This window comes from Scomber scombrus, chromosome 22 (assembly GCF_963691925.1).
Source record: "Scomber scombrus chromosome 22, fScoSco1.1, whole genome shotgun sequence".
Classification (NCBI taxonomy): Eukaryota; Metazoa; Chordata; class Actinopteri; order Scombriformes; family Scombridae; genus Scomber; species Scomber scombrus.
The window spans coordinates 9,705,601-9,766,548 of record NC_084991.1 but is presented as its reverse complement, the minus strand read 5'-3'; the positions used below and the strand labels follow the sequence as shown (position 1 = coordinate 9,766,548).

Genomic DNA, 60,948 nt, shown 5'->3' with positions numbered 1-60,948 from the left:
GTTAAAGAGAAAAAGTAGGTTTGGTAGTCAATATGGAATTACAAAATGCTCCACAAAGAATGGGGAAATACTAGGCCCTGATCTTAGATGATGATGTAAATGTCAGCTATATATTTTCTATGTGAGAGGACTGAGCTCTTTATGAGGCCTGCTAGTGTTTGCATCCATGTGCAAGGCTACACATTTGAGCATTGTGTAGAGAATGTAGAGAGGAAGAGAAAAATTCCTGCAAACACGCACGATGACGAGGCAAGATAACGTTTATCAGTTGGAAATAAGATCACTGCGGGACCACCGGGAAAGGTTGCTGGGGACATGTCGAGACAGAAGGCCCGCATGCAGAGACGGAAACGGAAGAGCACTGAAAAAATATTGATGTACTTCAGCTTTAAAAAAAGAAAAGAAAAAAGGAACTCTTCACTATCTTTTTAAATTCTAGAATCATTTAAAAAGCATCTGTGATAAAAACAAACAAAAACAACATTAATTATAATCGTCATTCATTTATTTACAATAAATATTGGCAATTTTGCAATCCAGTATTTCCAGTAGATACCACACAATGGTGGCTAAACCTAGGCCAAATAATATGAAATAATTATATTTCTAGTTTAGGGCTGGATTGGTAGGTGTTCATTTGCCCACATTTGCATCTCCACTATCTCTACTAGAGTATACATTTTATTTAAAAAATGATAATTTTAGCCTCTTCATAATGCAATAAAACCCAATACTGCTACAATTATTCTTAAATTATCATCATATCAATAGATCATTTACATTAACAGGAATATTGTCTGACTGACTGGACATTCCTATTATATTAACAGGTTGAGGTATTAATAGGAAGTTATTTCATAGTGCATGATGACAACAGGGTTTGGCTTTAGTAAAGTCTGTTACTGACTCATTAAAGTAATAGTAACAGTCAAGTTATTCAACAACCCCTCAGCATACTTGTGTAGTGGAATTAACACACAGAAACAAATGATGAATCTTTTACTGCAATTTATTCTTTTAAATACATATTTACAAGTTGTCGAAAAATTAGAAACGATGTGACATTCAGTGAAATGTAAGTTGGCAGAGCATCACACATGTTCCTGCCTGTAGAAGTGTGCGTATATGTAAGCAGTCACTAGGCCTGCAGTTCATCCAGCTGTTCCAGAAGAGCGTCTTTTTCCGATTCTAACATGGAGATCTGACGATTCTTGTCACTCACCTCCTTTCAAAGAGGAAAAATAACCAGAGATTATAATGGCCTTTTTTACAAGGACATATAGACACTGAGAGCATCCTCTGACAGCACACCACCTGTTAACATATTCACTTTAATATAACAATTTTAAAAGAAATAGGTGAAGCCATTACAGTGGTAAGGAATAAGTAATATGAAAAAGTCAGCATCTACCTGTCCAGGGTTCATTCAAATAGCAAAAACTTGATCATTTTTGTAACTATTTCAAACGACTTTTTTGTGTCATCTTCATACCCGAGTCAGTACAGTGTTGTGCCACCGGAGGTCACTGTCTGCCACTGCGTCAGGCAGAGAAGAAATGCTGGTGCTGGTGACATTGGGCTCAGCCATCACAGAGCCCAAAGAGCCGTTCACCCGCTGGATACAAGACCTCAGGAGGCAGGATCGTCCCTGGAGAAAGATGAGAGACAGCCGGAGCACTTAGAAATATCAGATGTGATATCAGTCAGATATTTAACTTGTAATGTTGGTGAGAAGTTGATGATTCAATAAAACTTGCACCAAGTCATCGGACCCTAATGCAACATCCAACCCCAATCTGACTTTAAGTCTCAAACTTTACACCTCTGCCTTAGATTCAGGCCCAAGGGAATCGACACTGAGTCACTTTTCTTTCACCAATCTTACAAACTTGCATTTAACTTATCAAGTCTCAAAGATGGGCTCTGATGCAGTTTCTGGATAGTCTTACAATGTTATATAAATTACAGTACATAATCAGTCACTGATGTTAAAGCACAGGTTCACAATTTTTCAAGTCTGTCCTAAAACAACAGTCAGATGCCCAAATTAACACTGACACATGTTTTTCTTGCTGTAATCATTCCTCCTGTTCATACTGACCATTAGACGATCCCTTCATAATGCACTTTCAACGTAAGTGATGGGGAACAAAATCCACAGTCCTCCTTCAATGTAGTGTATTTAAAAGTTTGTCTGATAATATTAAGCTTTAGCCACCCAAATGAATCACATCAAGACAGTATCTTTTAAAATGACTGTCTTTTTGGTGCCAAATTCCCTCTTTTTGTTATAATCCTTCCACTGCAGCCAAAAAGGGAAACACTGTCCGAGGAAAAACAAAGAGGACGATTTTTTTACTAATTAAAATGTAATTTTAACTGTTTTTTTTGTCTTTATTTGACTAACTATTTGTCCCCTATATTATTGAAATTGAAAGTGCATTTGAAGGGGATCTTCTGATGGTAAATATGAACAGGAGGAAACATTGCGAAACTGTTTACCCTATTTTCTTCAACAGTTATCTTCCACTTCTGCTTCTAATGAGGAACTACGTTTCCCAGAATAACGGTCAATGACCAATTGGTTCCTAAATATTGGGGTGTCTTTATATTTGTGGTCCAAAACTGAAACATTCATGGCATCATGGTCAGTAAAGTCAACTTCTGTACCTCTGCTGCACTCTCCTGGAAGACGTTAATGGGGTCAATGTTGTCCTGCTGGGCCCTGTTCTCCTCCAGCCGCTGGAAATACCAGAGGCGAGCCCTCTCCAGAATCTCCAGACCGGAGTATAGAGCATCCTTCTCCTTCTCTAACTCCTTCAGACGCTTAATCTAAAACGGGTAGAGCAAAACTAGATCAGGACTACAAAAAACCCCTCTGACCTTAATTTCCTGTTCCTGTCACATGTCCCTGTTTGCTATTGAATAAAAGTAAACCATGTCCAAAAACTTATGATACATGCTGAATTGGATCATATAGCCGGTTTTGTGAGACATGTGTGTCTTTGTATGTGTATTTTTAGATTCTTTTTGAACGATAACTCTTACTTTAAAAGATTTCATGCTGGTTTTTAACACACTGCAGTCTAGAAACTGTACTTCTTAAGACCTTAGATGACATTAGCTGAATTTGGATGCCATATCCTGAGCTCTTTACTGTTCTAAATTTAGATAAATTTAATCTAAATTTTAAGATTTGTATTTATTTCTTCTGTATCTTGTTTGCATTGAACTGATTCTAATTTGTAATTTCACTGTGTTCTTTTTTTATGTATGTGAAGATTTTTGTAAATGTGTTTTTGAAAAGTGTTACATAAATAAAGGGCATATTATTACTTATTATTTCAAAGGCAGCAGAGGGCTTTGCTAACAAGCCTGACCACCAAAAACCCTGCGTGCAGATTAGTGTAAAGGAAGCACGATTGGCACAGCGTTGCCTGTTGTCTTGCAGAGGCCCCAAGGCTTTGTCTATCAGCAGAGTCAATCTACAGAGCAGCAGGAGGCCTTTAGTGCTATTGTCCACACTCTGTTAGTTTACAGGCACTTTAAATAGGCTCAAACAGAGCGAACAGCTATGCAACAACCAGGGAATCATATGGTGGTAGTGATCCACCTTTAGCATGATGAGGTCAGGACATCACAGTCACTTTGTCCTTTTAAAGGCAATCAACAGTGAGATGGATTAGAAACTCGTGACACCATTTACATCAGTTGGAGCTGGAGCTGTGTTCTATTGATCAAACTTTCAATCAGTCAGATAATGTAGATTTTTTTGTGGGTTAGTCGGTCTTGACAATTGTTTTTATGATCATAGATTTACAGTTAATGGAAAGCTGGTTATATTGAGCTTTTAACAGGAAGCTGTGAGAGGCAGACTTGACATGTTGGTATGTGTCACTGGGATGACTGCAGTCACGCTACCTCCAACACAGCTCGCAGACATGGATCAAAGATGGAATAACTGACTGAAAACAGAATGACTCAGTTGTCTCCAAAATATACAATAAATGCTTTCATTTTGTCAGTGAAGGTCTGCCTAAAAAATAACTCATGAAAATATATTAAAAATTAAGGAAGTTCTTTATTTAGACAGGTAATGTTACATTTTATGCTGCTATAAATCCATGACCAATTAAGCGCTGCTTCTCTATCTATATTTCTTTATCAATCTGTTGTTTTAACCACACAGGGACACTTGCAACGGTTTCTGCGGGATTGTAGCTACCATCTAGGACAGCCATGTACAGTCATGTAGTATTCTTAGACCAAATATTTTCAAATTTTACTACTTTTAGTCCAACAAACATTAATAAATACAGAATTCATTATGCCCTAAGCTTTTCAGAAAATATGTAATTTCGCAACTTAACTGGATGAATAAAATGTTAAAAATCCAAATGGTGAATCAGAGTTTGTGATTGTCTTTTTCGTGTCTGGTGAAAATTTCAATAAGGAGCGGTGCATTTCTGAGAGATAGAATCATAACCTCAGTATGAGCAAATCCTGACAACAACTATTGTCAGTCCACTCAGTAACTCCTTCCTTACTTGCTTGCACTTGCTCATAAATGCGTAACAGGCACATACAGTACGTAGAGTATAAATTCACACATGTATTTTAAGTGAGCCTAAAGAGACAAGATCCTATCTCAACACTTCTCTTTTAGATAACATTTCAAATTGAGATATTCATGTATTGAAAAATGGAAAATTTGTACACAAAGGGTAAAACTTTCACAGACACAAGATGCAGTGAATGCTCAACTTTCAGTAATAGTTTGTATCTACTCTTGCAGGATTTTGTATGTTACAGTTGTTTTTCCTATTGTTCATCCAAATGGTGCTGAAATACACACAACTAAGCACACGTGAGTACACACTGTGGCTGATAAGATCAACTCTGAAAAAAACACACTCACGCACACAAACACACAGTAAAGACACGACAATCTGTAACAGATAAGAATCGTGGCAGTTTTCTTTCCACCATACACACACCACCTCCTTCCACACATGCTCCTCACCCATAGGTAGAAGCGAAGTGCGTCCAGGCTGTAAAGGCTGGTCCTGAGCGGGATAATAACCACAGTGTAGGAGTTTGAGCCTGGGGAACGGCAGGCCATGGAGAGGAGAGATCAGTAACTGACAGCTGCTACTGCCCCATACAGCTGGCCCGAAAACAAACAACAAACCTCAGCTCGCCACTGGCTGACGCAGAATAATACCACAGAGAGAGAATGAGAGAGAGTGTATGTATGTGTGTGTGTGTGTGTGTGTGTGTGTGTGTGAGAGAGAGAGAGAGAGAGAGAGAGAGAGAGAGAGAGAGAGAGAGAGAGAGAGAGAGAGAGAGAGAGAGAGAGAGAAGGCAGGGGTGGAAAAAAAGCAGTACGGTACACAGGCACAGACAGCATGGTGCCCCAAGGGCGAGGTAATGAAAAATTCCACATGTCACTGCCATGACTGGTTAATCAACATACAGTGACAGAGAGGGATGGGTTGGAGAGACTTTGAAACTGGCAACACAGGATCAAATGGAAAAAAAAAATAGAGTGAGCGTGTGAGTGAGGTATCGCAGGAAATGTTAAATGTGGTTGGGAGGATTGAGAGGAGGATACAGGTGTTCATCTGGGTCAAAACCTTGTTTATCCTAAATCTCAACTGTACATAAAAGAAAACACACGACAGAAGGTTTTCTTTTTCTACGAATCATGTCATCCTGCATGAACTTGACATTCCTCTGTTTTTAATCTGCTGAATGAAAGGAGAGTGCATGTGTTTATTTTCTTCCCTGGTTTCAGGTGAGCAATCTGTCCCAACATGTTCACTGGAATGTGACATAACCTGGGGACGAGAGATCACGCTACAGGTGTGTACAGCATGCCAGTGGACATTATAGTAATTGAGGATGGCTGCTGAGAATAGAACTGTATGTTCTGGTGGTGAGAGCAGGACAGGGCGGGTGCAGTGTGGAGGACTCATGGATTTTCAGCCATACATTGACACAAACGTCATTACTATGAGCCATCAGCTCTTCAGCTGGTCGATACCAGCATGAATGATCAGTGGCACTATTTTTTTTTCTGCCTGTGGTAAAACTGGGTGTTAAATCCATTTTTATTGGACACATTTTAGTGTACTCTGACTAAGTAGGGCTGGTTATTTAGTGTTTAAAAAATTACAATACCAATACCAATAACAGTACCCTTAAAGAGACACCAATACCAATAGAATACACTATTCAATAACTTTTTTTTCTCCTGCATTCCATGCCCATCATGTGAATGGAAGCATTTAGTTGTATAAAACACCACCATTCGCCTCCATCCAGATATTTAAAATACTTATTTCTGTGGAATCTCTGCATGCTGGCTATAAAATAGAAGTACTTGTTCTGCTTGTACGTAAAATCTTGAACCTGAAAAGCATTCAGTAATAATAACTGTCAGATAAATACAGTGGAGCAAATTGTACAATATATATGTCTACTTCCACTTCATTATTTTTGCTCAAAAGGTCCCAATATGTTAAAAAAATAAAAAAAATAAAAAGGGGGTTCATTTTGAATTAAACGGGCATTCCACACATTTTAAACAATTTTATAGTTTACAGCTCCCCAAGGGGAGATTCCTTTCCACAGTACTGTACAAATCAGACAACAACAATACAGCAATAGCAACATAAAGTGACAGACAACAGTACACACTCAGGCCTGTTCAGTGAGGCATACTGTTTGAGGCGGGTAAGACTAAGAAAATCAAGCTTTTCCATAAGCGAGCTGTTCTGCACCTCAAGGCTCTGTACCAACATCCAGAGGGCACTGGGGTAAGTTAGTGATTGAATGGATGTGTGATGTCCTGTGCTATTGAGATTGCAATGTGTGCAATGAGTTCTGTGAGGTTGGGTGCAGGCGGACCAATTATCCTGGCGGCAGTGTTGGTTATGGCTCGGATAACATGTTGTAAAGTGGGTGTGTAAAGACTAAAATACGTAGATGTTACCAGACAGGGAGGATCTAATTAAGAGACATAATTAATGGGAATTTTGGGTAACATAGAATCCAGAGTTTTAGGAGTTGAAAGGTCTAAAAGGTCAATTAGAAAGTCAGCATATGTCAGCATTTAACCATTTAACCATTCTTCTGTCTCTTGTGAGTCCTTCAACTTTACAGAAGCTTTAAGCTCTTCAAGCTGAGAAAAGGGTGTGTAAAACATACTGTATACTGTGGCGTGGTTTTTCAGAGGGTGTGGTTATGGATTTTCTGACATGTTTCTTAACAGCCCTCCCAGTTTGACAGTGTCCACGTGAGACACTCCTGTTGATCCCACCCACTGGATTAGGGTTAGGATTAGCCCAAGAAACATTGAGCACTTCAAATCATTTAAATTTTCTTCAAAAACATGTTTTTGTAATCAGGTGTAAACACTTGGAACCTACTAAATACAGTACTCACTCAGTGTCATTAACTCACTTCCAACAAAAACCCTGCAATCTACTTGTTCACCAGCAGAGGGAGCTGTACGTACACAGTACTCGGTGGAGTTGAGGATTAAACTCAGAGCTGACAATTTGTGATTCTAATGATATCCCAATTTGAGGGAAAAACTGTACAGGCTTATAAAAAAACACCAGGTGGCGCAAAACAACGAAGATCCAGTCAAGGGAGACTTCCTCAAGAGTATGTCAACTATTTATAACTTCCTTGCACTCTCTGCTGTGATGTGCTTTTGTTAAATTTTACCACAAAAGAAGAAAAATCAAATGAGGGTGATATTTATCTCATTAGGGGCAGCACAGGACATAAGTTCACTGATGTCACCTGCAAATGATGAGGAACACTGTGTAGTCACTTTTACATATTAAACATAGGTAACACACTGGTCTGATGTGCTGTACTTTTCTTGTATTGTCATGTCAGTGAGCACACTGTCCCACGTGGAGGCCAATCAGCCCTGAGGCTTTAAGACAGCACCCATATAAAAAAACATGTGATTAAAGCTGCTCCAGAGGAATAGTCTCTGAGACATTAGCCCAAAGGGAACCCATGACTCCATTGTTATATCATGAGACACATGACTCACACCAGAATGAAGCCTAAAGTTCCACATGAGCTCATAACACCAACAGCGTTAACAAATGACGCATCTTTGACTCGTTACTTTGAGATCATTGTTGCCACCGCTGGCTCTTTTCTGGGAGTAAGCAAAGAGGTAAAGAGAGAAGCTGAGATGAAAATAAGAGGCTTAAAAATACTTCTGCAAAGATTACATTTATCTCACATTAGGGGGTGGCTTAAAGGCCAGTTATCACACAGATGCAACAAGCATGATCAGGATTAGTTTCCACTGTGGGCCCCTCTAAGAGGAAGTTCATCATATTGTGACAAAAATATATATTCATCCAAGCAACTTGTTCAAACTGTTGAGCTTGTAAATTTTAAGTTCACACACACACAGAAAGAGAGAGAGAGAGAGAGAGAGAGAGAGAGAGAGAGAGAGAGAGAGAGAGAGAGAGAGAGAGATAGAGAGAGAGAGAGAAACTCCAGTGACCTATTTCCCGCCTGTGCTGACTCTTTTTAGTTAGTAGTACTACTTTGCGGCTGAGAGTGGGCCCCTAGTTGCTTCCTGTCTCACTTCTTCACACACAACCTCACACATGTATTTTCTCTCCACTCATGGTCAGTAGTACAATCACACAAACTGTTTTGAAACCACATAGAATCTAAATAACACACAGACACACACACACACACACACACATACACAAGCGGCTAGAGTGGCTAAAGAGTGTAACCTCTCTGGTCGCAGCTCTCCGTCTAACACTGACAAACAGACCATAAGAATCAGGAAGAAATGAGACATTATTTCAGGCCAAAGATGCCGAGCGCTCCCGCCACTTCTCCAGGCCCACGCCAGCACTGGCCACTCCAGGCTCACTGTTCCAGATCGTAGTTCTGAGGAATCTTATCCAGATATGTAACCCCCCCCCCCCCCCCCCCCCCCCCCAAAAAAAAAAAAAAAAAAACCACATGCTTACTTCAGGAATGAAGGATCTGGTCTTCCAGGGGGCCTCATTACAGGTTTACATTCACCTTTTTGTCCTTAGAACCAAACCCAAGCCATGGATTTAAGCAAAACAAATATTACTGCAGAAATAAGGTAAAGCTTACTCCTGAAAATCATCCTTATCCGTGTCAATAATTAAATATAAAAGTGGGACTGCTGACACACCTACCTGATAGATTTAGTTGCTTTTCTACTGTATAATAGACAGTTTGTAGCAGTGTTTTCTATAACATCTGTAGAGACTCCTCCAAGGGGTTACAAGATGGGTCGGATGGGTCATGAAATGATTCAAAAATATATACTCAGTTGCAGAAATTACTCATTTTTTGTGACGTCTTTCTAATCTTTAGTGTTTTTAAATGAAGTTATGATAATTTTAGACCTCTAAGAGATGCCTTAACTGATATGAGAAGGAAAAATTATGATGAAAGTCAGTAGGTGGTTCCCAGTGTTTCCCAACCTTTTTCCTTAAGAGACCCCGATTTTAACAGTGAGACAGACACATTCAATATCATCTTGTCCCTGAAGATTAGCCATTGTTCCATTAGCTCTTTAGTTACTTTAACTACATGCTTTTGTAATGCAGGACAATATTATTACTACACTAGTTAAGCAGAGATTGAAGGCTCTAAGTATATAAAATATATACACTTGAAAATAATTAAATTTGTTTTTTTTCCTTTGCAGAAATTAATTAATTGATGACGGTCATTACGAACTCATGCTGTGGAGCTAAACATTGTTTAATCCTTAGAGCTTTATTTTAAAATCTAGAGGAGATCCCAAAGGTTACTAAAGATACACAATAAGTCATGCTTAATTTTGGGGAAACAGGCTAAATTTTGTGAGAACATCAGTATGTAATGATATGATTTCCCTCAAAACTAAAGCTACTTACTAAAAATAGAAGCAGAAAATTGGATGTTTAGGGCTTCAGAGCCACATGCATACTGCTTTTCAAACAGAAAGAGTCTAGACAAGCTAGACTCACCAGTGTTAAATCTGTATCCCGAGTCATCCCTGTGGTATCCTTAACATCACACAGTGACTGGAAAACATGCACGCGATGTGTGCAGCTCTCTGATGTCACATGGCTGAAATTGGCAGTTTACTTTTCAGTAAGAGCTACCAGTATGCCCAGTGCAGCTTCATTTTTCTCCTTGAAAGAATCACACAATATGACAGAAAAGTTTAGTCCAGCTGGCCCTTTTACCATCAATACCAAATATCCATCTCTCAACATCTGGAGCTGGCATCATCTTTCACTCTCAAAATTTTAGCAGGAGGTATAGTGAGAACCTCCTATCTCCATAATTAGACATGTCCCTTCACTTTTCCAATCTTGCGGGGGAAAAAACATAACCTTAAGTTGTAGAAATCCCGCAGATGACACTGTAAGCCTTCATTTTAAATGAAACCAGCAAAACTGTACTGAAGTGACTTCCACCCAACAATGTCAAACAGATAAGTCTGAGTGCTGGTCATGCATGCAGATTTCCCACTTGATAGTCACAGGTCTTGAACTGATTGAATGATATATCAGATCGTCCTGGTAAACAACCAATTTAAAAATACATATTTGTGGACATGTCTGCTTAACGCTCACATAGTTTAAGACAACATTAAGCACGCAATCACACACACACACACTCCTCTTTCCTTTCAGCACAGTCATTTGCTCCTTCACTCATTTATCCCCTCATCCAGCTGGTCACGCACACATATCCAACACTCACAAATATATTCCATGTCCTCTCCTTCTCTTTCTCTCGCAGAAACACACATATTGTCACGCTCATGCACAGCCGCTTTACTACACGGCCAGGGCCAGATGCAAACCAGATGTTTCCCAGATGGAGATAAGGGTGAAAAACACATCAGCTGAAGCACACCACCTTTTCACCTCAGCTGTACAGAGCAGAAACACACAACTCGTGGAATTATGAATGGTACATACAGTATATCAAAGTTTATTCCTGTTGCTACTTACATTGCATTGACCACAGGCTTGAAATATTAAGGGTTATTCAACATGAATTAATGAAGGCTTTCTATTGAAATAGTCAGCTGTTGCTTAAAATAAACACATAATTATCCTTTTTTTTAACTTGACTTTCAATTACTTCATATTTCAGACATTTCTCTCTGCCGCTGAAGCTTTTTCGCGGGTTGTGACATACTGAACTACTTTCAAAGTTACCACAGCGAGACCAAAACAAGTTCCCCTCAGACACATATGCAAGGACGAAAACAAAGGATTGATTCACACCCGCCTCGTCCCGCCCTTCAAACCCCTCCTCTTCTCCTCTCCTCCTCTCCCCACGCCCATAAACATACTCTGCAAAAACAATATTTCATAGAGTGCCAAGTTATCACCTCATAGCAGAACAGCCAATGCTTTAAACGTACAGATAAATGCACAAGGGCAACACACACACACACACACACACACTCAAATACCTGCACAGACCACCACTGCTCAAAGAAAATAAATGTGAGACGCCAATCTGTATGTTACACCGGCACCCCCCAAGCCAACCCCAGAGGACCCCCAAAAACAAACACAGTGAGTCAGGGTCTCCTTGGGTGCATTTCATTTTAAACCCATTCACCCTGACATGCAAGCTCCCCCGGTGAACCCCTGACAATATCCAGCTGCCAGCAAGCGGCCTCGCTCTCCCTGTACCCCAAACTTTTCTGCTGCTGACCCCCTTCCCGAGCAAGCTCACACACAAACACACACACACACACACACACACACACACACACACACACACACACACACACACACACACACACACACACACGCATATACACGCACATACATGCATCAACCAGCCCATGAAATCAGAGCACAACTCACTCCTCCTCCTCCCCAACAACCCCACCTGTGGCCTCCACAGCTGGGAGAATACTCCCATGGAAACTCCTCCCATCTATGTATAGAGCACTTATGTGTGTGTGAAAGTGTGTGTGTGTGTGTGTGACTTCAGTTTTGGGGTCACTGCCTTTTTAATTTCACAGCATATTTCTCCACAGCCCCCCCCCCCCCTGACCTCCCAAAGGATAAGGAGCCCAATTAAGTTTACACCCCACAAATGATTTGCATTTGGAGATAAGAAAAGAAAAAGTTGCTGTGCGTATCTCAATATTATGTTTTAGGGGAATCCACATTCAGCATTCATATCCCAGTGAGAATAGATTTAGTGATTTGAAGGTCAAATCTAGCTTAAACCTTTTGCCTCCAAAATGACAGAGTAGGTAAAAAAAAGTTTCATTACAACCTCATGAAGCCCAATTCCAGACAATTTTGACCAAAATGATTATTTAGCTCTCACAGAAGTTTGCCAATTAATTTTCTGTCTGCTATTTTTATTACCTACAAATAAATGTTGTTTTAACATTATTAAAATGACAGTATTTCAATGTGTAGTTAGGACCAGATACACACACAATAGTCATTTAAATGTAGTCCATTAAAAAAATAAATAAATACATTTACCGGTAAAACCTGTAAACCAAAACTGCATATACAGTCAAATTGCTTCTGCATTGTTATAGCCGGCAGGTTACTTTTTTGTTTTGGGTTAGATCTGTATCTGCTGTGTGAACGTTTGAATATATACATGTGCATATGTGCCTGCTACCGTATATAGACGAGGTGGCCCGAGGTGATAAGTCACTTATATAAGTAAATCAACCAATGTGAGGCCATTCATCTCTTAAATAAGCAGTTGGCAGATGTCTCTGAAAGCTTCCCTGAATGATGTTGGCACACTTTACTTAAGTTTCCTTTTCTCTCTTTTACTTTTCTGACATTTTTCATGTTTCTGCAGTCAGACTATTCAGATTTCTTCTTGCTTCTGGTTTGTTGTGGCGCGTCAGTACATAATGATTGACGTAAACAATCTGCTGTCTGCGGTGAGCCACTTCTCTGTTTGTTTTCCACCACTGAAGGGCAGAGGGATGTGGAAACCCCCCTACTGCACCTGCGAACCAACAACTTCCTCTGCTCTTTTTCTTTCTTTCTTCTTTTTTTTTACGTCCTCCTTTTCTCTATCGCAGCTTCCCCTTCACCAGAGAGACCTCGTGCTGAATTGAGACTGCCACATGGTGTGCGTGATACATCTTCTTCATCCACTCTGCTGTTTACTCTCAGAATCTCACTACTGGCACTTTACTAAAAAAAAAAACATCAGCACACTCTCAGTTTCAATGTTCTGGTTTTAGTCTATGATCTCTGACCCGCCACTTTGTGAAACCTGTGGGACATCCGGAGTGAAACCTAACAGCATTTAAACAGCGATGTCACAGCTGTATTCATCAAAGAGGAGAACACTATCATAGATGTTGTTTTGAGCCATCACAACACCTAACACCACGTTTCACTCACAGTACATGTGAACTGCATTTTTTGTCATGCCACTGTGTCTTTATCGACTACCCACATGAAGAGTTTGAGTCATGTCAGTCAAGTGTATACACGACAAGAGTCATTTGAAAGATTAATAAAAAGTAGTATTTCCCAAAATGCCAAACGATACTTTCAATAAGAGTAAGATAACCTGGTAACGATGAAAGTATCTGGTCATAACTCAATTATTTAACCAGATGTAAACACAATCAATCGTTTGACGCCTGTTGAGGATTTATATGGACTACACCTTTAATTTCAAGTTAAGTTTCAAACTTAATTCCTTATCAGCTTTCCTCACAGGATTGCATGAAAATGAGTCACCTGACAACTGTATTTTCCAGGCAGCATCCTTTGATGAGGCACTATCAAGCTCTATTTGTATAATTACCCCTCTTATTTGATAAACGTCTTCCAAAAGCTGTTACTTTACAGATCATTTCCATTTTTTTTGCAAAGCACAAGACCCACCATGACAGCTCCTCAGCACATCGTCTTCTGACTTGAGTCACATTGTACTGTGTGACTGTTGTTTTACAAGCATGCTAATGTATTCAAAGGGCACTGACCGTGGAGGGAAGACAATGGGTTTAATGACTGCGTAGCTGTAATATACAGCATAGGATTAAGGGCGGGAGGGGTAAGGGGTGGCACACCAAAACACACAGCACCCTGTAGACAACAAGAAGAGGATTAGGAGTTTAATGTAGAACAATAAGCTGACTGTAAATACATGTCAGAGGGCTGACAAAACAGTCAGGGATCATGCTGCTCAGGCTTCATTGTCTGTTGACGAACCCTCAAATATGACAACGTACAAAGGCCACTTGACACACAGATTAGTGTGGCATTAGGGAAGTAGGGCACCATCCTAACTGAGCATTATGTATCATGATGGGAAGGACCCAAAATAATACAGATCTCAGGCCTGTTAAAAACAAACAGAGATGACCGTGCTGTCAGCGAAGGGGAAGATCATCCAGCAAATATCATGACATCTTTTTTTTCATTTAGTCACTGTAGAGAAATTATTAGGAGGGGAGGAAGAACTAAAGATACATTGGTGCTGAAGTCTGTGGCCTGTTCACTTATTCAGGAGTTGAGGTGATTTATAAATGGTGTTGCAATTTTTTTCTTAATCATTGGATGATTCAAAGCAAATATTGATTACCACGGGGACCCGCCTCAATGCTTACTTTTCCACCCGCCCAAATATTTTTAGTACAGTCCAAGTAAATGAAGTCCAAACTCGACATTTATAGTGCTTTGTGGAACTTATAACCATGCTTGGATGCAATTGAGTGAATTGTTTTGTTTGCATTGAGCCTTGAGCTGAACTGCCTTGAACTTGTGCTAAGCCCCCCATGTGAAAACTGCATTTTCTAACCAAGAAACATTCCACAGCGGTGACGTAATTACCTCAAGCCCACGGCTGTCACACACAAACAATGACCGCTCCATAATCACTGCTAGCTCCTTAATAAAACAGTGCATCTCATAAAGTGCTGCAGACACATTGCCTGAATTTGAAGAGAAAACATTACTTGTATGAGAGAGTCCAGGCTAGTGTGTAAAAATAGCAGTATACGTGTAAAACCCGGAATAACCTTTCTGAGTGAGGGGCGTTGGCCAGTTCATAGGCGTCTCAGATGATTCCTATATTGTGTCACTGAAAAGGTTGCTGTAATGAATGAATGAATAAAATGTGTAACCTGTAAGAGCTTGTGTAATAACAGGAAATTGGAGAATCAGTTGCACAATGACAAGATTGGACAACATACTGTATGTCATAATACAATGAAATATGTAAATATTTCATAATGCTACTACAAAGCAAAAGTGATGAAATGAGGAAAAAGCTGTTGAGTAGTCATTTAAGAGTGGGAAAGGAAGAGGAGGAGAAAAAGGGGTATTGCAACAAAAAGAGCTGTGAAACATAATATTTCAAATCGTCAATAATCACTTGGGAAACTGAGTTCCCTCTCGTCACTTTACAGACAGGCTACTACTGATTATTCTCTCAATTGATTGACTAATCATTGAAAAATATCCATCAAGAGTTCTAAGATTCCAAATTGGCATTTTGAAAATGTCTCATTTCATCTAGTGAAGTTTATTATTGGAAAGTACTGATAGTAAGGCTGATATTGGCAAGTGTTTGACATTTTCTACTAAACATATGACTTCAAATGACTTTGTTAACCAATGATCTAAATTGTTACTGATTAACTTTAAGCTTATTGGTCACTCAACATACACTACTGTATAGGTTTCTATCTACATTCCTTCACATAATAGCTCTATGTTCATATCTGCTTATCTCTGCAAGCCTGCTGTCCTTTATTTAGCTGTGCGTCCTCAGTATGTGTATGTTTTCTTGGTGTGGTGTATTAGTACATACTTTTGCCCCATTAAAAGTTTTTTTAAAGGGTATTTTTATCAATATTTGAATCAAGGGTCTAAGGACAGAGGATGTTGTAGCTTATTGCTGTATAACTTGTAAAGCCTCCTGGCACACATTTGTAATTTATGATATACAAATAAAACTTGACTTGTGTGTTCGTTAATTATACACGTCTGCTTTGATTGGGGAACTCAAATTGTATTCATCCAGGCAGCTTTTGAATCCAAGTGTTAAAATGTGTTGTGATATTTTTCCTCACATGGCTCCATTATAATTATACTGTTAGATAAAACAAACTAAGGGAACTTGCCTTTAACTTAAGATAAAACTAGATTAGCCTTCCACCAGTAAAAACTGTTACATTTTATTTTAACTTTTTTTTTTTAATTGTAATTTATTATTTTAGGCCTACATGAATACATAGGCTATAAATCATTATACATTATACATGACAAGTCAAATAAGATGTAAAAAAACCCACATGATCGTATAATGGTCGTCTCAGTGTGTTTTACACTACATAAACCAAAGTAGCCTACAAACTGGGATGTGGTAAATCTACATGAGAAGTCAAAATGGAGCTCACGTTGCAGTTCAACGTGACTTGAGGATGTGGGCGCGGGCCAAAAAAAACGTGATGTAAGCACTACACGAGAATGTGTGTCACATTTGAGGAAGAAGTGGAAATGACCGCCCTTGCCAAGATATTTGACCTAATTCTAGTCGCTCTGAAGGGGAGGCGAAGTACAGGGGCGCAACAGAGTAAAGGAGCAACACAGGTCTGCAACAGGAGCGCACAGAGAACCAGAGCATTTTGCATCATGATAACAGGGTAAGAATATTTATAATCATTATTAACACCTTTAGAAACAGCCTATGCAATAAAATACCTTTTAAATGCAATTGTCCAGGCATGCATTCTTATTGTTTTTAGCACTTTTTGCAAACTTCATCTTCTGTGAGATGTGTTAAGTTGTCTTTAGGATTTACGATTACTGTTGTTTACCTGCTGGCTGAGCTCCAACAATGACTGTTTTGATGGAGACATGTGATCCACCTTTTCTAGTAGGACCTCCCTCTCCATGACAAACAAGTCGCAGATAAGGGGACACGGACAGCCCTCCCATTTAGTGTCTACTTAAACTGTTAACGAGGTAGTGTTTATTCACGGGTTTCATTCTGATTTTGGATGAACTGTGCTTAATTACTCTCAAGAAACGTTTTGATTACTTTGAGACACTGATGCTGATGGTAAGATTGTCTTTAATTTTTGTTTTCTTCTTATAATATATATTTTAGTTAAGTTTTTCTCTGGTGTAGTGAAATGAAAAGTTGACACTCTTCTGGAAAAGTTGAATTTGTTTAAATATTAAAACGCATTTATAACTTAACAGTCGTCTGATTTTAAATGAGTATTATTTGGCTGTCTGTGATACTTGAATAATTTGTAGGCTAATCTATGCGGTTGTTTGTGTGTATATTTGATATGGCTGTGAAATGTGGTGACAAGATGCGGGCTGTTTTTGTGTGTAGCATCTCATTGACCTACATCCAGAGTGACTGTAACTGCGTCACCAAGACTTTTAGCTAGTTGTTAAAGTTGTCGTTCTGCTGTTTTATTTGGCGTTGCACAGTCGTGTGCTCATTTTGCAAACGCATTTGGTGCATTTTTAACCGTAGTGGGGGGGGGGGGGGTGTGAATTGTGGTAAAATAGTGGTGGATTTCTCGATGTTTTTCTGTAAGTACATTAAGGAGGGAGGGACACACCGACCGCAGTGAGTGGAAACCTGATCTGAATACCGCGCCCACTTCGTTTCGACGAAAACAACTTTCACTCTGCAGCAGGCAGCTCTGTCGGTGAGAGGTCGTGTCTAGGTGGTAACCCTAGGTTTGCGAAATATCTTGCGAGAGTGATAATTATAATCCAAACCATAATCTTTCCCTAACCTTTAACCAAGCGTTTATTTGTCTACTCTAGACATTAAGCACAACGCGTTCACATCATTAAACATCATTTTGTATCATGAGCGCCAAAAAGAAACAACGCGAATGCAAATATCGCGGGAGTTTATCACGCAGATCTAGGTTAACCATGTAGAGTGTAAAATAAGCCAAGACTGTTTTTTTGTTTTTAATGTCCCCACAGCAAGTCTTTTAATATTTTTCCAGTTATGAGAAAAAAAAGGAGAAAGTGAAGTTGTAGTGGTTCAATGTATAATGAATAGTGAATAGACTAAAGCACGCACTTAGGGAAATGTTTGAATGTGTCGCCTGCTGTGGTTTCAAACAGATGTTTTTAACAGTTTATATGTGTAGACAGGCATCGTAAAATGACAGGCTATTTGAATTGTGAAAGTGCTCTTCATAGCTATATATTCTGTCAGTGTCAAATAATTGCGCAACTCTTCCACCCTTCAGCCCCCCTCTGAGATGTTTTTCCAAGCATGGTAGTTTCTGCCCCATATATGTTTCTCCTTTTTCTGTGTTTTAACTGTGACTAACCACAGTAAACTCAATTCGCTTAATTAAGCAGATAATGAATGGTTTACTGTTGTAAAACTGTGCTGCACCCAAACTAAACACAGCTGTCAAATAAGCTTTAAATTACTTTATGTTCTGGGGAAGAAGTGCGTCTTGTGTAACCTTAATAGGCTGATATGCTGCTCGAGGTAGAAGCAAAGGTAAAAGCAACATCACGTTTGATTTTATTTTGAGTAAATAGCTCAAGCTTGTTGCAATATTTTGGGTTTGACTCTTGTTATTTTTAACTATCCTGTATTTTTAAATGTTGACCCAGGGTAGCCTAAAAATGAATCAAAGGCCACTATTGAACTTCCCCTCCGTTTGTCTCATAGTTAGATGGGGTTAACTGTATTGCATTTAAATGCACTAATTTATAAGACAAACTTATAAGTGACATATTAAAGGTATTTTAACTTTTTTTCAGTACTAGACTTGGCCTTAAGATCAGGTTAAAAATGCAGGAGTGACCCTAATCAAAATAGTTAGTCTGTTAATGTATATTACCAAACTAACTGGCAATTCATCATATAATAGAAACCAAATTATGTTTTAGGGGCCCCAGTACAGCAGAGCATTGGTGGTGCATTACCAATTTTTAAATGTCAGTCAAATAATGATAATAATAATAATAATAATAATACATTTTATTTTTAAGGCGCCTTTCAGGGCACTCAAGGTCGCCTTACAATACAGATAAAAAACAATTAAAAGAGCCAAAAGGTGATGATAATAAACTTTATTTATAGAGCATCAAAGCTGAGCTCAGAGTGCTTTAAAGAGAAAATAAGGAAGAGTTTGTTATTGATTTCACTCAGCTAGAAGAGTTATTGTAGCTTGTACCCAAATGTGTGCCAGTTAATATCAAGAAAAGACAACATTTTAGGCCTTATTTAGTATTACATTAGTATTAAAACAGTGTATCTTTAGAGTAGTTACTTTTCATCCTAGTACACGTGCTTTATCAATTGGGCTCATCTTGTTTTACTGCTTACACACAGCTGATAAAGCATTAAGCAGCCAAGAGGGAGTCAAACAGAGGCTCAAAGTCTGTAAGTGATTTGGTTATATAACCCACCTCCCTATAAAATATTGTGACTCCATATAGAGATAATACAGGTGGTGATGCGATGAAGTTAAAACTCAAAGAGCAGTGCAGCACTAATCCTGAGAATTCAACAGCATTCCTCTAATTAACTTTGTCAGATAGCAGCAAAGGAGTGCTGCACACATTCCTCACAAGTACTCCACATGGGCTTTTTCTCTGTGTGACCCTGCCGGCCTTTACTGTTGACCTTTGACTGCCAGACACCAGAGCAGGTGGAGAATCAGGTTCATTTTTTTACACGGCTGGGTGGTTAATGTTGTTGGAGATTTATTTGGTGTTCGTCCCGTTACCCGTTGCTGAAGTAATTACTCTGCAGGTTAGGGCACACATGCATTTGATCATATAAAACACAAGAGGCGCTCAAGAGGGCAGATACCAGTGCGTGGGAGGGTTTGAGCCCTTAATAGCTTGTACGTGTGTGTAATCCAAACCAATAAAAAACCCAGATCACACCTCATTGAAACTCTGCAGGCCTAACAGATCCAACGCTCAACCTCTGCCCTTTTCCCACTTTAAACATCTGCATGTGTTTGTTCTCTGACAGGGACATGGCGATGGCCTCTACATCATCAGCAACAGCAGGACCGGCTACGACGTCTGACATGGACCACTCTCACCTCGGGGGACTCGAGGCCCTGAACCTAAAGGTGGGACCGGTGCGGAGGAATCTCTTCGGGCCCGTGGACCATCAGCAGCTGCAGCAGGACTTCCAGCGTATGCTCTGCATGAACGTGGAGGTGGCCAATAAGCGTTGGAACTTTGATTTCCAGAGCGACGAGCCGGGACAGGCCTCCAACATCGAGTGGGAGGAGCTCAGGTGCCAGGATGTGCCAACGTTTTACCGCAGCTGCACGGTGAGGCCAGCGGCGAAGGCAAAGAGGCGGATATCGTCTTCGTCGAGCGAGGGTTCGTCGATGTCCAGCAGCTCGTCGGGGTCTGGGGATGAGTACCTCGAGGTGACCATGAGGGGGTGCTACCGTGTCAAACGGCTACGAAAAAATAAACAGGCTGCCATCACAGGTAAAGCCCATGAAGAATCCTTGTATATATAACAACATAGTAAATAGATTTATTTTTCCTGACGTTGTCTTCTTGCTCTCTCCAGATTTCTTCCAGGTGAAGAAGAGAAGGCTTCTCCACTACAAAGAATCCTCTTGGCAGTAGAAAAGCACAACAAGACCCAGAGGAGGATCACCTAGTGGTCGACACTCCTATACACATCACCTCATATGGATATGTCTCATATCTTATGTATATATGTAGCAATTTGTATCTGACTGTCCACAAGCTCATGCAGCATGGGCTTAAAAACTCCTCTACCGCCACATACCTTAAAACTTCCAGCACAAGGAAGCTACTATGTTCTTAGTTAATCAAGCTCAGACTTTAACAACGGTTTTTTGTGTTAGATATATATATTCTCAGCTTTAGACTATACTGTGAAATGACTTTGAATGCACTCTTTCAGAAAATGACGAACTCATGTTCTAGGAGGTTAATTTTCTTCCAAATGGGTCTTGGATAGTATTTGTCAAAGTCCTGAGCTTAGTCCTCAACCTTTTTTTTTTCTCCCTCTTGCTAAAAGTCATAAGAGGTTTTGATTAGTTGAGTTACTATTCCTGGCCGCGCACCACGCTTACAGCCTTTAGTCTCACCCCCACGGCTCCGAAAGCTCAGGGGGTCAAAACCTCAAAATTGGCAGCGCGACCATGATTAGCTCCAGATCAGGTCAACGGTGGAGGTTCAGTGATGAGGTAATGCGACTTATATTCTGAGTAATAATGATAATAATAATAATAATGTTTCATAATGTGACTATTTATTTATTATTCACGATGCGAGATCATCGTCAAAACTAAATAAAATAAAAAAATAAAAATAAACGAGCAATGTGCAAAACGAGGTAAGATAAGGTGTTTGTGGAACCCTGTGCCATTGCCCCCAAATTAGCCTTATAATGGCTCACATACACTCCACCGTTGCCATTTAAAAACATCGGCCATGCATAATTTAAACCATCACAACATAGCAAAAAAAGTACAAATTTCAAATTATATTCACTTTTTGCTTTGTATCATTTGCATAATGGGGTTGTAAAAATCGACTTTTCTTTGGCAGCAGACCAGAAAATACCTTATTTAGTTTTTATGGTTTTGTTTTTCCAGCTTCATGCTTTTAACAATGTGGCATTTCCAATTCTTTGTGATGTCCAACCTTTTAGATACGCTTTTCCCTTGAAGGAAATTTAGCATTTGATCACAGTGTGGCAGCTCAGACCAGAGGAATCATCACAGGTTCCACTTCTGGTGATTTTTTTTTTTTTTTTAAGAAGAGTCGAGCTGTGTCCCATCTAGTCTAGTCAACATCAAGTGTTTGCATTGCGTATGTATAAGCATATAAGTGTTTGTGTGTGAATGTGTTAGTTTGGTGTTCTTGTTGAGGTTTTTCCCCACCAGTTGTAAAAGTTGTGGCAGCTGAGGCAGTTGAACCAAAGAGGAATTGCTGTGCTATTTAATTAGCAACACATCATTGCTCATGCTCACTGCTTGACTGATCAGTTATGGGTCACAGAAGGTCTCAAATCTGCGTAGATCTTCAACTGTATGGTGAAAACACTAAACATAAGGACATAAGTCACTGTGTTTTTTATGTGATCCATAACTGAACATCTTCAAATTTGATGTGCTTACTTCTTTGGACCTTTTTTACGGTCATTCTAATTTGTAAATGAATTAAAAGCCATAATCTGGATGAATCCACTCTTACTACCTCATCAGGTGATTCTGTAATTTAAGTAAAATACAAAAAAAAAGAAGAAAAAAAAGATTAAAACCAATGTAGCTCAGGTTGTTTGTGTCCAGAGGCACTCAAGAGAGACAGAGAGACAGAAACGGGGGAGGAGGAGGAGGAGGAGGAGGAGGGGTGGGCTCATTATTCTGTTGTGGTAAAAGCTTCTTTTCACATCAGGTAAAAGAGTCAGTGTGTCAGAGCGGGGGCCCAGCTCCGCACAGAGGAAACTCTGGTCTCTCGGGGGAGCCAGACGGCTTTTGTTGTTTCTCGCTCTCTCATTGCCTCACTTTGCTTTGACAGCTTTCCCAGAAATAGACAGAGCCGGGGAATTGGAAGGGGGGGGGGGGGAGACAGGGGGCAATGAGGAAAAGGGACTTACTTTAATAGAGAAAATGTCTCAGACCCCTTCTGGATCAAAGGATTCCTCCAGCCGGACAAGTGGCCTGTGATTCAGACAGGCTTTTGTCTGCCCCTTAAAAAGTCTCTCGGTCTCTCTTTCATGAACCAGCCGCCTCAGTCTCTGCGAGAAATCGGCATGAAAGCAGTCGGTCATGTTCACGTTAACACAATGTCAGGTTTTTTCATGGTTGTACAAGGCTATATTTCATAGTTTAAAAAAATAACAAGCAGCTATTTGAAATTATTTGAAATTTGTCAGGATTGTTTGTTTTTTGTCATCTTATATATGTGTGTGTGTGTGTGAGTGTGAGAGACGATGTTTGTGTGCACCTACTTTCTCAGCGTGTTTATGACGGAACTTTCAAAGTCTATATTAACTTATTTTGAGTTTGTGTCATTTGTATATAGGGTAATAAATGTAAATTCCCTATTTTTTTGTTGTTGCTATAACTAATTGTGTTATTTCTGAAACTATATCTTTGCACTACTTTAAACATTGTTGACAAGAGAATATTTGTTTATGGTAATCCTTAAAAAAACAACATACAAATCTTCACTGAGAAACTGTGGCACAGATGAGAAAATTATTTACAATTAAATATCTTTCCCTCTCACCGGACTTGTCAAATTGTGGGACTCAATTTTTTGACAATTCTTCATTTGGGGGGGGGGGGGGGGGGGAAGAGAGAGAGAGAGAGAGAGAGAGAGAGAAAAAACCTAAAATGTCAAATGCCAAGGTATATCCGTTAACTTCTTACTGTGCCCAGACAAACTTTGCTTTTCTAATCGACCTGTCGCAGCTACATCAGTGTAATATTTTTATACTCTGTATATGCATGAATGTATGATAATCTTTGTATAGCATCTTGCAACATACATAAGAAGTGTAATTGTATGGGATCAGAATCATATCCTTTTGGATAGTATATTTGTATATAAAATGTAAAGAGATTCCGTTGCTGGGTTTGTTGGTTCACTGTTGCCTTTCGTGATGTTAATTTCACATCGTGTGCTCAAAATAATAAAATGTTCATGATTGAAAATGATATAAACCACAAAACACTGCTGTGAAGTTTCTTTTCCTCCCTTATTTAAATTGTTTTCAGCATTAAAAGCTCCCCCTAGTGGCATTACAATAACATTGCATGTAAATCAGCACATCAAGTTAGGTTGTTATTTACTAGGTTTTGATTATTTATAGTGTGTTGCATTTGACAGTGGTAATGTGGCTAAAAGTAGCTTAGAAACTACAATAAAATACAGTGTGTATAGATAGTTAGATTTATAGACAGATAGATTTTGCAAAATTTGCTTTGCATTTATTTCAAAGGAAAATTGCGTTTACATTGGTAAAACTTGAAGAGTACACATAAATAAAAATAAAACAAATGTAAAAAAAGAAAGAAAAAAAAAGACCACAGATTGACTTAAACATTCCAGTTTACATTCTGTTACATGAGCTTGGCAATTCTCTTTAAGACTTTAAGCTCCATCGCTTCAGGTTTGACAATAATATAAATATTCCCTCATATCACTCTTCCAGCATGTTAAAAGCAATTTACATGATTTGTGAATCTTTGCGTGAGGGAACATATGACCTGTTGTGTCGACAATTCCACAGTTTTACTGATTTGAACCAAAAGCAATCATTCTCTAAATGCTGACTGGTTATGGACCACAGTTTCCCGTTAAGTAGATAACTTGTCCAAACATTCACTCGCATGAGGCTGGTGTTGTATCATAATTTTCCCACAATTTAGTGTCAGACATGTCAGTAAATGCAACGTAAAAATAACTATTTTTCTTTCACTGGCTGATTAAACGTAACCACTAACACACACAAACTTTTTAGTAAAGTTAATCAAACAAACAAATGTGCAGCTTCTGCTACAATCAGGAACAGCTGTTCTGTAATGTCAGTATACGGTTAGCACTGAAAAGTGTTGCTGCACTTTGAACCAAAAATGTCAGAGATGAAGACCGAGTGTGTTTCCGTCAGTAACACTAAAAAAATGGAGGTGTAAACATTCCAGTGAACAGGAAGGGAAACTGGAATGATGAACAAGAAAGTGATTGACACATATACAGTAATGAGAGGACCCCCCCCCCCCACCGAAGAAAACACTTTACAGTAGTTTCTAACCCTGATTACATTCAAATGTAAAGAAGAGAAAGAAAGTGGCTGTGAGGTGAAAGTTTACCAAAACTCTTTAAGCTGTTCACTCAAATCTTTTCAGACTTTTCTCAATTATTATTGATCAGTCCCAGAGTGCAATATTCATTATTTTGACCAAAGACAACTAAAACATTATACATATGTACAAAAGCTGACAATACATTTCAAGATCAAAATGATTCATCACATTCTTTGGGCAATTCTGAACCCCGAAATGTCACCAAAGGGCCAGAAGAAACCAGAAACCAGAAGTGAACAACTCCTGGGTTAAAAGTCCAAATTGTTTGATCAAGATTCAAGTACAACTATAGTGCATGTAAAAAGTATTTACAACCATTTAAAACCTAAAATATATACACAAGTTCATTCTGTGATGGCCCTGCAAGGCCTGAAAGCTTCTTTCAATCAGGCACTTCAGCTCTAAATCCTTGAATTAATCCTACAGGAGGTGTATATTTACATTTTAGGCTTCTAGTGTGTGGATAAGACATCAGTTTTGCATTCAAACTGTTAGCCTGTGCACATGGGTGTTAGGAGACTCTCGAAACTCCAGGGCACCTTCACCGCTGTGGCTCTCAGCATCCCAAAACACACCCAAAGAGCAGTTTCTGAGCACCCTGCTGTGTTGTCAGTGATAAGATCAAACTTTACACCTGGCAGATGTTGAGGTTTTCACAGCTGGCGCTGCAGTGCTTGTCGGTCTCTCCACATGGCGCGCACCTCCTTGAGGAGCAGCGGAGTGATGAAGACAATGCTGCCCCCTGTCTGTAATGTAAGCACATGGGTATGAATTGATGTTTTGTTCATTCGTGGTGTTGGGTCCATCCAAAAATATCAGCTGGTAAATTAATTTTATTTTACACCAATTGAAAACATACTCCACACATTAATGTACTGAGTCAGAACTGTAAAGTATGAAGCTGTATGAATGTCCCTGTGATAATGATAGCGATTTCAGGAAATGATCTTACCATGACCACAAAGAAGTAGAACACATACATCCAGCCCAGCTTACTCTCAATCAGGGACACCAGGTACTAGAGGGTGATGGAGATATAAAGTATTGTTCCTTTTGCATGGTTTTATGTAAAAGCACAATGACTTTCCATGTTGCATTGCATGAAACATTCTTTATCTTTGTTTACCTGTCCCCCAGCAGCTCCTATACTTCCAGTTCCGTCCACTATGCCGGTAACGGTAGCCAGAGCCTCCTTACTGCCCCTGAGAGCCTCCTGTCTCCCCAAGTCGGCAGATATGGCCGAGCTGATCATGTTGGACGGGCCGCCGATAAAGAAGCCGGTGGTGGCCAACAGTGCTGCATTGATCACCTGGTCATTAGGCGAGTCTGAGAAGGAGGGAGTAGAAGAAGGGAGGTGGGTGAAAATGCAAAATGGCTATTGTGGAAAAGACCTTAGACTCTTATGCTCTAGCAGATGCTATTTGATGACGTGTGTGTACTCACGGCTGTATCCAATCAGAGCTCCCATCGCCAACGCCAGACTTATGGCCAACACCGGTGCTCTCTTTCCCATGAAGTCAGAGATCAGACCCTGAAGTGTTCCACCTGACACAGAAAACCCCCCAAAAAACAAGATTACAAAAGACAAAAAGAGAAAACAAAGACAGTTGTCACTCAAACTCTAAGGATGTTTACTGTTATATTAAAGAGAAAAGGGCATACAGACAAATATAATGGCTGTATTCCCTGTACCAATTTCCATTGAAAAAAGTGATAATTATTTTTTTTAAACAAACAGAAAGCACAGAAGTGGGATTTTTCTTGACAGGCTAAACGTGCTGCTCACCGATGATTCCTCCGACGTCGTACCACACAGACAGGCGGTCGGCCTCGGCCTCCTTCCAGCCGTAGTTGTTGCTCAGGTAGAAAGGAAGCCAGAAGAAGAAGGAGTAGTTGACCAGCTTCAGACATGCGTACGCCAGCGAATACTGCAGTTAAAACAGAAGAGTTCATATGAGTTTTAAAAATTGATCTATGACCACATATACAGATTTTGTAGCTGAATTTGTAGCATTCATTCTCTTTAAAGCACATGTGTGGTCATTTTTCTGGAGCAGCAGACTTACGGGCAGCACTCCAGGCAGACCGAAAGCTTGCAAGAAGCTGACGGCTTGAGGAGGCTCGGCCAGAGGTTCGTCCGGCTGCTGGACCGACTGGTATCGTCCGCCGTACGCCTCCGCTTCCACCTCATCCTCCTCGTCGCTCATCAGAGGCCTGTGGCTGTCTGTGTCCGTCTCCACCGGGCCGAGTCCAGTCTCTGACTCCAAACTCAGACCTGACACGCACACGACAAACATTAAAAGCTGTAGCCTGAATTCAAACTCTGAAATGTTTCTATTTCAGGCAGTTTCTACAGTTGTAGCAATATGACCCATGCGAGTACACACACACACACATTATCTGGAATATTTCCATGTTCCTTGCAGTGCTTACCGACTTCTTTTGGAGACGTGATCAGGCCAAAGAACACCACCACCCCACCAGCAAACTGCACCACTGATGTCACCAGGAAAGCATACTGCACACACAAAAACACATGTTAGTATTTAGAAGCTGAGAATAACACTGTTAAAAAGGCACCAATCAGGTGTGTGTGAGTGTGTGTGTGTGTGTGCTTCACCTCGTATCCGTATTTGAGGACGCTAGATGCCAAGAAGGCACCCAGTATGTTTCCAACGGAGGCACAAGCACTCCACAGTCCGAACACAAAGCCGCGCCTGGAAAATGAGGAAAAAAACACTTTCCAATTATTTCATGTGACATTTAACAAGTACGATAATTTGCTAAGATTCTCTGCTTTGTCTTTTTTTTTTTAAACACTGCATCTCTTTTTTCAAACCTACGTCAAAGACTTTATAAAGTACAACAAAACGTGCTATAATTTACTAAATGCAACCTTACAGACGTCTCACTGACTATTTTTATATTCAGCAAGTTATGTTTACACGTTCTGCTGCTGAGGAAAAAACTGAGTCTAAATGGTGTCTGTGTTCAGGCAGCAGCAACTGGTGAATGGATGTCATTGTGCCGAGTGTGAGTGTGTGTGTTTCGTGCGTTATTCCTGTGTGTGCGGGCGTGTATCAGAGAGTTTGACCTGACAGACACAGGCTTGACTAAGTGTTTTCTAAGCTGGATAGCTGCTGCAGTTGTGACTAAACATATCCACAGGTAAAAGTGAAGAGGCAGCATCAGATAAAAAAACAGCTTTTGTAAACAGAGAAAGGTCACACCACACACCCAGCTTTGCCGAACCAGTTGCCCATGACGGCCACCACGCAGGGCCAGACGGCGGACTGCAGCAGGCCGTTCAGCACCCACAGGCCGCAGTACAGATAGATGTTGTAGATGTGGAGCCATTCGGTCAGAGTGCCAAACACAAACTCCTGCAAACACATGAAGAGCTGTTTTAATTCCATAACATATACAATGTGGAGGAAATAGAACCTAATCTTTATTATTGCTCGAGTTTCACATTAATTCCAGCACTTTATTCTAACTTTTTTTTTTTTTACTTCCTGAATATCTAATTTTGGAGTTTGATTTGTTCATCGTGAATCATATGGAGCGTGAGAAACGAGAAGCGCAACTAGAGCCTCATTTATAACTGCTGAAGATACAAATACTGTACATTAATTCCACAGAGTGTGACCACATGGGGACACTATCAAGGATTAGATGCACATCGTGAGTCTACTGTACTCACCACTGCAGCAGAGCCACACAGGCCGAAGCAGAGCACGTAGCGCAGGTTCAGCCTGTCCCCGATCACGCCGCTGAAATACAGACCCTGTGTGGACAAGAATGAGGAAATCTTCCAACCTAGACAGGCTGCCAATCTATCAGAGCTTCTTTTTTATTTACGTGATTTATATTTAGAAGAATTTTAGCTCAACAGGTATCAGCTTCTTCTCCGCTCTAACTTGGCTCTAGGTGAAAGCGTGCCATAATAAGCCACTGCCAGTTCTATTCATTTTTGTGGCTCTAATGTCAGAAGCTCATCAAACACAGAAAATGATATTCCCTACTCACCAAGGCGTATGAGAAGAGAAAGATAGAGTCCAGAGCTCCCAGGAACAGAGTGGCCTGCTTTTCATCTGCAAACAGATGATTGCCCTCCCATGTCTGAGGCAGCCAGAGACAAGACACTTTATTACATGCTTTTTTATCTACGACAGGGGTTTAAATGTCATAACATTTTCCCATGAACCTGATACAAGAAAAGTTTTTTAGCTGTCAGATTAACGTTGAATTTTACTGTATATTAAAGCTGCCTACAGTGTACAGTAGCCAGTTATAGTATAAAACAGTGATAAGAGTGAAAGCTTTTATTGCAAGAAAAAGCCTGAAGCAACATATATTCTGTTTGAGGAAGTTATTGTGGTGTAAGATTAAAGAAAAAGAAGTTGAACTGAGGAAACTGAGGTGTGGGGAATGAAAAATATATAAATAAAAGAGAAACATGCCAGGAACCTGCTTGTTATCAAAGTACATGCATTAACTTATCTTGTATTTTTTCCAACCTGGTTTATCTACACTCTTCTATTCCATGTAGGCTTGACTAATTATGTATTTTTGACTATAAAAAAATGAATGATTATAGTTATCCATTAAACACTCAAATGAGGTAACGTATGGTCTGTTTTGAGGTGCAACATTAGGAGTTTCAAATATTAAAAGGTAATTACTCTGAAACACGTAAAACCATCTTTTGAAGTTAAAGAAAACCTTAAAATATGCTGTAGGTTTGTTTATGTCACACCATAAACTTACTGTCAAATTTACTGATGCAGTACTTTATTATTTTTGGCACACTATAAAGTTTTAGTAATGTGTGCTTGGGATCAAAAACTTGCAAAGAAAACAAAAAACCCTTCATAGTTGATCTCACTTTATTAAAAACAATGTTTCTCAGTGTGGAGGGGGACGGGCTGCAGGGGTTTTGGTTGCAGGAATATACGCAACATCTTATGATTACTGGGATTGCTCTGACCTGTATCTTCTCGTTTTTTTTTTTGCTTTGGTCTGGTGGTGTTGTTGCTGTTTTGTTTTTGTTTATTTGTTTGTTTTTCTCTCTGTCTGTGCATGATGCATATTGGTATTTGCTGGTGTGTAGATCGATGTGTTTTTCTCTTTTTCTTTGTTTCCTTAGTTTATTGTTTCTGGTGGTACTGTGGTGTGGTATTGAAAATGCTCAATAAAAGTTTGCAAAAAACAATGTTTCAGTCCTCAAAATGAAATAATTTGCATTTGAAAAATACAAAAAAATTGATTTTGTTTGTATTCTTTTTGAAGAAACATTGTGATTGATGTAATCTAGACACTGAACTGTTGTGTGTGCTCTCAGTACCTGGCCAGGGGAGAAAGCGGGCGCGCTGTCATTCTGGACAGATGGCGTCCACTGGGCTGAGATGCTCACTTTCACATTGCTGAATGTCTTCCTGGACGCATGCAGTAACACATAGCTGGGAAAAAGACAGAAAGAGCTTTACTCAGCAAGTCAAAGCACTATAAGGGCGAGACCTATTTAAAAACCCTCCATGTTGAGTGGCCAGGTCAGAGTTCATTCTACAGCTGGAGGGGATGCTCTTTTTTCTTTGACAGAAGGTTAAATTTCAGGAAACACCGGACATCTTTATCTAAGAAGCAGGAAATGGAGCACAATCCAATACAACTTCATCTCCTTTTTCTGCTGAGCTGCAGTATTTATTCTGTAGACAACTCTTTACTTTGCTCCTGATAAGGGTGTCGTGACATTGGTGCACAAGTACTGTAATTAAAGATTAACTACACTGACTGAGGGGGCACTAAACAAAGAAAGGTTTGAAACTCAGCAGCTGACTCAAATGCACTGCTGCAGCATCTCAGTTTTAGAATCACCTGACTTTTTGCTACCCCGTCGATTAGAAATCAACATACCCACTGTAGTCCATGTTATCTTAACTGACCTGTGTTAACCTTGCCCCGAAGACCTTTGTCCTAAATAAACAACCCACATCCATTTACACTGTTTTTACACCAGCTGCATTGATATTTTCTTTGCACTCTGCATCCTCTCTTATGCAACTCCAGTAGGCTTTTTTTTGTTACAAATCTGCAACACAAGAGTTGGAAATCTAATTTTCCCAATTTATTCTGGAACTTTTTCCAGTTAAGCAAACACATAATTAAAATTCATCTAAAAAACAAAAAGCTAAATGTTAAAATGCTCCGACAGGTTTGAGGGGAAACCTTTATGGCAGGAAGGCAGAGTGGGTGTTGATTACCTAAAGAAGGTGAGGAGGAAGGCAACCAGATGATGATGGGTGTACTGTGACAGGCAGCCACAGCACGAGGGAGGCATCACAGGGGCGGCCGGAGGGAGGAAGAGGAGGTGGACGAGGAAGGAGGTGGCGTTGGTGGAGGTCTTTGGTGGTGGTGGTGGTGGGGGGACAGCAACAGGAGAGGGAGGGGGTTCAGCTGAAGGCTCCCAACTACACCAGATGGGACACACGCATCACTACAGCAACGTAAAAGCTCAGCCTTAAAAGAAGAACATTCAGCATTGACTGTCAAACTCAGAAAAACTCCTAACAAAGGATTTTTGACAATATAAGCAAATATGAAATGACCACAAAGATAAAAACGCATGTTAGAGCAAACTAAATGCCACGCATCTCAGTGCTAAAACTGATCAAATAGTGTTTCAAGCTATGTCCTAAAGTTTAAGGGTGGATGTTTCTTTCAAACTTTACCTGAAAGTTCCTCAAACCAGTCCTGAATAATTCCTGCAATATGAGGCAGTCTGTTGTTGAAAGCATCCACTCCCTGAGGGTAAAAGACGTCTATGAAGAGATGAATCTGTGCTGTGTTTTGCCATGTACAGGTATAAATGGACCCAGTGTATACGGCCCGCCTCTAAAACCATTACACCTCTCCCACAAGCTTATTCAGCTGGATTACGTCGTTTACAAAAGACTCCACTGACTAAGATTTTTTTTGCCATGATACCTCAACTCAGGTGTATACTGATACCTAGTACTGATCCATAGAGCTGCAATGATCGTAAAGAAGTTAACTGTCAACTATTTTGTTAAGTTAACCATTTTTATAGCAAAAATGCCAAAACATATGATGGTTCCAGATTCTCAAATGTGAAGATTTGCTGTTTTTCCTCATCGTACATCATAGTTTATTGAATATATTAACATTTTAGACTGTACTTTTTACACTTCATAGACTAAATGATTACTCGATGAAGAAAATAATCGTTAGTTGTGCCAATCAATCCAATACCAACGCTCTTTTTCCTGAATTTTAAATCTGTATAACTCGTTGGAATATTTTTATCTAAGAGAACACAAGGCCAGGGATTGGTGTTGGCAGCCTGCTCTGACTGGATGTAACTGATAGTGGAAAATGTTTATTTTTATAATGTCTCTGAGAAAGAAACTGTAATGTGGATCAGTCACATCAGAGCCTAAACACACTCTGAATAAGTAATCACTGCTGGTCGGTGTGTCAGATCAGTCTCAGAAGAGTCTTGTCAAACTGGTTCACTGTTGCCCATTTGCATACACTGGGCAGCGACTGTACTATACTGTACTGTCAATACTCAAATGTGCCCTTTTAGCATTTTTACTCAGTAACAGTTTCTGTTCTGCATGTATCCGCTTCTGTTGCACCACAAAAATTAATTGTGAAATACTTTAGTTGGTTCAGTTTTTTAGAGTTACAAATCAGCAATGAAACATATTGTGGAAAAGAGTAGATCAAGTTCTTTGGATGAGATCTGCAGCAATTAGTGGATCAGTTACCAAAAATAAAATCCAAATTCTATCACTTCACCTTCTCAAATGTAAATATTTTCTGATTTCTTTAGTCTTCTGTGACAGTAACTGAATATCTTTGGGTTGTGCACTGACAGATTAAGTGTTGAAAATAATCATTTGTTGCAGCCCTACTTTGATTGAATTACTGTGACATTATTGTGAGAGGGCATGGCAATAATAGATATGATTACAGAAGTCAAAAGGCTTCATATCTTTAACAGATCATATCTTAAGCAGCTGATATTTCACATGACTTGTTCTACTCAGGAGGTGTGGAGTCAAGTCTTGGGTACCTGCCAGGCAATGTTAGGCGTGTACACTCCTGGTATAAATCTAAATATAAAAGAAAGCTACGTTTAAAAAACGTTGATGCTTATCAAATCATGTTACATGCATTATTTAATCAGCAGTATGAAAGCATCAAAATGTAATCAACAACCTACAGAAACAGGATTTTTGTTTTATTTTACTTTGCATCTAATTTCTTCCAGCATTAGTTGGCTGCAGTCAAATTTGAGTCTCTGCACACACAGTATCTGTCAGGTGTGGCATTTATAACAAAGTGCAGGCTGTTGATAGCACGATGCACTGAGGTGAGGTGTAAACAGGATACGCTGTTCAAAGGAGGCCATCAGCTTACCATAGACTGAAGAACAGGGGGGCTTTCCTCTGTTAAATCACTATTTTGAGAGTTGTGTGTTTAAGAAAAGGATTTCTGTTCTTAAATATGAGCACTACACGCTTTCTCTACTGCAACCACTGCCCGCATACATGTTTGAGTCAACTGAACTAATTTTCGCCAGCATTTAGTTGTTATTTGAGGGAGCATTTTCCACTTCTACACCTACAGAAGCGTCTCTATCCATCTCTGCCTGCCTCACTGGTGTGACACGGCACATAACGTTACGTGGTGGCAGAGCCTTTATCTACACACTAACAGCGAAAAATGAGTCTACAAAAAAGCAGCGAACAGTTACAGCTTCAAAATCTTCTTAAATAAAAAGATAACAGAAGTTTTCTTACCTTTCTGCTCAGGTACTTGTTAGCTTGCTTGCTCTCGGTGTATCGACCATTTGTGTTTACTGTGGATTCAGGCGTCACGGACTGACATCACTCCCCGCAGAGAAGAGCGGCGCAGTGCTGCCACCAGCAGGACAGGAGTGGAACTACATGGCAAACACTGCACAGCTGGGGCTGACAGCAGGAGCCACCAAGAGGACAGCTGCTCAGCCTTCACCTGTCACTGTGCCACTTGTTGGGTTAGAGCCCAGCTATCATTGGCTGCAAACAGATTTCTGCATACTTTAAAAAGTGGGCCGCCAAAAAATACTTTCATTAAACACTTTGACACAGCAACAGGGATAAAGCATTGGACTTGGCCAGCACTTGAATTCTGGTAAGCCTTTAACAATGATTAAATTAGTTTGTTTAGTATGTGTTTAAACTGTTTGTACACATTGTACATGATGTGGTAAACTTTTCCAAATTCCCACTGTGGTTAAAGTTACAAGTGGTACAAGGTATCATATATCATCAGCTTAGTTTACAGTGCATTGTGGATTTTATATTAAATGATTCAAAGGTGTTATTTAAAAATCACATTCAGAAGTAATGTGTGTAGTGGTGTAGTGGAGTGAGGCACGCTCCATGACTAAATTCAAGTTAAGAAAAAAGTTGTTTTTTTTAAAGTAAACTGTACATATGTCAACAAAATGCATATAAGAACATAAATAAATAAATTGTGTAACCTAGGAAATTGAAGCAGAATGCCATGTATTTTATTGTGCTATGGACTCCTCATGATCTGATCTAATGATCTGTAATGAAGTCTGAATTTAATTGAAACAAATATTACAACAAAGGTTAAATAACTAAATTGGATATTTTCTGTTTCATTTGTCAAACAGTGAATCTGAAACTGGAGGTTATTATTCTGTCAACTCTCTGTGGCTCTATCTGCATCATGTCAATTAAAGAAAACCCCTTTTGTAGTCAGTTTTTAGTCATGTCTGTTTTATTACCTATACTCATTAGGACTTGATTATTTCATTTCTGTAAGGAAGTGAAATATACCGTGGGACAACGAGAGTGGGATAATTTGTTACAGCTGCCGAGCAACTGTAATTCTGAAGCAGTTGCTATGCGAATTCCAACTAACTTTAGATTTGGAGGGAAATAATGTAATGCCATGACGTCTGGACTATGTGTCACTAATTTCCCTGGGGCTTTTTTACATGAGTATGTCATGTAAGTAGTTTTTATTTCATTTAGAGTCTTTCATTCATGTTCACACAACATTTCAGTGGCGAGAGAGACAGCCAGCAGATAGAGACAGATGTAAAGAAACAGAGAGCAACAGTGAGAGACAGAGAGAGAGAGAGAGAGAGAGAGAGAGAGAGAGAGAGAGGAGAGAGAGAGAGAGGAGAGAGAGAGAGAGAGAGAGAGAGAGATAGAGTGACAGTGAGTGACGTGAGAGAGAGAGACACAGAGAGAGAGAGAGAGAGAGAGAGAGAGAGAGAGAGAGAGAGAGAGAGAGAGAGAGAGAGAGAGAGAGAGAGAGAGAGGAAGTCATATTCAGGTGTGTGAGGGGAGAGAGTGAATGAAAGTTGGAGATTGGAGAAAAGGCAGGGAGTGGACAGTCCAGTAAATTGTGGTTGGAGCTCTTATGTCTCTATTCTCACTCAATTAAACATCGGCTGAATCACTTTTCGGCGCAAATCAAATTGGAAAAACTATTGCAGACCTTTACCCTGGACATAACAGCGCCAATGGAAGTCATACCAATGGATACTGTTTTATCATCATCTGTGGCAATATGCTCCTATTTTACTAATGAACACATGGAAACTGTACAGCAGAAGGAGGTAAGGAACAGATTTACTTATGTAGATTTAATAACACACTGTTTCACTCTATGCACTCTGTTTTGTCCCATTCATTTTTTGTCAGCTTGTCTTTCCCTGGACATTTTCTGAGTCTTATTTTTTCATTGTGAACTTTGGTGAGGGAATTGATGTATAATTGTGAAATAAGAGAATTAAGATGTTAATATGGTATTCACTTTGTTTGGGATATGTATTTACTGCTAACAACCTTTTGAACAATGTGAACTGCAACCTCTTATGCATTTTTCAATTATGCCGCTATTGATGGCTTGCTGTCTATTACTGTAACACAATAACTGTGTATGTGGATGTGTCTGAGCTAATCAGCCAGCCTGCAGCTTAAATTGCTGTATGCACTGAAGTCCCTTTGCTTATGCACACTGTCATTAGGACTACGCATCAACTAAACAAATGATGAAAACAGTTCCAGAGCTGGGAAATGCTCCATCTTAGAGGCCACTGAACTTTGAAACGTTGACTTTAGAGATGTGAAAGTATGAGAATCATGAAGTGTTCTGGTCTCTGCGAGGGTCAAAGGCTTGGCCTCCTGTGAAGGAGGAAGCGTCAGAATAAGGAGCATACAACAATATACAAAAGGCGTGAAAAGGCAGAGAAGAGTGATTCAATCACAAAAAGGCTCCCTAATGACTGCTGAAATGTTGGCTTGTGTGATGAACTGCTTGAGGGAGTTGCTCTGAGTCTCTTGCTGTCATGTTTTTCTTTGAGTCTGCCCAGCTGGCCCCTTAATACTGTACATTACCAGCTGAGAGGGAACGGTCACGCAACTTAAAATGTCAGTCATACCAAGGACTTTAACCTCATTTTGTGAAAAAAAGTCAACAGATATCAAAATGCTTATTGAACTGACTGAGGACACCAAGAAATCTACAAATTCATCTAATAAACAATCAGATTCCCCTAAAATTCCCAATTTAATAGTGCGCAGTAGTCAGTTTCACTTGACACTAAGTGTTGACTGAAACCAAGCGCCTGACAGGATGTAAGTAAAAACCAAACCGATACTCCTTTAAGCAGAAATGAAGGCTTAGGCTGAAGTTTTTTCTTCTTTCTGTGTTCTCAGGTGTACAGTGATCATGGCGGCCACTAAGAGAATGACAACGGGGCCGGACTGCATCTACTCCACCATCAACAGGTCTGTATCAGAGCAGGTTTATCAGTGATCATTTTCCCCTTTAGAAAATAAACATTTTTCCTCACTAACTCCTCCAGAGCTAGAAAACTAAAATCTACAGTTTTGGTTGCCTTTTGCTCATTGCATCCATTAAGGGAAAGTCAGAAAAGGTCTTTCAACTTAGGGCTTCCCATTTCCGCCAGTTTATTTATTAAAACATAACAGTTTGATGAAATGGGCGCCGGTCCAAGTATGTGTTTATTTAGTGAGGCTGATGAGAAGAAGATGCTCGGTCATAAGCTTGTCCTCTGGCATTTACTCTCAGGCTGCATTTTCCCACTGTCGCCAGAAAAAGATTGAGTGTCCCCAAACTGGTAGTCACAGTGACCATACTGGGAGTTCAGGAGGCTGCCATAGTCTTTTGTTAGTATATCATTGACATTTTCTGATGTGCTATTTTATGTTAACTTGTAAAAAAACAACTTGTTTTTCCTCATGTGTCCAGGTTAAAGAAAGGCTGTATTGGTGAGAAAAGTGGTTTCCATAGTGCTTCAGTGGAAAACAAAGGGGCTGAGCACAGACAAGAGGGGATACCAAAACTTCCCTTCACCCAATTACAAAACCTGAGCAACCAGTTGGAGGATTCACCCATGATGGCTCACAGGAGACCAACCCTTGACCCTCATGGCAATGACAATGCTCTTTTGGGGGGCAACAAGTTCCCCAGATCCAATGGAGGTAACATCAAGGACAAGATCTCTCTGTGGGAGGGAAAGGAGCCCGCTCATTCAACTGTCACCTCATGTTCCTCGGGCCAGTGCGTTAAAAGGACTGAGTCACTGACAAAAAACAACAATAAAACTGCAGTTGAGCAGCGTGTAGAAGGTGGCAGGAGAGTAGCCTACAAAGAAAACCAAGATCTTGAGAAAGAGAATGTGGGAAAACTTGGAGATTCGAGGCCTTGCTCACCAGTTGAAACTGGGAAACAGCAAAGAGGAACACTCAGGACCAGCAAACCAAGTGAAAATAAAAGAGGGGAGGATTGTGGGAGATTAGCCCACAAAGAAAAGCAAGATCACGAAAAGGAGAATGTAGAAAAAATTGGCGATTCAAGACCTTGTTCGCCTGAGGTGATGGACAAGCAACAGGTGGGGACGTTGAGGAGAAGCAATGACAAGAGAACATCTGAACAACCTAGTCAGGAGAAGAGAGCTGTGTTCACTCTTTTTAAAAAGCTGGAGGCTATGGGAGAGAACCACGGGAAAACTCTTCCAGAACTCGGAAACTATTTCACCCCGCCAAGCAAGGACAAACAGGTGGAGGTGAAAAAGAAAGAATCTGAATCTACTGGTCAAATTAGTGCAGGGAAATGCTCTGCGACCAGAGACAGGAAGCAGCAGCAACAGGAGAATGTCTACACAGAGCCAGGGACGCCCCCGATCAACCCAGTCCCCAAACCCCATCGCACTTTCCAGCACCCAGCTACCATCCACATGGCGAAGAGTCAAAGGCAGAGGAACCTCCCACCACTGCCCTCAATGTCTACACGAGCTGCCTCAAAACCTCCTCTAGGTGTCTACGGGAGACCGCGGGGTGAGAGAGTCAGAGGCAACATCAACAGGTATAAAGAAAGAGAGAGAAAGAATGAATTTGATTTCATATAACAAGAGCTGATCCAAAGTACCACTGTAGGGAGAATCTAAACAGACCATATTCAATTCTCAAATACATTAATTCATACTTAAGGTATAATTTGTACTTTTCCATTCACTTTGACAGGAAATCCTTTGAGTTTGAAGACATCCCAGGGTCAAATAGCGCGTTCTTCACTCACTCGCTGTCTCAGGAGCATCACTATGAAGACATCCTGGGTCAGAAACCTCTATACTTCCTTTATTTTCTGTGCCGGTTGATCCAGTTTAAATTGAGAGGAAGTTGTTTTTCAATGAATAGCTTGACATTTTGGAAAATGCACTTGTTTGCTTTCTTGCCATATAATTTGGCATAAAAATAGGAAAATTGCTAATGAACATGTGTTGAAGGTTGCCATTTTTGGTCTCCCTGCAGACTCGTCCAAGGAGAACCCATATGAGGACATTGAGTTGGAGAGTCAGTGCTCCCAGCAGTCTTTGCCCTCCTCCCCTGGCGCTGACACTACCAAGGTTCCTGCAGTACAAACAAACTTTACAGAGACAAAACTTCTGATTTAGATGATTATGAAAATGTATGATTTTTCTGTCTACAGATCTCAAGACCCGGCTTCTTCAGGCAGAATTCAGGTAGAAGCTTTAAGCTGCTGGACCTGCGGAGAACCAACCAGCAGACCCACAGCATCAGCAGCAGTGGTGTTTCATCTCCACCCCACCTCAGCCCTCCCTCCACCCCACTTGGGCCTGAACAGACACCCTGGCTGACTGGGGACCCCTTCAGCCGCACATGCCGTAGGATACCAACGGTGTGTGTATGTGTGTGTGTGTGTTAAAACTGTTCATGTAGGAGAAAAAGTGTTTTCTGATGCACAATCCCAGAACATTAACATTTATTTGAACTGATCTTTCATCCGTCAACCCCCTCCCAATGCTTACCATACTCATTTTTTACTGCCAAGTCAGCATTAGCGAGATCTTTAATCACATTTGAAGGTTAAATTCTGCTTTAATTTCAATCCAGTTTGGCTGCCTGGTTCCATTATAGCTGCCAGAAACATTAATAATAGGAGTTTTGTTCTTATCCCTGGTGAAAGACATTATGCTGTATCATTTCTGTACACTTAGTCACATTCCTGATTTTTCTGTCAACAGGTTGTACTGAAAATCAATAGTGTCTTTGAGGCTCGAATCAGGAAGAAACATCTCAGAAGAATCTATCATTATGCAGAGACAAGCTCAGGGAGAGGTGAGGATGTTGAAATGTTGGTTTCCTAGAAGTGAAACTGTATCCTGCTGTTTTTCGTAATGTTGGAAATGTAAATGTTGATTTTTGATTTCTTTTTGCAGTGACAGATGAAAACAGTGATTCTGAGAGTGAGGTGGAGGACAGAGCAAAAGGTAATTACGACAGAACGCCTCAGGGTTTTGCTTCTTCTGACATTTTCAATCTATAACAACACTATATCTTCCTTTCCTTGTCTTCTAGCTCAGCGTCGGCGCCTGGTGTCAGTCAAGTCCATACTGAGCCGTCCAAGCCAGAATCAGGTCCAGTACAATGGTACCAACAGCACAAGCAGGTCTCTGGAACAGGAGCTTCACCAGCGTCAGCTGTTTGAATATTTCCTGGTGGTGTCTCTGCAGAAGTCGAAGGCTGGCGGCCACTATCTGCCGGAGGTTACACAGCAGTTCCCCCCTAAGGTCAGGAGTAGAGGAGTTGCTGAAATTGTATTTCTTGTGTACTGTAATTTTAGTTCTGAAGTTTGTGAACAAATGCTTTAAAAACAGAAAATCTGGGAACATTTGTGCACACAAGGCAAGCAAAAAAAAAAGTCAACTAATCCCAGGTCTTCTTTATAAGAAACTACCAAATTCAATCTAATTCAAAACTGTAATCTGCTATTTGTTCATATGAACATACACTGACATGCAAACTTCTGTCTCTTGATAACAGTGAAATGTGTGAAATAAAACAAAGTTAATGAAAATATATGAAAGTAGCGACTAAAGTTTGGTCCACATGTGTAACTTATTTTCCTGGTGCTGCAGCTGGAGCGCAGCTTCAAGTTCATGAGGGAAACGGAGGATCAGCTGAGGATCATTCCTCAGTTCTGTTTCCCTGATGCTAAAGACTGGGAGCCGGTGGAGAACTACCCAAGGTGAGGTCACATTATATCACAGGGGTCCACTGTGTGACATGTCATTGTAAGTCATCAAAATCCACATATATTACAGGTAATATTACTACTTGTATTGCTACTTCTCTTCAATAGCAACTTAATATAGCTGTGACTGAAAATTCAACCTTTATGAACATTAGAAAAGTTGCTGCCCACAGTGAAAGTGGCTGCAACATGATGCATGGATGCATTATGGAAGTCCATGTACTGTAAGCTGCACAAAAAAGGAATAAATGTCAATATACAGTAATCATCCATGTGTATTTTTATATGTACATTCAAAATATGCTAATCACCCGTTTATTTGTGTATTTGTTCTGACTCATCCCCCCCAGTGAGATGTTCTCCTTTGTTTTGACTGGAGAGGATGGGAGCAGGAGGTTCGGATACTGTCGGCGTTTACTGGTAAATAAAAAACGAGTGCAATAAATAACTACGCTGCTACTGGACAGGAAGTGGCTAAATACCACAATGACGGCTGAGTAAATAAGCGTGCCAAAATAGTCGGCGTGCCTGTGGGAAAACAGTTCATCTCAGAGTCTGGGAGGAAGTGTGTGAGAATGGAAAAGTGTGTGTATGTCTTTGTGTGCGTGCATTATGAGTGTATGAGTGTGACTTCAAAGTTTTATATAGCCAGAAATATACTGATAAGTAAAGTATTGTATTTATTTTCTCATTTTAGGAAAATTCTGTTATCTTTAGACCTATGATACTATTAAAACCACGTGTTACATTATATTTCTCAGCTACTAAAAAGTTAACCTTCATCTTTTTTTTCAGCCCAGTGGAAAAGGCAAACGTCTGCCAGAAGTCTATTGTATTGTCAGTCACCTCGGCTGCTTCAACTTGTTCTCCAAGGTAAACCACTCTCACAGATCCTAATTATATTATTGAGATGAAAGAAATTCAGAAAAAAATTTATTTGAAAATGTATTATTTTAAATTCTTTGTGTCTGTGTAAATGTTTGCATTGTAGGTGTTGGATGAGGTGGAGAGGCGGAGGGCTCTGTCTCCAGCTCTGGTGCAGCCATTCATGAGAGCAATCATGGAGGCCCAGTTTCCAGCTCCGGGAAGAACCATCACCGTCAAAACCTTCCTCCCTGGCTCAGGCACTGAGGTGAGTGACACGGGAGCACCAAGACAAAGTAAATTGTATTGAATTGTATATTAAATGTTCCTTCACCCTGGAGAAAAAACACTGTTCACATGTTCAATACCATCTGCTGTACACAGAACTACTCTCTGCCTTTGGAGCCGTTTCTAAACAAACTGAAGAGACAGTAGTCTTTGTGGAGAAGGAACATGCCAACATTTGCAGCGGTGCGGTTAAATTATGTGTTTTTAATAGTTTTTGGATTTTAATGAGGTCTATGGCACAGAAGAATAATCAGGTTTTGGTTCTGCACATGACATTTATTAACAATAAGAAAAATATAGAACATTGCCGGCCTTAACCTTTAAAGACAGGAAATGGCCTGCTTTGACCGATTTTGTTTGTCCATTAGAATGTACTTGTTCTGACTTAATTGCCTTAATATGTTGAGCTGGAGTCTGACACAATTTTTTATTTTACATTTTAAATTCACCGTTGTACTGTATCCTCCAATTGTAATTTCCAGCCCCTCAGCTTTCTTCAAGAGTATTAAGCTATTGTGTGGGACAAATGTTTGTCTTCTTAAGATAATTACCACCTTAAAACACTCTTTTGGTGTGTATTACTGGTAAGTTATTGCAAATTTCCTGGTTTCCAATGAAGATAATTATAGGACAAAGCATATTAAATGTCTGTTTAAACCCCATAAACAACATGAAATGCTCATTCATGTGCTTGGATTAATATTATTTTGTCAAAGCTTCAGTGTACTGCTTTTTCTTTATCCTTGTAGATGTTTTATACTTTGTTCATCCCTTTCCCAGGTGATGGAGCTCTGTCGTCCCTCTGACTCCCGCCTGGAGCATGTGGACTTTGAGTGTCTGTTCTCCTGTCTGAGTCTGCGGCTGCTCCTCAGGGTGTTTGCCTCTCTGCTGCTGGAGCGAAGGGTCATATTCACGGCTGATAATCTCAGGTTAATCTACATACACTTTAGACTTACACTAAACAATGAGACCTGCACCTTTTCTATGGGGCAGCTATTTTAATTGCTCTTACAACACGAGTTTGTCCTGAATATCTTTCTTCCACTGTTTATATAATTATGGAGCCTGTAGATATTAGCTGAAAGCATCAGGGATGTTTTCATTATTAAGTTAGAAGAAATGTGGGTGGTCCAGACTCATATTTTCAAGTAAATCTAAGGCAGCCCCAGTTTTATTCAGGGAACATGCCACAGAGATATTTTGAGTGCAGCCTGTTGAGTTGTTGTGCTGGGGCCATGTTTGTTTGCTCTGAAAGAAAATGCCAGTGGGAGTCAGAAACAGCGGTCAAAGAGAGTAGTAGAGGACTGGAATGCAAAGTCCAGTGACGTGAATGAAAGTATGCAGAACTTTGATTTTCTCTCTGGGAAAAGCTGTTACGTGTTCAGCCTGTATTTTAAACCATATCACCCTCATGTGGTGAGAATGAGCAAGCCTCTCTTTCCATGTGTTCTTGTCTTCTTTTTTCATTTTTGTATCTTCTTCTGGCGTCCGACCTCCACCTCTCATGAAAAAAAGAATTGTTAAGGGGTTTCAACCTATGGGTTATCTTATTATAGTTTTGTTTGTGTCTCTTGCAGTACTCTGTCACAGTGCTGCCATGCAGTGGTGGCGCTACTTTACCCTTTTGTATGGCAGCACACCTACATCCCAGTACTACCCTCAGCGATGCTCGACATTGTCTGCACACCAACCCCATTCCTCGTCGGCCTGCTGTCCAGCGAACTGCCTCAGCTCACTGAGCTACCCCTGGAGGAGGTCAGTGAGAGGAGCTTGAATTTAGTAAATTGGTTTACTTAGAGTTGAGACACATCAATATCATGAAGTTGTCTGTTACAAATTTTCAATGTTCTTGGACAGGTTCTGGTTGTGGATCTTGGAAACAGTCGATTTCTTAGACAGGTAGGCCATTTGCGGTAGTGTATTTATTGTTTGTGCATGATATACATGATCTATGTGGATGTAGAGGAAATTATTTCAGCCATTTCCTACCTACATATGAATTTTCTGTCTTATTTTGTTACTCTTAGTTGGATGATGAAGACTCCATCCTGCCCTCTAAGCTTCAATCAGCCCTAGAGAACATTCTGGAGAGGAGAAGAGAACTTGCTAATGACAGAGGAGGAGATACACCCATGGGTGAGGCATAACGAGGACTTTAATATAGTATGAGAGCTTCTAGTTGTAAGTCTATATATCAGCAACGGCAACTGAAAACATTTTATTTCCCCTCTCATTAGACTCTGGCCATCTCGGCACTGTTGTATCCGAGGCCTTTGTCCGTTTCTTTGTGGAGCTGGTGGGCCACTATCCACTTTTCATCATCAGTGAACGGGAGGATGGTTACTCCTCCTCGTCATCCTCCCCTGTCCCCTGCTCCTTCCAGCGCGAGGGTTTTCGTAAAGCAATCCTGTCTAAGACTGGGCGTCGCTTCCTGGAGGTCTTCATGGAGACCCAGATGTTTGGCTGGTTCATCCAGGAAAGAGAGCTCCACAGGCAGGCCCTGCGAGGTAAAAGAGGGGCAGTAGAAAACAGAGGTTTGGCTGCAGTGGGATGATCTAGTTCATGTATCTGTTTCTCTCTCCCCAGGGCTGTTTGAAGTGAGGGTGCAAGAGTATCTAGACTCCATCCATGAAAATGAACACCGGAGGGTTAACAGGTTTCTCAAAGGCTTAGGTAATGATGTTTCTCAGTTATTCTAAGACAAAAGTTAGAAATTATAATGAAGCAAGCTGTCTACTCACTCTCATTTTTTTCCCTTTTCTACAGGAAACAAAATGAAATTTCTGTCAAAGAAATAACGCCACGAGAATTGCACAACAGGAGACATGTAGAGTCCCAGAAGCACTGAAATAAGCAAAGACTTATTATCAAATTAACATTTGGAGCATTTTTAGATACTCATCCATGTCAATGAGTAACTAAGTTGTTCCTATCAAAGGAAGATGCTGCTGTATTTCACACGAAAATAAACTTGGGACAGCAGATTTCCTCTAGGTCACTGAGTGGTTTGATGAATCTGAAAACAATGTGCATCTTACACCTGGTCCGTCATTGTCACCAGATCTCAACCCAGCTGAACACTTTGGACTGCCATGTTAGACATTGCTCTCCACAACATCAAAACACCAAATAGGGGGAATATCGATAGAGATTTTTCTATGGAAAAGGTATAACGAAGTTGTTCTATAAATCTGTAATTTCACTTGGAAGTTCATGGTCACAGTATTTTCTGAATCCACTAGAGGGCAGTAGTATATTTTCTCTCATGGGATGATCTTGGCACTGTCAATCACTGACCAAAAATGACATTTTATGCATCATAACAGCAACAGCGCCACAAGTGCATTAACAAGTAAATAAATGTTATCTCTTTTGAAGCTGTGAGTTATTGTCTTGATCTTGTCATGTTTAATTTCTCTTTCAAACCAAATTATCATGTTTCATACAATCGTTGCATCACATGTTTAGAGTTTGCAGATTATGAATGATGAGATTACTTTATGGTAAGTACATGATGTATCCAATAACACTGTCCATGTTTTACAATATGATTTTTGTTACACACTGGAAACTCCTAAGAGGCAAATCAAAGCCGAGGGAATTGTGATCACTCAGCATTTGTGTGCCAGTTTTACACAGTGAGTAATCCACATACCACCCAATTGCTAACCATTCACTGCTGTGTTTGTGTGTTCGAAGTTATTTGCCCTTTTTACTACAAAGAACTTTGGTTCAAAGTTGGTGGCAGCTTTACTATTTTAGTCTCTGAGTCATGGAAACAAAGCAGATCTTTAGCCCACAAAGAGGAGCGCACATCTTTGTCAGCATGAAAGCATAACACAGGTGCAGAGCAGAGCATAGTAGTGTATTGTCTGAGGAATAGTGTGCTCAGTTTGTGTCTGCTGAACAAGCTTGTGGGCCCCGAGGCATCCCACTGCACCGGACCTGTCACCCTGTCAGTGGCAAGTTCACACACACACCTGCTGACACAGATGTTGATGCCTATACAAGAACGCACAGCATACAAAACACAAACCGATCCGGGCTTACACAATCACACTGTACATGCAGAAAACAGTTATTCCCAACCAAGGATACTTGTATTAATACTTGTACTGGTACTTGCTGAAAGTAATGAATAAATAATTTAAATAGCTAAAAGTGGGCTAATAGATATAAGGTTGAAAAAAGTACCTTCAAGATGCAGCGTATATAATTTAGTAGCATCTAGCATCACAGGCTTATAAAATTCCTAAGTATATTTTAATTAGTGTATAATCCCATGAAAATAATGATTGTGTTTTCGTAACCTTTGAATGAGTCCTTTGGAGGAGCTCACCATTTTGAACCGCCATATTTCTACAGTAGCCCAGAATGGACAAACCAAACACTTGCTCTGTTTGCCTTTTACGTTTTTCATGAGTATTGCAGCTTCCATAGGTTCTCCTACATACTTGGAGGAAGAGAGGTACCCAGGTGATGGCAATCTGCAAACTCGCTGTTAGATTTTACTTTCAGAACTACTAAATCCTACACACTGCACCTTTACAGTAATGGATACACATTTTAAACAGACAACTGAAACAGTTAGCTAAAAGTAATGACACCAATTGAAAAAGTTAGCTAAAAGTTATTACACCAATTGAAAAAGTTAGCTAAAAGTAATGGAAGAACAGTTGAAAGAGTTAGCTAAAATGGATAAACAATTAATATAGCTAGTGAATAAATAGACATAAACATAGCTGAAAGTAAATAATAAGCAGTTGAAATAGTTAGCCAAAAGTATCAAACTGTTTAAATAGCTAAATGATTCAGCCCCAGTAGTAGTACACTCTAAACTAAAAATGAACAGTTCCATTGTATGAAAAAAATATTGGAATATTGAAATAATTTGTAATGTTAAATATCAATTTTACAATCAATTCAAATGAATATGTGGTGTCCATTAAGGGGTACCTGAGGTCATTTGACAGGGTCGGTGGGGTACATCAGATAAAAAAAATAGCCACTGCTCTAAAACACACATGTTCAGTAAAGCTGTCAGAGTAACAAATGTGAAAAGCTTACCACAGCTTCCTATCTGGCTCCCAAGGTGGGAAAGCTGCGGTGCTGTGGGACAGGAGGCGTCTCAGGAAGATGGATGGATGTGGTGAGAGACGAGCACTGACGGCCGCCGAAATGTTTGCTCACTTACTACAGGTTTCTGGAGCCTGAGTCTGTGTGTGTGTGTGTGTGTGTGTGCAGATGGATGAACACCAAACCCAAATTGTCACATACTGTTTCCTGCTAAACACCTGGCTGCAGCTCAAGACAACTGACTCGTTAGTGCGGAGGTAATTATGGTTTAGATTAATTCCAGTCAGCAGGGGCCGACCCCCAGAGGCTTATGCACTGGTGTATTTCCACAGCAACCCTCTCTGTGGAATATCTCTCACCACTGCAAACACAAATGTCATGTGTTTTCATTCATGGAGAGAGAGCACTTTTATCTGCCTCTTAGAAACAATAATAGCTTGTTGAAACTCCAATCTTCTCTGCAAAGTGCCTTTCACAGGTCCCTATTACCTGACTGGATTCCACCTTTTAAGCGATGCTACGCAGTGATACCACATTTTGCAGTTAATTGAAAAAACATTACCGACAAGTAAGAACCTGCTGCAATACTCAGTAGTGCAATGCATGCATGCCTCTTATTCTCAGCAGAAACAGAATCACACAAACATCATGGTCCATTAAAACCAAACACCAATTCAATTATTAAATCACTCCAGAGATTTATTGACCTCATTTTAAGCCTTGTGAACTGCATTTGAGACTCTCCTGAGGTTGCCTTTGCTAATTACATGATTTATGGAGTAATTTATGGAGGCAGGGAAGTGCAGTAACTAAGCAGCATCTTGCCATCAATCAAAATGAAAAGTGTAATTTCATTTTCCGTAATTTTTTAATGCCTTTTCTCCCACGCCCCTCCATCAAAAGGGTTGTTTTGGTGAGGCTCTTCACTAACTTTAATTGACTAATAAGTCAAGTCTTTGGGGTCATGAAGGTTGCAACTCCCAGGTGCTGTATGTGATTTCATATAAATTATGCTAGTGTTCTTGGATATTTTGTCATCAGAACACAAATACTGTATCCACAGGTTCCCATAGGCTGTTCATACCAGCGGATGTGAACTTGGGAACCCTAGGGGCCTTAGTCGAGTCCAGTGTTCCTCTAAAGGCCATCTCACACTGATTTCAAGTAGCCTGAAGCTGCCTGTGTGAGAGCAGAAGTGTAAGGAATAACAAAGGAGAAGAAGCATGAAAGTAGGGGAGGGGGGCTGAGAGGAAGAGTGCAGAAAAGAGCGGGAGTTTTATGTATGAGAATAATGCCTGATATGTGTACAGTACACACACACACACACACACACACACACACACACACACACACACACACACACACACACACACACACACACACACACACACACACACACACATACACACACACAAATGCGCCGAAAAGTTCCCCAACATGCACCCGTCAGCTTGTTTTTCACAGTTGCAGGTGCAGTGTCCAGCTGCAGCTCTGCCATGCATGCCAGCGGCCTGAATCATTTCCCCTGCTCAGAGAGGGAGCCATCAAAGCATATGGGGAACATAACAGCTAGCAGGAGGAGGTGGGAGAGGAGAGGAGAGGTGAATTGGACAGGGAAAGAAGTGAAGTGGTATGAAGTGTCGTGGGGAGAAGAAAAGTGAATTCCCATGTCCCTGTTGTAAAAGAAATATTACAGAAAAGCCTGCTCTTTTTTTTTTCCTAGCAAAGAGGCTAGAGGAAGAGGAAGGGTGCTGGACATGGACAGTAAGGGTTGTTTGAGGGGAGTAAAACCATTGCGGGTTGTAAGTTTGACCCTTTTTCTTGTGGCTTGTTTCGCCCCCTTTAATGGCAAACTTTGAGAGAGAAAGGGGTGCGGGTGGTGGTGGGTGGGGGAGGGGGTGGTGGCAGGGAAGTTGAGGCCACACACATTGCTTTCCAGGCCTGAGGGTGCGTCAGTCAGGCCTGTCTGCATGTGGTCTGCTGTATGTGTCCAAGTTTATCCACACCACTATTACGCCACCATTAGTCATGGCATCTGATGACAAGGGTTAAAATCCTTCTCTCTGTCTCTCGCTGTCTTTGTCTATCTCTCGTTCAGTTCAATTGGACCTTTTAAAGGGTCATACCCCATAATTTTCTAAATTTTCCTATCTCACCTTACATCCTCTCTTTTTGTGTGCATGAGCATGAAGGGGAGCCTGTCTGGAGCCTGTGGAGTGGACACACACGTATGCATACACACTAAAAAACTCACACACCCTCTCACACACATAGACCAGACGCAGGGGACTCTTTGTCAGAACAGTTCCAGGGTGGTCTGGTCTCTAAGTGTCAGAATCATCTCTCTTCATGTGGTTAGTGTATGTGAGCGTTGTGTGTGTCCTACAACTCTAATATGTCATCCTTTTCAGTCTGGTGCACAATGCAGTAAGCAGAAAGGGAAACTTTATTTTTAGGATTTAACCAGAAAATTTAAACCTTGAGGAATCGGTCAAATTAGAGTCTACAGTCACGCTTGCATCTCTGTGAGGCTGTACTTAAAAACAGTGGTTCTATGAGCTAAATGCTAATGTCAGCATGCTAACATGCTCACAATGACAATGCTAACATGCTAATATTTACCAGGTTCCACATCTTAGTTTAGCATGTTGGCATGCCATTAGATCGTTTTCCAAGATTTCAGTCTGGACATAAGTGATAAGTGGACTAACCGGTATTGTCGTCCCTACAGCCACACTGCTAGCATTGCTAAAAAACATGCTCAGAGCTGAAAACCTTTCAGAAAACCTTGGAATGAGGTTTTAGGGAAGTTGGGCGAGCCCCCAATCTATTGGGCTCTTTCATGGCCAGAACTTCAAATTAGACAGTCAATAAAAGTTTCTGATTCCAGTAAAGCCCTTGGATATGTTCTTCAACATCTCAGGATTTACTGTACTAAATTCTATGGCAATAGCACAAAGCTTATCGGTTTTACAAAGACTTGCCACATTTTTACCTTTTGAAAGGGTATTTAGCTACAAAATACTGCTGATTTCTATTACAGGAGGAATTTATGAAAATAACAGTCAAGTAAACCTTCTGCCCACAAGGAAACCGCTAAATCAGAAAATCACATTATTTTACACACACTGACAGGGCGTGAACATAGGCGGGGGTCCGGGATTCCCACTCGGAGAAACACATCATCAGGACGGTTTCCCACCTGGTGACGTTTTGACCAGCCCTAACTGACGGAGGAAAAGATCATAACAATATGAAGAGCTGTCAATCGCAGACCAGAATGCATGCATGAACCATAATACATTCATTTGTTTGATGACATTAGTAGAAATTTAATGTGCCCCGTGTGAGTTTGTTTTTCCCGCATCAGTTTTTAAAAATATGCGCATTGATATGCTGCATTCATGAATGTACATACAGGCATGTTCTTTGCACACCTTTCTTTCGGTGCACGCTCCTTCTTCACCTTTAACCTCCCCTCTCAGCGTTCCACCCACTGTAGCTTGCCAACATAAACAAAGTGGCTGCCAGTCAGAGTCCCCAACAATCAGAATATCTTTTCCTGCAAAGTCAACCATCTGCAAAAAATGACATTCTGGCTGAAACTTGATACCTGCGATGGCGCTCATGCTGGTATACTTGTAGTTTTACAGTGGCCAGCATGACATGAAACAGCTTGACTGACAATTACTGGTTGCTGTAAAGACGGATAATATACAGTACAGTAACACGTGGTTTTCACATTAACATGAGGCCTTTGTTTGAGTGTGTGTGATGTGTTTTTTGTGTGCATGCATGAATGAAATCTGGGGATTATTTTGCCACATTTAGCATCACACTTTACATTATCCGCCTATTTCTGCAGTATAATCCAATTCATCCTAACCTCTGTTATGTTGACTGTGATTTCCAACTGCAATAATTGAGGGCGTTCTTAAAAACAATCTAACGTGCAGGCATGCGGAGCACACTAAGTGTGTTGAGAGAGTGGTGCTATTTGCAGAGAGAGAAATTGCCTGACAACTGTACATGCTGCCTGTGAGTAATGTTGCCATGAGGAAGTACGCCCATACAAATAAGCTCTGTCTTTAAACTGTCACTCAACCATTCATCACCATGTGTATTTATTCCAGAGGATTAGAAATGCTTATCTTTTGGTGGCCGTGTTTATTTTCCTCTAGAGCTGTCACAAGAGTGCTTTTAGCTGCTGTCTCCGTGTGCGTCCTGGATGATCTACACCTGCACTCAGGTGTGGGATTTTTATTATTTGCCTGTTTTGCTTCTCCGTATGCTTTAAATCTCCCCCCCTTCTGATTTGAAATGATAATGACTTGAAAAGCGGCCACTATTCAACAGTATTTGACTTGCATTTTGAGCTGCTAATACCTCCTGTACATTTTGTCCAAGCAACCTTGAAACTTTCCACAGGTTTCTTGTACATCCTGCCAAGATACTATCAAGTCTCTGAAGATATGCAGTATATTGCTTTACTCCAAATGTTGTATCTTTACTGTAATACTTTGGCTGCTTGCTGCTTTCCACTTAAGATGACAGTAATAGAAAACATGCTGCCATGAAAAAAAAAATCTTTATTTTGGGTCCTCTCTGTTTTCTACTTCAGCCAGTCCTCATAGTGATATGTGTTCCTGTACGTTTTTAGCTGGTATAAGTCTAAAAATCTCTGGAAAAGTTTATTGGGAACCTTTTCCAACGGTGCAGATTGTGGATGGCATTGAATCAGTTATTGTGGGTGAATGAAAACTTTTTTGTGACACCACTGCTATGTGACTTTATTCCGACTGACGCTTTAAATGCTGAAAATCCATTATTTTAAAAATAAAGGACTGAAACATATATGACATGTATTCACTTTATCTGATTTGACAAGTTCAGAAAAGAGAGAGGGAGGAACAGTAAAACTTTGGCAAGGAGAGGTCCCAAGCACATGTCAAATCCATTGAAGTGTACAGTAATAAAGAAGAGGTGTGTGTGTGTGTGTGTGTGTGTGTGTGTGTGTGTGTGTGTGTGTGTGTGTGTGTGTGTGTGTGTGTGTGTGTGTGTGTGTGTGTGTGTGTGTGTGTGTGTGTGTGTGTGCCACTTTTTTATATAATTCTGATCAAATTTCAGGTCTGATCTACTGCTGAGTTTCTAAAAATGAATCTTACTACCATGATTTGGACATTTAGTCACAGAAATGTGATACTAAACACACAAACACTCACTCACTACACAGGTGCATAAACTGAATTCTGAGGATTAAGTATAAGTTCAAGTAAGTCTCAGAAATTTAATAAAACAGTTAAAAAACTGTATTGAATCTCTTCTTTGTTTTTTAAGGTTAGTGATTCTAATAAAAAAGTCACATGTTCCAGGTGCTCATTCACAGTGTGGAAATTTTCAAATAAAGATAACGGCATTTTTGGCTGATGACAGGCATCACGGTAGACATACTGTTTTGTATGCAAGGTTCACATGAGGTAACTGGACCTCATTTTGATAAATGTGGGAAAGGGGGAAGTGGCTGTGCTCTGTGTTATCTTATCTGTGTACCGTCCAAGCCACTGACTGTGCCGTGTCCTGGGAGTGACAAGCACAGTTGTGTGTGTGTGGTAGCTGGCAGCGGCTTCAGGCCTGTCTCTCTATACAACAGAGGGAGTCTAAGAGACAGTGCAGAGGTTTTAGCTTTTTCTACCCAGGATGTACAACTGCACCAGGAGATATGTACAAAACTGTCCGGAGAGAGAAAAAATGTTCAAGGAAAGTACAATGTTATTGCACTCCGCTCATAAGCTTGCATTTGGCCAAAGAGCAAACTGAAGACATTAAATGACTAGAGGCCAGAGACATTTAATGAAATCCTCTAAATGACATATGGGTCAATTTGGCTGCAGTAACCCTTGAATATTTGAACATTTAGTTCCAAAATGAGATATCCATTATTGGAAAAAGGTGAAACTTCTTGCCAAACAGCACACAATGAATTTGTGAAAAAACTTGACTCCTCCATTGACAAAACACTTTCACATGTTGGATTCCCCTTTATTTTAGAAGCAGTGATTGATGACCTTCCCCAAAGTCTTTTTCCCTTTCTAAAATAAATATGTGGCATCTTGAAAGTGGGCCCTTCCTTTTTCTACTGCTGCAAAGACAACAGTCCCTGTCTGGCCAAACCTTTTCAACTCCAGACTTTAGAGTGAACAAGCTGATTGATTGACTTATGGACTCTGGCCAGTGTGTCCTCATTTGACCCATCTGAATCAGAAAGGCCTCTGCTGTGGTGGGCGATAAACTCAGCTCTTTCCCAAACTGCAGCAGGTGGCCTGTGTTTGGGTCATACGCTAGGTTAGTATCAAGTTACTTCCTCACACACATGTTATCAATTAGTATAGATCCTCTACGTGCTGGAGTGGATTACTCATAGCTCTCTTCTGTCACTTCCAAACCCAAAAATATGTGGAGAGGTAAACAGTAGTAAACAGAAGAATCTGGACCCACCAGCAGAAAAGCAGTTTACATTTCAACATCTTTTATAATCAGTGAGGAGCTGAAATTTCAAATAGACCTGTGAGTAAAGACACAAGGTGTAGCACAGTAGGCCTGCAGAGGAATTCCTGAGAAATGAGGCAGGCGTCTGTCGACCCTGGAATCTGACTGGACCCTTCAGAGAGGAAAAAGTTGTGATTCCGAAAATCGTCCGTCACGTAGCCTCATTCAGAAATATGTCTGGGACTGGTCCTATGTGAAACACTTGTACAAACACAGACTCTGTCCTTTTTATACATCTTGGCTGTCGGTCTCTCCGAGAGCTGCCTCCGGGGAAGGGTCTCCTTCCAGTCAGTTTCCAGTCAGAAGGAACCATAATACATCCTGACCTGGCCACGGAGAGCGTGACATTTCAGAGTATGTGTATGCAAGAAAGACAGATTCACAAGGGAAGGAATTTATGTGAATTAAGTTGAATTGTGGGTAAAAGTGAAGGTTTTTATTCCAAAATGCAATACAGCCTCCAAAGAAAAATGTCACCTATTTATTTCCTGTATCATTTGACCTGTTCTGATCTGACTTTAGCTTCAGCCTCCATTCTGCAGTGATGCTTTGTCTTGATTGTAATTGGAGCATAAAAACATTTATTGCACAGATAGGTGGTAGCAAAAGGCATCTATACTTGCTTCAGCCATTAATGAGAGTGCTGCATATTTGTCTCGTCTTTGTACCCAGTTTTTGTTCTTAAACATCTCATCTGGTGAGCTCAATGACTTCTGATCAGCACTATTCAGATCGTGTTTTATATATATGTGTATTTTTTAAGATTATGTTTTTGGACATATTTGCCTTAATAGGGCAGTTGGCGAAGAGGCCGATGGGAAATAAGGGGAGAGAGAAATGTGAATGACATACAACAAAGGTCCTTTGTCGGACTCAAACCAGGACGGTAACTGCTCAGTTACCTGAGTGTGCCGATCATGTTATATTTTTGTGTGTGAGACAAAACATTAATGGAGTCCCTGGTCCACTTTGGTGTGACCACAACTGGAAAATACTTAGTAAATGGCTCTTCCAGTTAGAAGACGTTGTAGTTCTTCCAGTTTTCATGCTCTCCCATTTATTGGTGTGCCGGGTAACTTCTGTTCCAGTTCTTCCAGCTGCCATGTTCTGCCAGGAACAAGTAGTACACAAAATTGAAATTTTGTGTTTGTGTATTTTGTGTGTTTTTGTGCGTTTTTGTGCGTTTGTGTGTTTTTTTGTAAGAGCAGATTTATTCTTTGCTTTAACCTTTACTATCAGGGCAGTGATGATGTCAGACCAAGAGCTTTAGCTACTTATTATCATCTGACTCTGGTAAATAGCTACAGTTGGACATCTTAGCTGCCTGTTTCACTGAAAAACACATTGAGAACGCTCAATTTAATTGGTCAAGCCAAAGATTTAATAACGTAGCCTTTGTCATGCCCAAAATCATATCAGACATACAGTAGACAAGCACATTGGCTAGCTAGCAACATTTGTGGTCAAATTAGATTGTTGTGAAAAGCATCTGCTTATATTAATGTATCATCAACATCATCTACCACATGGATAACATCAGAAGTCACTCTTATTGGGACCAATTCAATATGTGTCTTTGCTTCTTTTGCTTAAGGAACTGGAGTTGTACAAGTTGTCAAGATCATTTTAACTTGTACCTAGCTTGACATTGCTGGTAACATTGAATCAACCTAAACTGTGGAGCAAGAGTTGGCAGCCACAACTTTTCAGTGTAAAGAGGCGTTTCTGTCGGAGCTGTTGTCCTTTTATTGTCTGCTTTTTCAACCATTGTTAACATTGTTTCTCAGCACTACGCACACATGCAATACAACAGAAGTATGCAGTGAATGCATGGGAAAAGTCGGGCTATTTGCATTTTAATGAGAAGAAAATAATGGGGGAAAATAAAAAGACAATTTACTCATGAAAATTCCTTATTTGTAATTGAATGCCACAATATTAAAATTCACATAATGATGAATACGTGGAAGTGCTTGTTGAAGAATTGCTGCAAAAAGATAAATTAAGCAATTGAACACTGTGGTCCTCATTATTGTGGAAGAAATTTGCTAATAAATATGAGCTGGATTGGCCAAAACCTCATACAAGCGTAAATAACGGTCACACAAATTGTGTTTTATTGCCATTAAATCCAGATGTTGGTTATGGGAGCATTCGGGGTAACAGGTAGGGCCTGTAGCCTGATCAGGAACTCTCCAAATCCCTCCACTCTCGGTGCTGGTCCTGATACAGCTCATTAAACTGTGATTATACTGCTCCCAAGGGATTGGGCCCTGGACCAGCTCATCATAAAGGCAACAGAAAACAGAGCTCACAGAATGAATTGTAATAATGAAGTGTGCCTCCAATCAGTATCATCTGCTATGGTAGTTTGTCTTAAAACAAAGAGCTTTACATTGAATTTGAAGAAACGCCTAACCTTAAAGTGTGTAAAGACACATTTTAGAGGGCTTGAATATGCCTTAGGGTGCTCCAGGTTATAACCATCAAAATTAGTGGTTAGCTGCCCCCATACGCCCTCCCAACCATTCTGCTTCCCAGTTGATGTCATGCTCCACCCCTAACCTATCGCAGGCAGTTATAGCAGTGGATCTAGTAGGACCTGCAGCATGTGTTAGGACGAGGGAGTCAAATTAACCTGACCTGATCAAGAACAGATTTTAAACACAGGTGTCTGAGAGTAAATGCCTGGGAGGCCTAGTCCTCACATTTCCCAGAGTCTTTTAATCAGGGTGCTTGGACACTAATTGGCAATAATTACATGCCAAGGTGCTCAAGTTTATAAAGTTAATTCCATAAAAGGCTGAACAGGTATTAACTTTTCTGGTGGTCTGCTTTAGTTGAGACATTTTACCAGTCTTCATTTCATATTGCCTAAACACCTTTGAATTTGGATTGCTATTGTACTAACAAAAAGTGCTTTGTGGAGATAGTTCAATTCTGGAAAATACTTATTTGCTTTCTTTTTGAGAGGTAGAAGAAAAGATCGATACCATCCACACGTCTTTAAATATGAAGCTACAGCTTGTAGCGGTTTAGCTTATCTAAGCATAACAACTAGAAGCAGGGGAAAGAAGCTAACCTACCTGCTACCTAACGTTTCCAGTCTTAATGCTAAGCTAAGCTAATCGCATCCTGGCTGCAGCTTCACGTTCAGCATACAGACATGAGTGGTATCCTCTCATCTAACTGCTGGCAAGAAAGCCAGCTATTCCTTTAAAGAACACTGAACAAAGTAACACAATTATTTTCAGGATTTTTAGGCCAAACATAGAAAGAAATATATGTAGACTGTACAGATTTCACTCACACCGAATGGTTACACCGGCCCCATTGTACTGCACTACAAGTTGTACTGAAACCACTGCCATCAATCATCATCATTTCAACAATCTGCCTCTCTGTCTGTACTTCTGTTCACCTACTTCTGCTTGGTATTTCAGGCAAGCAAAGATTAGAAGTGGTGTCAAGTATCCTGCTCTATGTCTGGCAATGTAACCTCCCCCCTGTGTTTTGACAGTCATTAATGAGTGCAGATAATGCAGTGACTGAGAGTGTTAAAGCCCCTAATGGAGAGCACATCCAAAATTGTGCCAAAACAAGCATTCTTTGTGAAGAGAGGACAGGATGTTACTGTAATACCTTTGACTGGTGCCAGACTGTGGGGATTGGCCTCGATGATAGCTGGAGTGCAGTGGAAGCCAGGCTGAATACCAAGACAGTGAATTTACAGGCGATGCAGACTGAGGAAACAATGGCTTTAACAGATACCAATGAACTCTTGAAAATCCATCTTTTCAAAGGAGATACAACATTAAATCATAAATGTAATTAAACCTTGTGCAGCTGGAGGCCTGAAACTTTTGTCCTGTCAAAATAGACCAACAGTTGGATCATTTTTGTCAATAGGCACCATAGCCTTATGAAAAGAATTCCGACTATGTTAACTCAACCAGAGCTATTCGGTTCCAATTTCCCCCTTTTTTGCCATCTATAGAGCCACACATAATGTCTGTCAGTTGGTCAGTCTACCACTAAATACTCAAATACTGAAATATCTCATGGATGTATTGCCTTGAAATTGCTATGGATTGCTAGATGATTAATCCTGATGACTTGGCAATTCCCTTACTTTTCCTCTAGTGCTATCATAGGACAGATTTTCGTGTAATTTGGACATTCATGAGCCCCTCACACTGAGATGTAATAACTTTGGTGGCCCTCTGACTTTTTATTTAGCACCATCATCTGGTCAAAGTTATAATTTGTCCAATACTTTTGTTTACGACCAAATACCCACAAATCGAATGATTTCTGGCAACCTTGATTTTGTTTTTGGTGGTAATTTCTGTTAGATGTTAGCATGCTAAGATGCTAAACTAAACATCAGCATGGTAGTATTGCTGTTGTCACCATGTTAGCATTCAGCTTCAGTACAGGGCTGGTAACATAGACAAAAGGTAATATATATATAAGAGCCTTAAAAGTAGTGGAGGTCATTTGAAAGGGGTCAGCTCTATGTTCCCACAGCCCTATGTTCCCACAGCTCTATGTTCCCACATTACTTAGACTTCTACTTTTTCTTCAAAATTAGGCCCTACTGTATGTTCCCACAGCTCTATGTTCCCACAGCCCTATGTTCCCACATTTCTAACTTTCTTTTCAAAATTAGGCCCTATGTTCCCACAGCTCTATGTTCCCACATTACTTAGACTTCTACTTTTTCTTCAAAATTAGGCCCTACTGTATGTTCCCACAGCTCTATGTTCCCACAGCCCTATGTTCCCACATTTCTAACTTTCTTTTCAAAATTAGGCCCTATGTTCCCACAGCTCTATGTTCCCACAGCCCAATGTTCCCACAGGGTTAGGGTTATATTTTACAACTATTTTACAAAAAGACGGCCCAATCAGGACAGCGTTGTGCCCGCCCCAGTGCTTAATTTTATAAATTATTGCTCATGAGGGACTTTCACTCGTAGCCTTACAGAGGTACCAGGACACCCCACATGTCATGTATGCAGCATTTCCTCCCTTTTTTCTGCAGTTTTTCATTTTTACTGATAGTCAGGCCCGCTGATGTTTTTCCAAAGTGATTTTTTTATTAATGTATCTATGCACTAAAGAGACACAGGAAGAGGAGAAAAGGAAGGGACATGAAATGGGCCAGATTTACATGCACAGCACTGTGGTCACATACCATGCATGCCAGCCTGCTTGAGTAACCAGGCACCAGGGCCTTAAAAATGTGAAGTTCTTAAACTGAGACAGGGTGAAATATGAAGGATACTGTAGAGCCGAGATGCAGGACAGAGGCCTGGAGCAGCACTCCACCTCATTCTGGAGAGAGCTCATGTGTCATGTTCTCCGGGCATCCACTCAAGTGTTATACAGTGCTGGATCTACACCATGAAAGGGTGGTAACAGTCGTCCTGTTAACAAAACCGAGTCTGTGCACCGGATGTGTTTATTTTAAAATCTCCAGTAATTACTTAACTATGCCTTAAAGATATGCTCGGCAGAAGAAGAATGCCATGTGTATATTTAGAGTAAATGCTGGGATAGTTACAGTCAAAACACTATATAGCAGCGCTAATACACCACTGACATTAAAATGAACGGCTTCCTGGCACTAATGTGCTGGAAAGTCATTCAAGGGAGACCTCGGCACTCATTTTCTATTAACGTTACACAGAACATTTGCAAATCTGCGCTGGTGAGAGCTGTGGTTGGTGTGCCATCGGGAGGGCTTTCAAACAATGGACAGAAGGGGTTTCCGTTGCTTTATGATGAAGAACCTGAGCCGTGGCCGCCTGCCATCCACAGTGTACAGGCTGCAGTTTAGAGGAAGGAACTGGCACCGAAGCAGAAATGTGAGGGCACACGCTCAGATGTGAAGGCACACACGTCACTTTGATCTCCAAAACAGTTTGATGTCCTGCTGAAAAGACAGAATAATCTGGTCCTGTGGTGTGTTTTATCCATTAGAGGCAGCCTACTTTCACTGTGAAAAGGGCTAAAAAAGCACAAAAAAACAACAAAAACATTAAAGAGTTCACTGCAGTTAATCTTGATTTTCAAGGAAATACGACTTGTAAACTTAACAGCTAAAATTTCTATTGAAATTTGTGGTGAGACTTTTGTGTGGAACTCAGTCAGAGTGGTTTCAGTCCATGCAGCTCTCTCTCTCTCTCTCTCTCTGTCTCTCTCTCTCTCTCTCTCTCTCTCTCTCTCTCACACACACACACACACACACACACACACACACACACACACACACACACACACACACACACACACACACACACACACATTGGGGAGGCGTGCTTTTTGCAATATTGTGACCTACTTGTCACGGGAGATCCAGACTTGTGCCATATGCTGAGCCTGCAGGTGCAGGAAGCTGACAGCTCTAAACACTGGGCACATTTGGGTCTATCACATGCTGCCTTTTGATACTTGACCCAAAGTGTTGACTTAAAAGCCTTTTTGCATTGTCTGTGAAGTTTTTAAGCATTCCTGTTCAATTGAACAGGAGCCAATTACTTCCACCACCGAAAGGTCTCTGCAACCAAACAGCAGCAAGGGTCAGAGAGTTTGGTTTGTGATTCTTTAAGACTGTTCTTCCCATCAGATTACTTTTGCATCTTAACTCTATAAAAGTGATTCAAAAAAGTTGAATTGGTTTTGATAAAAAGCAAGTGACTGCACTTTATTACTCGTAACTTGAAAAGTGGACCAAATCTGGAGTTTCAATCAAATCAAGTGAACTTTTTTCATCCAGCTGGCACGTTTTTCACAAACCTAAGACATTCAATGACTGGTTGAGATGTTGATTTTGTTCAGTGTGGTCCATAATTCTTCTCAAATCCAGATTGCTCACATCTTTCCTGTCCACTATGCTGACATGCAAAGTGGAAGCTCTTCAAATCACAGTCTCAAAGAATACTGAGAAAATTATTTGAACCATATGATGCGAATGAAAAATTAATACATTTTTTTTCTTCACTCTCTGTGCAGCTGTGCAGACTGATTAAAAACACTCACCCTTTGAACATTTTTAGAGTGATTAAAAACATGAAACGACTTTTCACTAGAATCTCACGGTTGAATCTGAAACCCCATCTCTGATTTTTTTTTTAAGTGCAGGCTGCAGAATGTAATAAACAGTAAAGGTTTGAAACAAGGCTACTCTGACAAATATTGTGTTTGGAGAGCAGCCAGATTCTTGAGCTGGTGACTCTGTGCCAGAGGCAAAGCTCATCCAAGCCCAGAGTACTCTCAAGTGGGCCTGAGTGTTGTTTTGGAGATTGAGGCGAAAGAGAATAGGCCAATGGCTCCCCGTGAGATAAGATATTATAATCCACTCAACACACACAAACACAGAAGTTCCCAAATCTGTGTTTCTTCAAAATGTATAACTCACACTGAACAGACATAAGACCGATCAGGCCATTGTTGAATTTTGATAGGGTGTGTATGAGTAGTTACTTGTGTTACAGTCCACATGCAGGTAATCCCAGTTTAGCCCAAACTCATATAGCTTGGTTTAGCCATTTACAGTATGTACTGTGTGCTGCCCCATTGTTGCACTGTATCCTGGCCTTTGTGTATGCTTCAACAGGGGACTTTTTGGTACTTTATGTG

General features: G+C 40.4%; 4 protein-coding genes across 6 annotated transcripts; 2 read left to right on the top strand and 2 right to left on the bottom strand.

The window, feature by feature from the left end:
* Positions 1–993: 993 nt before the first annotated feature.
* sapcd1 (suppressor APC domain containing 1) lies at positions 994–5,171 on the bottom strand. The gene is made up of 4 exons (XM_062444067.1): positions 5,024–5,171; positions 2,671–2,832; positions 1,493–1,648; positions 994–1,225 (listed from the first exon to the last, which is right to left on the bottom strand). Exons 1-4 carry the CDS (start codon positions 5,120–5,122, stop codon positions 1,139–1,141), a joined length of 504 nt encoding a protein of 167 aa, XP_062300051.1. The 5' UTR covers positions 5,123–5,171; the 3' UTR covers positions 994–1,138.
* Positions 5,172–16,642: 11,471 nt separating this feature from the next.
* Positions 16,643–22,259, top strand: cdkn1d (cyclin-dependent kinase inhibitor 1D). 2 transcript variants are annotated; one of them, XM_062444099.1, is made up of 3 exons: positions 16,643–16,711; positions 20,053–20,528; positions 20,614–22,259. In XM_062444099.1, exons 1-3 carry the CDS (start codon positions 16,701–16,703, stop codon positions 20,670–20,672), a joined length of 546 nt encoding a protein of 181 aa, XP_062300083.1. In that variant the 5' UTR covers positions 16,643–16,700; the 3' UTR covers positions 20,673–22,259. The 2 variants fall into 2 exon arrangements, with proteins under 2 accessions (XP_062300083.1, XP_062300084.1); XM_062444100.1 differs by lacking the exon at positions 16,643–16,711 and adding an exon at positions 17,024–17,130.
* Positions 22,260–23,998: 1,739 nt separating this feature from the next.
* Positions 23,999–33,795, bottom strand: slc37a3 (solute carrier family 37 member 3). 2 transcript variants are annotated; one of them, XM_062443525.1, is made up of 14 exons: positions 33,724–33,795; positions 31,156–31,411; positions 30,240–30,354; positions 28,922–29,014; positions 28,596–28,679; positions 28,130–28,275; positions 27,513–27,609; positions 27,326–27,410; positions 26,959–27,167; positions 26,679–26,820; positions 26,336–26,437; positions 26,019–26,218; positions 25,845–25,910; positions 23,999–25,638 (listed from the first exon to the last, which is right to left on the bottom strand). In XM_062443525.1, exons 2-14 carry the CDS (start codon positions 31,230–31,232, stop codon positions 25,546–25,548), a joined length of 1,509 nt encoding a protein of 502 aa, XP_062299509.1. In that variant the 5' UTR covers positions 31,233–31,411; positions 33,724–33,795; the 3' UTR covers positions 23,999–25,545. The 2 variants fall into 2 exon arrangements, with proteins under 2 accessions (XP_062299509.1, XP_062299508.1); XM_062443524.1 differs by lacking the exon at positions 33,724–33,795 and adding an exon at positions 31,624–31,691.
* A 1,531-nt stretch (positions 33,796–35,326) lies between these two features.
* Positions 35,327–45,057, top strand: LOC134004299 (DENN domain-containing protein 2A-like). The gene is made up of 20 exons (XM_062443523.1): positions 35,327–35,564; positions 36,667–36,738; positions 37,223–38,338; positions 38,497–38,588; positions 38,785–38,879; positions 38,963–39,172; positions 39,519–39,612; positions 39,714–39,764; positions 39,853–40,064; positions 40,413–40,522; positions 40,879–40,948; positions 41,324–41,401; positions 41,520–41,660; positions 42,461–42,609; positions 43,258–43,435; positions 43,538–43,579; positions 43,708–43,816; positions 43,918–44,187; positions 44,267–44,353; positions 44,447–45,057. The coding sequence occupies exons 1-20, from the start codon at positions 35,533–35,535 to the stop codon at positions 44,476–44,478; spliced, it is 3,240 nt and encodes a 1,079-aa protein (XP_062299507.1). The 5' UTR covers positions 35,327–35,532; the 3' UTR covers positions 44,479–45,057.
* Positions 45,058–60,948: the final 15,891 nt, after the last annotated feature.

Coding starts and splice junctions, on each gene's coding strand:
- sapcd1 (XM_062444067.1), bottom strand. CDS start 5,122: ATGGCCTGCCGTTCCCCAGGCTCAAACTCCTACACTGTGGTTATTATC. Junction 2,833..5,023: donor CACTTCGCTTCTACCTATGG/GTGAGGAGCATG, acceptor TACCCGTTTTAG/ATTAAGCGTCTGAAGGAGTT. Junction 1,226..1,492: donor ACAACACTGTACTGACTCGG/GTATGAAGATGA, acceptor CCTCTTTGAAAG/GAGGTGAGTGACAAGAATCG.
- cdkn1d (XM_062444099.1), top strand. Junction 20,529..20,613: donor TAAACAGGCTGCCATCACAG/GTAAAGCCCATG, acceptor TGCTCTCTCCAG/ATTTCTTCCAGGTGAAGAAG.
- slc37a3 (XM_062443525.1), bottom strand. CDS start 31,232: ATGCCTCCCTCGTGCTGTGGCTGCCTGTCACAGTACACCCATCATCAT. Junction 26,438..26,678: donor CGACGTCGGAGGAATCATCG/GTGAGCAGCACG, acceptor TTTCTGTGTCAG/GTGGAACACTTCAGGGTCTG. Junction 25,639..25,844: donor TCTACTTCTTTGTGGTCATG/GTAAGATCATTT, acceptor CTTACATTACAG/ACAGGGGGCAGCATTGTCTT.
- LOC134004299 (XM_062443523.1), top strand. CDS start 35,533: ATGAACACATGGAAACTGTACAGCAGAAGGAG. Junction 38,339..38,496: donor GTCAGAGGCAACATCAACAG/GTATAAAGAAAG, acceptor TCACTTTGACAG/GAAATCCTTTGAGTTTGAAG. Junction 41,661..42,460: donor TCCCTGGCTCAGGCACTGAG/GTGAGTGACACG, acceptor TCCCTTTCCCAG/GTGATGGAGCTCTGTCGTCC.